The following is a 72,089-nucleotide window of genomic DNA, read 5'->3' as shown; positions in this document are numbered from 1 at the left end:
TACCCAGCCTTTCTGCAGCTGAAATATTCCCAGATGAATCTGGCACTCCCACAACATCCTCCTCTACCCAAGGGCGGTCTAGAGGCTTTGCTGATGTGATAACGCGACAGGTCCAACGGATGCTGCTTGTGGAAGAAGGTGACTGCTTTTCAGCCCTCCTATGCAGAGGGTTTGTAAATGTACCCAGCACTTCTCAAACACATCCCTTCCACTCCAGAGAATTTACTCTTTAAGAAAGGCAGCATATGAAGTCAAGCTTACAGCCAGTGTYGGTGGCATTGCTGTGGGAGTGAAGGACTGAAGAGCCACAGGTCAACGAAATGAGATTTTTAAGGAGGTACTTGTCCAAACAGAGGAATAGCAGAGGACTGGAGGAGCCTAAAGAACAGATAGAAGAACAGGTGGGAGGAAAACTGATATTCTTGTCTTAACAGGCTAACTGGGATCTTGGGTGTATAATCAAAGGCTTTGATTTGGTGGAGCAAGAGGCAGGAATGCAGCACAGAGAAGTGGTACAGATGGAAAAGATAGGACCGTTTAGCCCAGAGGGAAAGGAGCAAAAGGAAAAACCATAGAGGAAAAATGGACAAAAAAAACTTTGTAGTTAAGACTGTAGAGAAGAAGTGATAAGATATGGAAATACTGAGGAAGAAGCACCAGATTTTGCTAAGGGGAGAGTCAAAGACTAGTAGAGATAGAGAGCYTAAAAAACAGATAATGCAGTGGGCAGCAGAAATAGAAGCAGCACGTAGGGGGAGAAACATTAGTTCAGCTTTGGAGAAGCTGAGCTTAAAAATTATCACTTAAATGAATATGTAGGTGAGATACTGAGCAAAAAGGGAGAACTTAATGGATCCAGAAATAAACCTGTGTGTCCCAATTAATAGTAAGAGATGGGACCACTGAAAAAGAGTGTGGCAGCAGAGGGGAGTTTAGAGTCATCTGGATGGTGCGAGGTTCAAAGGTTGCACAGGATGACATCGGGAGGAGATCACAAAGGTGTATAAATGATCATACAAAAAMATACATGATTAACTGTGCTAAGTCTCCTGGGAGCTCAGAGGGAGGTAGAACAGAAGGTCATTTTGTCCTTCACTGTTAGTGGTCGAGGTGGTTTAGGTGGAAGATGGCTGAACGCATGTCAGGAAATGTCACAGCCTTTGCTCTGAGCCCAGCTTGATGTGAGCTGAGGACACTGAAGGTAACAATGAGACTAAGTTCAAAAAACTTTGAATCTACAAACTAGCTAGACATATCTGTATTTTCATTATTAGAGTTTGTGATTAGTAGAGAAAAAYGAACTTGCAGAAGGATTTTAAGGACACGTTCCCCCTTACTTTTGACTGTAGTTCCAAGTAGGAGTCATCTTGCCTAGCACTTATCACCTAGAAGTTAGGCGTATTGTCTGAGACAACAGCTAACCTCTCTTTGTGATATGTGGCTTCAAAAAATAAGTAATTTCTTATATTCCAAGGGTAGGACAGGTCTTCTGCTGGAAGTGGCTGTCTCTCTCTTCACTGATTGCGGAGGTAACTGGTTTAGACTAGACACCTTATTTCTGGCATCCAAGAGTAGATAAGCTGAATCACTTCCATTTCCTGCCGGCAGGATGGTTTGAGGCCATTTACTCACAGCTGGAAGACTCTTGACAACCTGCTGACTGGACTGTAGGCAAAGATAGATGTTTCAGTCTGAGATACTCTCCTAGTGAATGGTGCAGGGAAGAACCCAACTGCAACTGCCCAGCAGACCTGCTTGAAAGAAAAGAGGGRTGCTAAGCTTTGGGGTGTTTGTAGGTCACACTCTCTCAGCTGCTGCATTAGGAGGTGTTTGACATGTTGATATGAGAATGCAGCCTCTTCACAGAGTACTGACCTGAAATAAGGCCTCCGTTCTGAGCTTGGCCTCATCAGAAAACTTCAGTCTGGGTGCAGGATCCCTGCAGGGCTATGAAAAAGGTCATGAACACTTCATTAATGCACAAGCAGAAATGGGTTCTAAGTAGTGAGGGAGATAGATAGCAATCACTTTACTGACAAGATCGAGCAGTAAACACAAAGAGCGTGTTTCTCTTGCGCACCGTGGTTCACTAAGGATTTTGACTCTAGCTGTTGTTTTAAGTTAGATTATGGTCCTTAGGACTGTGTATATTTTTTGGATTTTTCATTAAAAGATAATGCTGGAGGAATCAGTTTCTATACTTTGGGGTAAGGGTCAGTAAGACATTATACAGAGGAGTGAGCTGAGGTCATCCCTTTTCAGTAACATCCTCCAGGAGATAATAAAGACATGGACTTCCTGTTCCAGACTAATTCTAAATGGGTCATTTCCTTTGAGCACCATCAAGAAAAGGAGAGGAGGAACAAAAGCAAGTACCAGTTCTTTGCACAAAGGGAGAAAGCTTGCTTCTCACTCTCTACTTTTTCAATGAAAGGGTGAGAAAATTGCTTCTTGAAGGGCCTTTTAAAATGGAAGRAAAAAAAATCCTTCCTTTTACTACATCTCTGTTTAAACACTTTAAAAAAATGTTGACCTCCCGATATTATGTGATTTCCTTTGTGCTAAGGATCATCCAGTAAATGTACAGGAGGATTACTAGAACATTCTGAAATTTGTTGTCATTTGATTTAATAATGTTGGGTGTTGAGCTTCTTGGCGGCTCTGATTCAGAACAAATCATTARTTATTAGTATCTCACCTCTAGGTTTCTTGGAAGCTCTTACATAGATGAGACCTGCTATAGTTTCATGGGTTTTTTTAACATCAGACTTCTTTTGCAAAAACAAGGTGCAAAGTGGGCTGTGAATCATAAAAAAACGCATACAAAAGTTATTTAAAATTGCAGATTGGTCAGTAATATTTGAATTGGCAGTAATYCACATGGTGGAATCAATTTTTCTTAGACCTGTCCTTAGAAGTTGCAGCCACTGTTCAAACACTGCATGGACAGTAGATACTGGCAATTGAGGACCTGAACCTGCTCCTCAAAGCACAACAGCATGGATGTGAAGAGGAATGAAGCTCTTCTCATACTTCACATGTCAAGAGGAGGGACTGGCATGAGGGGCTGCCTTCCTAAGAACACCTACTTGCAGCACAACGTGCAGCAACAACCGCTCCCTGTGCTTCCCATCCAGTTCTCATCCCTGAAGCCACTGTCATGCAGCAGTTTGTTCCTGTTGTGCTGTCACCCTGTTTGGAGATCCCAGCTACTGAAATCTCACACATGATATAAATGGTACCCTAGCCTTTTGGGCTTAGGATGAGACAAGAAGTGAATCCAACAGACCAGTGATGGAAGTCAAAGCTAGTTATCTGAGTCTGGTGTAGGTTCCTCCCTGCCACTCTTGAGACAAGCCTGAGTTTGGATAAAAACATCTGTTGTTTTGTGACYGCTGGTGACAGTGCCCTTCATGTCCCATCTGCCATCATTTATATCTGGGCTCCATTACATTACTTTACCAGCCAGAAAGTAAGGAGTCCTGTCAGCTAAGCAAGTGCTGGGGAGACATGAACTCAAAGGCTCAAAGGCTCAGGCCCCTGTGCRCATGGCCCGACCTGCAGACACTCCAGTGGAACAAAACCTCTGTTTTCCGTTGTTGAAAAGCATTTCTTTTTTCCCCCCRCCCCAATCTCCTCCAAGGTCTTAAACGTAATTAGTTCTCCAGCTAGCTAAAATGRCAGGGTTTCATTTTCTAGTAAAACGTCAAGATGCTGATGGTGCCATATAATCCCAGAACTGTATGCCACCCTTGTCTCTGTTGGGTCTTAACCTCTTTAGCTTACTTGAAAAGTCCATTTTGTACCTCACCAAAATATTCTGGAATGAAACAAAGCACACTACAAGAGAAATAAACCACTTCACTTTAGCAAAARAGCAAAGTTGTCAGCTGTTATTCAAGTAAAATAATTGAGCAGTCCTGGTAATGCTAATCTTATAAAAACAATGACAGCGAGGTCAGAACCTCGGTGTGGCACATCCCATCTGAAGAATAGGTTCCCACCTTCAGGAGCTTTGGACTTGCAGTGGGGGGAGACACCACGTAACGCAGTCATGTCACCATCCAGGCCCTCAGCCCTTCACGAGTTACCAACTAAACGATTCCCCGCTGGTTCTCCATGATGCCTCTCCTTACGGTGTCTCCATTTATGAAGACATGTTTTCACATCCTGGCTTGTGACTCCRTAGCTGAGAATAGCAGCTTGTCAACAAACAGCAGTGGGATTTTAAACAATAAATGAGACACCTTTAGATCAGATTTCCATGAGCTGAATATCAATACAAATCCCATTTCACTTGTCAAGGGAATATTAAAAAGGAAAAGGAATTGGGAAAAGTTTGAGTCAACACAGATGTTGAGCATGAGGGTTTTCCACATAACAAAACTGAGAGTTTTGTTTCCCTAGGGAAAAAAAGAGTCACTTCTCATTTTGTTTTGAAAAATCCACTTCTTCACCTTACTGGACATTAACCTCTTTGAAAAGAGTCACGCTGCAACAGTTATGTCTTTCTTGTAAAGCAAATAAAGTCATCACCAAGGAGCAATTCTTGAGTCTGAGTCAGTGACAAAATCTTCAAAAACTTGACAAAGTCCATGGTAGAAATAAATACTAGCTTAATAATTATGCAAACAGCTAATAATTACTGCACTAGAAAACTTACCTCCTGCACAATTACCACTGAATTACTTAATAATAGCAATAATCCAAATCTAAGTCTGAAAATAGGTTATCAATCTGACTAGTTTATAGTAATCTGTTTGGGAGCGTTTCTCTCAATCTTTGGGAGAAGAGGAGGTAGAGAGCTATACAAATAGTTCTTCAGATTTCTTCCTGTCACAATTAAAATCCAAATCGTCCTACACGGATGGATTTATTTCCCCATTCGTCTAGCTCACTTCCATCTCTCTGTTTCTACATTTCTCGCAGAATAATGGCATTTGGTCTTGTTTACGAGAGCGCCACAGTGCTTTGCACTTCACTGCTGCTGTGAAGTGAACCCAATTAGCTGGTCCTGTTCTAATAGCTCAGGATATGACTAATTCCCTCCTAGCCTGTGGCGTTAGTCATATCCTGCACCAGGAGAATGTGGGGATATCTATCCTGCCTTTCCTTCAGATACTGAGGACAAATCACTGTAGAAATTCATTGCCTTTTGCACCAAATGCTTGATCCAGACCTACGTGAAATCAGTGAAGGCTTTTCCACTGAATTTAAAGACCTTCAACTCGGGTTGCAAAGGAAGGAAAAGAAGTAACTTTTGCCAAGTGCTAAAGGAGGAAAAAAATCCATGTGAAGCATTGTTATTTTTAGATCTTTGATTTTTTTTTTCAAATATTATATAGGAAAGAAATATTTGCTTCTGTAGCAAATGGATGGCAGGGCACAGACTAGATGTGCATTAAAAAAAAAAAAGAAAAGGCAGATTCATATTAAAAAAGGTTACTTAGTGCCAAACTTCCTCCACCTGGGTTACTCAGGACGGCGGGTGTTTTTGCTATGCCACATGACACTTCTGTTCTTCGGCAAGCTGTCGTAAAAACACGTCTTTAACTTCCAAGAGATAAAAGAAAAATCCTTGCAGAGCCTCGTTTATAGGGGCCTCGYGTTGTTTTTACAGCACATTTCACACCACCACAGTCTGCTAAAGCTCTGTCAGTAGCTACGACCCAAGCACACAGGTCTGTACCCGGGATGCCAGCTGTTACTTCCACCATCAAACAAAGATGTTGCTTCTTTGTCTGCTGCGCCCAGCGTGGCCCGCGCAGAGGGAGGGGAGCGCAGACCCCGCAAAGCTCGGCTCCTCGTTGCCTTCCCGGCCCGGCTGCAGCCTGAGCCGTCGGGGCTGCAGCACCCCGGGGCCGTGCTCACTTCTGCGCGTCCCACCTCCTCCGCGCTCGGTGGCAAGGGATGGAGGTTTACAAGTGAAATGCGCTGGTTTGTGTCTCCAGGGACCCTTCTTTGTCTGYGTATCGCCACGTCTTTCTAACAGGGTTTTTCACACAGTTCACAGAGAAGGGGGCTGATCTTTATTCTGTCTGAACCATCCTCCAGTACAAATAACCAGAAAAAAGTCTTGGATGTGCTATTGTTTGGACATTCATTGTGTGCTGCCTATATTCAAGTCACTGTATTCAGTATTTAATATGTTTTCATATATCAAATCCCTCCCAGGAAAGAGAGAGAGTCTTCTGACCTTTCTGGTGTTGCGTGGAATGAAGCTGATTAGAGCTGGTTAAATGATTTGCAGCTGCAAGTTCATTATTCTATTTGTAAAGCTTCTTGAAAAGAAGAGATATGAGAAATGACTCTTAAAAGAAGACAATGAGATGTGCTTTCCTTTTGGTATTATTGCTTAATTTTAATATTTTGAACARTAAAGGATTATTTTAATGTAAATGTGAGACTCCATATATTCAGAATATTGCTTTTTTCAGGAAGCAAGGAGCTGAGAAGCGGTGTAGCTRTAACTTTCATAACCAAGCTGCCTACCAGACACTTTGGTAGTCACACTTTTAGCTTTGTTTCCAAAGAGCCTAAATCTTGCTTGACTGTGGTACGTGTGTAGCTGCCAAGGAGTTCCTCTCAAACAAATTTGACTTCATCAAGCGGTTTCCAGCGGGGCTGTAGTAGTCTCAAAGGTACATAMTTCCTGCCCTGTTTGCTTGGTGGCTGGTGATGGAGAGAGATATGTCCCCAAAGAGAGAGAGGGGTCCCATGAGATGTCTGAGGATCCGTGCTGGACCACTTGAAAGAGAAATGCACAAGCATCAGACTGTGCTTCCACTCTTGGAAATGTCTGTTGGAGAGAAAGATTTAAATTCAAGCTAGATGTGTGTGCACCCCCGTACGGATTGAGGCAACCTAGCTAACGGGAAGTGCTTCCAAGATCAGCTGTTTACTACATGGAGCTGCAGGCTGGGAATGAAATAGTACTTATAGCCGGTACACATGCACTGCTGACTTCTGCCCCAGGTGATCATAACTCTGCTTTTTACAAAGGACTTTTCACCCTGAAGGATGGCAAAACGCGTGGGGACATGAGCTGTGGTCATGGTACTGAGGATGTCAGGAGCATTTGTTCTGTGCTGACTGCTTAACTCTCACAATGAAGAGGGGATACCTCCCTTTCAAAACTTTACATTTTATTTTTGAATTATAGGTTTTTCAACAAAACCTACAGGAAAGGGAAGGTCTTAAAGTGGATATTTTATTTGGATGTTATTAACCCCCTGACAACTTTTATGAATTGAATCTTAYTGTACTACAACCATACAGAAATTTTAACAGAGCTTATTTTAAAGCAAGAGTATCTAGAGGATGTCAGCATGTAACAACGGTAAAATCTGCCAGATTTTTACAAAAACATAAGCTTTTGACAACTACCTGTTGGAAAGAATTTGTTTTACGGCATCACAACGCTGGCAGCTTGCCAAACTACAGATTCTTTCTGATGAGAGCACTGGTTGTGTAAGAGTTAGCACCAGATGTGCAGTTAGAAAATCAACATCGGTTTTCAATCTGGGAGCAAACCATCTGCCGCAGAGACGCTGCCAGGCTGCGGGAACGTCTCCCAGCCCCGCGGTTCCACAGGTGCACGAGGTGCGCTGGCCAGCTGGATGAGATCTTGACATGTCGTTGTGCATCCCTCTGTGCAAAGACTGAAAGAAGCTGGAAYGGGCTTGCTGTCCAGCTAAGAAGATGAATAACCAGAATAAACTCTGAAACTCCTTGCTCCGTGCCATATGGCAAGGCACAAGGACTGAAATACTCCTAGTCAGTAAGGGGAAAGCGCTGTCCTGGTTTCTGCATGTGTTTGAGCAGGCTTGGGCGTGGGAATGCCTTTTCTTCTTCTTCCTAAAGTCTTCTCTTCTTTTAAGAGTGATTATTCATTTGGCCATGAGTCAACACTTGAGAAATGTTTCTGTGTTGTTTTTGCCCAAGTTAGCAGGATTCAGTCTGTTACTCATGGCACCTCCCACCCCCAGCCCAGGTCAGTGCATCTGGCTTTAAATAAGAAGGGTGATTAATTCCAAGCAGCCAGAGGCAGGTAGACCAGCAGTTTACAAACCAGCAATGATTTTTTTGAACATTTATTTACTTCCCATTGACTTACAGTTGCGGCCATAAACTCTGCAAGCTTGCCTGTGCAGCAGTAATTTCCGTCCAGCACTGCAGAGTCTCAGTGCCTCATTTCTTTCTTGGTATAACCCAAATCACATTTATTCCCGAGGAATAAGTTCTAACGGTTCTCTGGGAGCACAGTGGGACACGCATTCAGAGTGCAGTATTTAGTTAATTAATTCTTTCCAGTGTAAAAAGAAGAACATTTGAATGAAGAGATGTGTCAGTAGATTACTGATTGAACAATGWTGTATTTTAACAACAGACATCATGTTTCTAGAAACATTCCTGAACAGTTACATTATGGAAATACCATTTGCAGCACTACAAATTCCAAGTATTCCAGCTGTTAAAAAGAAAGCTAGTGGTAGGATCAGGTTTATGTTGTTATTTGCTGGTAATGTAAAATGAGAGATCCAGGTGCTTACCTCTGCTGTGCCAGCTCTGCTCAGATCTCCGCTCACRCTTGTCTGTTAGCACAAACCAAGTTAACCAAGAAAGCGCTTATAAGCCCACGCGATACTGTCTGTTAAGCAGGTTTCTTGCAGGTGAATTGGAGAAGATATATGAGTCTCAGGTGCTTGTTCTCTGTGAAAAGATTTTCTAATTCAGTTTCTTTCCCTAGGCAGCTCCTTCTGCACAGTATTCCTGTAGAAATGTGGTCCTGATGGGTTACAGCAAAATATCGCTATTTCTAACAGGGAACATTTACTTAAATGGTTTGAATTGAATATGCCAGTGTATATGCAGTATTCAAAGCAATGTATGATCACTATTTTTTGTTTGGTGTACTTCTATCCTCTCCTGCTTGCTGTAATTACCTTAGTAAGAAGCAAGAATTGCATTTTACTTAGTCTTTCCTCAGCTTCGCAGTTTCTCCATTAGATGCAAATACACTATCAGGTTACACATTCACATTTTATGTGCCTATCAAAGTAACTTGATTTCCAGATTAATATATTTTCACTCGCACTGCCAATCTTCAGCAGTAATTCTAAGCTGTAGTAGTGTAATTATTATTTTGCATAGGAAGGATGAATCTCATTTTCCTTTCACTGTATGGAGACTAAATCCTTCACAATCAAGAAAGCTGAGCCAGTACTGAGTGAAAAAAAACTCATTATTCTTCCTGAGTAAAAAAACAGTGCCACACTGGTTGATTTTCAAAGCCATTAGTTTCAGTTTGGCCATGTGCTCTCACTTGATATTTCTCACTGCTGGCCCAAACTCAGCTCTGAAATGACTGAGGCTGGCTCCCACTGTGACCAGTTGCACCAGTAGCTGTCTGCACCAGCTGTCCAGGCTCTGCACACCTGCCTGCCTCCTCACTGAAGAATCTCAGCTCTTTCATCATGTATTTGGAGCCACTGCTCAAAACAGAATAAATACGGTTACAAGCTCTTGATCAACACCAAGAGCAGCATGAATGGAATATCAGTATTTGAGGTAATTGCTGTGGCAATTATGAGATATTCTGCTTTATGAAGTGGTGGAATATATAAAGGTTTATAAATAAGCTCTCTTCATCTAATGCCACCTTCTCCTGTCTTCAGTCAGTGGGTCTTAAGAACTGCTTATCTTTTCTTAATACTCAGAGTTAAAATGGAAGATTTTACCTCTCACACAAAGCAAAGTGCCYTCTTCAGCAGCTGTCAAGCAGTTATCATGATTAGTTCTAAAAAGTGAGRGCAGCATGGCAAGCTCTGGGGAAGGACTGCGGGTCTGGCCCAGGGACACAGCTCTTGAGGACTGTTAAAATATTATTGGAATTGAAAATAGTTGACACTTTATAAGAATTGCTGATTAACAATGTTAAAACACTACAGTATATGTTTTCTTAGAAAATATAGTAATGTGCAAAGTTCTTTGGGGAAAGCCTAGACTGTTAACGAAGTCCTACAAATGTCAGCAGAGCAGGTTCCCACAGGCGAACACCTCTCYGGTCTCCACACGCATCCTGTCAAGGCAATTCAGACTTTGCCATCTCTGGATGCTTGCGGAGCCCTTTTATTCCCAACCAGGTTTTCGGGGAGTGGATCAAGGGAGCTGTATTTGTGCAGCACTGCACTGGGTCCACCTCCCCTCACGCCCCGCGCGAAGCCCCCTGCGCTTGCCCTGCCACGAGCCCACGTTCCCAGCACGGGGGAGAGCCCCTCGCGGGCCAGGTCCCATCCCTGTGCTGCCACGCGACCACCCCCAATTTAGGAATGAGGTAGGGAGCTGTTTCTGAGGTCTGTTGGTCACTGAGGGCCTTCTTTGAACGTACCTAATGAGGTTTTGTCATCCAGCCTGGGCATCTGCCTGGGAGTCACCAGCCTARCCTGCTGGGACTGGTGGAAATGGCTCTCACTCTGCCGGACTCAAACGGGTGTATGACTCTCACTCTGCTGGACTCACACTGGTGTCTGCACTGGTTATTGGTGCAAGCCACATACAGTGACTTTCATTACCAACTCTTGACTTCCAGATTATTTTCTCCTATGTGTATCTCTGTGTATTATTGAAAGACATCAAAAAAATAATGCTGTAAAAAGTGCAAAAATTGGACAGTTCTCTGAAACCAGTTGCAGTTAATGGTTGGTGAGTGGGCATTTGTTTAGTCCTTAGGAAAATGATATGTGGTACATATTTTAGAAAAGGGTTGCTTCCTTAGCTGGCTAATGCTTCAGAGCGATMTCACTTGAAAAATTTCTTTCTTGATCACAGATTACAAAATAAACTATGTGTTACGAGAGTACTAATAATCCTTACTGAACAGAAGAAACCATTTAAAGATGAATGCTTGCAAATGGAGTGAGTTTTTTGCTGTTCTACTTCCAAGTTGTTCTCATTTTGTTTTTTGAGGTATTTCTTCAATTGTCACTGGGAAGCACAGCTGTTTGTGGTACTGGCAGAAACACCTGAATGAATCAGATGTCTAGATCTGCATAATAAAAATAACAGCAGATTCAGGAGCTAAAATTTTGCATTTTTAAATTTGAGAATAGCTGTAAATGTTACTCATCTTGAATAAATCAAAAATAAATTCCAAAATGGAACCAGCACAGTGTTTCTCTATGTATAAACAGATATCCCATTAAAAAGGGTGTGCATTAGTTGGTGTGTATATATTTGCTTAGGCTATGAAAGATTTCATGTGCTATTAATTGCTTTGCTTAATTTTTGCCAACTGTTCTGATTAAAAATGCACCTGGTACTGCACACTGGGGCCAACATGTGGGCAGTCCATCCTTGGAGATTTTCTGAACCTGACTGGACAAGGTCAGGAGCAACCCAATCTAACTTCAAAGTTAGCCTGTTTTGCGCRGGAGGTTGGACTGGATGATCTCCAGCAGTCCCTTCCAACCTGATTTTTCTGCAGTTTTGCAGTTATAACACAATATGGCCTGGTGAAGAGTTTAGTTTCCTGTCACGATTGGCTGGACACTGGATATATCTGTCTTTGCAGAGTTCCTTTGGGATGAGGCCCTTGTTTTCTGACAGGCACTGTCTCTTTTATAACGGCAATTCTCAACCCAGGCATGCCTGAAAGGAGGGGATATGGACTGCAGAGCRTGGCTCTGGGCTGCACTCCTTCGCCGGCACACACACAGCAAGGATTTCAGCTCAGATCGGAAGCTCTCGTTCAACCAGCAATAAATGAAGGGGTTGTAGCAAGTGCTGCTCATGGCAAACCAGTGAAAAGCAAAGTACAGAGCGTTGTTGCTGTTGATGGCCCTACAGGAGATTAGCACCACATAGCAGTTCAAAGGGAACCAGCACACTGCAAACACTACAACCACCACCATTAACATCTTCAGTGTCATCTTCTTTTTCCGCTGATGGGCATAATATTGCTCCATGGTGATGTCCCCGATAGCATTTCTCAGCCAAAGCTTCTTGGCCACCATGGTGTATGTGATGGAGATCACAAGCAAGGGCAGGACATACAAGAGAACAAAAGTAGTTAAGTCCAAATACTTCCAGAATAGATCAGCAGGAGGAGGGAAGCTGGGAAGACAGACCATTCGGATTGTTCTGTTCCTGAAGACCAAGGAAGAAAGAACTGTTAACTCCCCTATCAGATGCACACAATACCTGGAGGACAAGCATCTCAGACATTCTGAGTTTCAGTAAAGATATAGAGAGCAGAACTCATTCAGTAACGTGGCTGAGCGTCTCCCTCAACAGAAAATCCTACATTAAGTTTGACCTTTGGCCTCAGTGATGACCTTTTTAAACAAATCACCAGGAAAAGAAAAAGAGTTTACCCATATTGACCTCTGTTCCTCTCTAATGAAGGAGAGGTTTCTGTGCCTGACTCAAATTACAGCACTGAATCTCTGAGCTGAAACCATCTAACAAACAAGCCTGAAAGCAATTTCATCGATTTTTGTTATCCTTTTGTGAGAAACACAGCATCCGGTCAAAAATACAAAAGACTTCTCTGTTTCACTATACCCTCTGTTTTTAGGAACACAGGTGGAGAATTGTGTGCATTAGAATCTGTGGGACTTTGATTAAGTTGAGTATTTCGTATAAAAAGCACTGTGTAAATACCTTACCCGATATAAAATCTTGCCAGAGTTTGATAAATGGCATGAGGCAGTGAGAAGCAGCTGGCCATAACCCAGATGATAATGATGCAAATCCCTCCTTTCACCATGGACATGCGTGGCTTCAGAGGGTGCATGATAACCTGCAGAGAACAGACATTCCAGGGGATTTGAAATGTCCTCAATTGAGAAAAATAAACTGCAGTTTTTGGACAAAAATACCCTTTCACTTTATTCCTGTCGGAGGGCAAACATTTCTCACTGACCAAGTGAGAAGCAAACAGCGTGTATGCTCTCCAGGACAGCAAAGCACATTCAGCACGGATGTTGAGCGTGGTGCAAGTTGAAAGCCTGGAGGCTGTTCTGGCTTGCATTATAGACAGTGGAAGTTGTGTCTTGATTACTATAGGTGAACATGTTAAAAGGAGAGGTGGAGAGAATCATTTCATGGGACTTCTGAAAGTATAAKGACAGGAAAATGCAAAGAACTGTGCGAATATTAAGTGCTAATGCTGGCACGGTGCCTTCCAAGCAGAGAAACATGTCAGTATCACCCACCAGCTTGGCTTCAGAGATCATGAAGGCTGGATGCCCTTTGAACTACACAATGACTATTTTGGGCAGTGAAATAGTAGTTAAAAATAGACCTATCATGTCATCCAGAYGGTCTTTTGGCTAATAAAGTCTTCAGTACTTTTTGCATGTCTTTCCTATCTGTTATAAATACCTACTTAACTGAGCTTTCTCAGCTTCCCTGGAGCATCTGCTCTGCTCAGATAGCTCTCAGGGCTAGAAACATCTTTAGGGACAAGTGTTGCTTTCTCTTTGCTCAGTTACATCTCCTTACTTTTATTTATATCTCTTGGGGCTATACTAACAAATTCCAGTTCTGAGGAATCTAGCTCCCGTGATCTTAAAGGCAACTATTGTGCTTGGCCTTAATTAAACGGACACTTCTTGATACCTAGGAATGCTTTGCAATCAATCCAGGAGATGATGATTAAAATGAATTATTATTTTAAAGATCCTTTTTGTGAATCAAAACTTTCTGCTTACAGGAGCTGCAACATTGCATGTAGAATACAGAGACTACCAAACTTCATATGGTAAAAAAGAAAGWAGTAGATAATGATCCATATTCCGGCAGTCATTGTAATTTTCTGACACCAGATGGAGCACATCACAGACAGCCAGAGTGGGATTCGTTATTATTTTGAACTTCATCTGGCCGTGTCATTTATCATGTGAAATTGCTTTTCAGTTATAACAATGACTTCAGTGCTGCGAGAAAAATACAGTCTGCCTGAGAGCAAACCTTGCAGAATTTGCTGTCCAGTGCACAGTATTTATCAGCCAGGAAAAATGTCAAATTGTATTACCCTCCAAGGAAACCCTTAGGTTTCCCTGCACTCATTGGTTGACCTGTAACATCTTTCTGGTTCGTATTTRCCAAAAACAGTATCTTGGCGGGGGAAGGGGGAGTTACTCAGCTTGAGCTGAATGTACTACAACAGTTCTCAGTCCACCTGGGCACAAAATGCCAGTTCTAGGCATTTCAAAATAATGGGTCAAACCTAAATATCATAAGACCCATTGAAAATAAATAGTACTGGTTTGCTGGCATCTGAACTTCAGCATGTATTCATGCCACATTCATGGCTGTGCTCCACCACCATGAAAGCTGGAATCCATCCCTCCATACTTTGATTCCCAAGATAACACAAGGGTCTAGGGAAGAACTGAGTATTTAGCCCCTTATTTTCTAGCAAATATAGGTGTGAGGTATATTGCATACCTGGTGTCGATCCAGAGCAATGGCAGCAAGGGTCAGTACAGAGACGTGAACTGAGCAATACTGAACAAACCGGCTTATGTGACACATCAGCTTTCCAAACACCCAAGTGCTGCTTACAAACCGCACCTGAAGAACATTAAAAAATGGATTAAAACTGAGCGCATTATCTGAAGCATAGGTTTCCCATGAGTTTTGTAAGGATGAATTGCTTTAATATAGTTTCCAGGTGCTTTGTAGAAGTATTATACCCAGTACTCCTGGGAGAAAAAAATGACTATGCCAAAGGCTTTGAAACAGTAAATTTTTGTTATACTGAGCAAATAAATCTAGCTGTCTTTCTTGAGTAGTGCTCTGTGTACATGCATTTGTGCGCACATGTGTACACGAAATATGGGCTTTATGGATAAAGGAAAAGAATCTGAGCTCTACCACTTGGTGAGATTCTTTGCAGGGAAAAACATTAGCTGGCCTCCTTGAAAACATTTCCATTTTTATTATCTTTCAAATGTTTAAATTTGTGGATGCTAAAAGTTGCAAAGGTCCAAAGATTGACAAGATAAATTCGTGGAAGAAAAATCCTTTCAGGGCTATGAAATACAGAAATAGCATCTCTGGGAGAGGAATTGCCTGCCTGTGGGGTATCCCTGCATGCTTCCCCTGTTTTTATACTCCTCCCGAGGTCTGCAAATGTTAGCCACTCTGAGAAATGATCTGGAGCTCCAGAGGCATGGTAGGGTCTTGCCTGCACTCTGATTGCTAAGCCAGTCTCCTCCTATCACATTGTGCAATACGCATCAACAGCAATTTCAGTGTTGTCAGTTAAGTTTCACAATTTTACCATCTGGCAGAAAAAACAACTAAAACTTTACGAGTTTCATTGCCTTCTTCATTGGTCTGAACCCTGCACTTACTAGGGCTATCGTCACCTGGGCATGAAATCTAACTGCTCTTCAGCAGGGAGGGCTTAAAGTGTATCTTGAGATGGCAATGGAAAGGTCACRGGCACATTTCTTATTAATGCACAAAGAAGTGTTGCTTATTGTGGCTTTTGTAGAAAGGAAATTATTCCTGAATAATTGTTCTTGTTTTAACCCCTGTGCAAACATTCTTATATTTGCAATACTTCTTTTATGTGCAATATTTATTCCAAATTAGTGTAACCCATTTTGGAAGCAGATCAAGCTGATTTGAAATAAAACACATTTACTCCAGGCATGTGTCCACACAGWAGATTAGTCAAGACTGGCTAACATGTTTTCAGGCAATTTACAATTTTAATCCAAGCTAATTTCCCTATAAGGAACTCAAGTAGCTATTCAAGTAGCAATGACTTGGTCAATGAAGCCATAGCAATTTGCTGTTTCTTTGAAGGTGATTTAAAACTCTTCTCTAAACAGAATTATAAGTATTTAATTACTTGTGCCTAATGTGTTGTGCAAACACACAAGAGGGCACTGTCCTTTCCCTGAACAGACTAAGGAATGCAAATCCCACCAGAGAAAGGCAGAGACCCTTGGACAGCTTACGGGCAAGGACRGAAGGAGAAGTATTTGGGATGCTTTCAAATCAGAGGACTTTGTCAAATTCAGCTATACAGAAAGTCATAYTTACACATTGTTTATGAAACATGACAGTGGAGCAAGAAGTGAATTAGTTGAATTCTTCCTGCCTCATTATTTAATTTTCTTTTTATGTCTTATGTTTTTAGTAACTAAAATTAAATAAAAGACAATCAACTCCAAGTGCACAGTTTGCAATGCACAAATAAGAGACGAGCCACACTGACACGGCTCAGCACAGAGCTAGCTGTTTCCTACGCAGTCATCTGCACGAGCAGTGACCTTGTTTGCATCATTTCCTTAGGAAACTGGCAGCTAAACAGACTTTGTAGTGCAATATGTGTCCTTATTTCCTTTCTCATCAAAAGACAAATGGTTCTTAGACATCTTTATCTCGCCAGAGTCTAGAAAGAAGGACAGGAAGAAAGTTAGAGGAGAGTGCCTGTTCCTGCGAGGTTTTGCAAGGTGACGGGCATGAACGCTGAGCCTGCGCTCCCTGGCTGGGGAGTCTGTGTGTGCAGGGAGGGGGAGCACGGCTGCAGCCCGCTTTACAGTGCAAGAGACAGGAGAGGGGAGAGAGCCGACGGGAAAGCGAGTTTCAGCCTGGCCCCGGGCAGATCAACGTGCAGAGGCGCAGCCCTGACGGGCACAGCTGGTCACCAGCAAAGCACACCCGCGCCGCGTGCACCCGTGCCCTCGAATTCGGACACGCGCGCGCGTGCGCGCCCTGCGTCCTAGCACCCCGAGCGCAGAGGCGAGCCGGACCCGCGCCGTCCCCAGCGCTGCTGCCCGCGGCCGGGCTCCCGGGGCGGCTGCGCTCCGCGGTGCCCAGCCCTCGCGGGCAGGCTGCAAAGCCCCGCGGCCGGAGCTGCCGGGCGGCAGCACCGCGAGGCAAGGGCCCCCCGGGCGAGCGCCAGCGGCTTACCAGCGTGAAGGGGGTGTTCAAAATGGTGATCATCATGTCTGCAACTGCCAGGTTGGCGATGAAGAGGCTGGTGGCCGAGTGCATCCTTTTGTTCTTGATCACCACGTGGCACACCAGGACGTTGCCGAAGAGCGAGATACATATAATCACCGAGTAGGCTACTATTAGCAGTGCCTGCACCGTCCGGCTCTGTGACTCACCCTCATACTTGGTCCCACTGGCAAAGTCACCCAGGTCCTCCAGGTCCAGCTCGCTGTGGAAGAAGGACTGGTTTGGGAAGCCGTAGAGCGCAGAGAGGAAGCTGGTGCTGTTGTGAGTGTCTGCTCGCCAGAAGGGCTTGGAGATGTACTGGAAAGGGAACCATGTGTGTCTGCTCATGGTCAGGAGGTAAAGCACGAGGTCTGCCCGTGTCCCTGCACCCAGAGGACCCGGGAGGCTCGGTGTCCCTTCTGCCCTCCCTCCTTTCTAGGAGCTCAGGTGCTGAGTGGGCAGCTGCCGGAGAGCACACGCTTGCGTTTTAAAAATACGTCCTATGTTTGCAAATTGTATAAAAGACTTGATAAATGGGTCCTTCTTCCTGTGCTGATTACATTTGAGCTTTGCTCCAGGGACTCTCCAACTGCTGMTCTTTTTCCAGTTCCGTATGTCCTACAGACAAGAGCTGTTTTGATGCCGAAATATCAAAGATCCCAAACCACTTTCTCTGCGCATCTAGGAAGAAATCCTAGTGAATATTTCCTTTTGGAGACTGTTCTGCTTCTCTCTCACAACTTGTCCTTGAAAATCTGCTTTATTGTTTTTCCACATAGTCCTTAATTCGGTAGATCTCTATTTCCCAAAGAGCTTGTCAGGATCAAAACRGCAAGGGCAGCTTTCCCTACTTCTTTGCATCCTTAAAGTATCTCTGAGTGATGCACTGGAGGCAGCTTTGCTCAGAGACTGAGTGATCCCTCCTTTCCCTGTGATATATACAGCCTGCCAGATGACACACTGCACATGAAATAGCCAATAGTGTATCTCTCCCTAGCTTATCCTGAGATGTATCGCTACCCCACAGATACGTGGTGGAAGACCCTGACATTTGCAGATGCCAGCAAAGCAGCAAAATGCAGAGAGAGCAGATGTTTCCTTGTCTCCTCCTCCTCCTGTTGGGTACCCGGCACAGTGGCTATGTGGGGTGAAGCATCTTGACTGATTTTCAACATCTTTCTTTTTCTACCTTCCAGAGTTTGTGCAGACAGAGCACCTCTAAAGATTTCTGCCTCTGGAGAGCTCCCAGCTTTGTGCCTGGCAATGTCCTCTTCTCAGTCTCCCACGGAGCAGGGCACAGCGTAAGAAGTGGAATGGAATTTGAAAAGGAGAACATAAGTTTCCAGATGCTTTCACATGTCCAGAGTAAGAGAAGAGAGCTGGCTGCTACTACAGGCAGACCTTCTGGGTGCTGAGGCAGGAGGTAGGGGACAGCGGGAGCAAAGRGGACCGAAGCAGCGTGGGCAGAAATGCTTTCTTTTCTCCTCCCTTTCCTTCCCAGATATGGYCATTTGCAGAGCAGCCTCAGGCTCTGAGCTCAGCAGTGCACAGGATGGATCCCTTCCTGTCCTACTCCCTAGCCAGGGACCTCCAAGTTCTAGAGGGGGGAGATGGGCTATTGCCCCAGCAGCCCCGGGCTGCTCTGCAGGTGGAAGGGGAGAACACGCAGCTTTTTATGCACTGGCTTGGAGCCAAAAATCAACTTCTCCTGGGAGGTAGGGATGCCCCGAGTGCAAGATCGGAAGCAAGACCCTGGTTACCAAAGAAATGGCAACCGTTTCCCTGCATGTGTCTTCTCACAGACTGACAGAAATTGCTGCTGATAGCTGAGTGGCAAATGCCAAGCTACTGCTGCAACTCTCATTCTCTTTGCTGCCTCCACCAGCTTCTCTGGAGAGAAGGATCTGAAAAAGCAGCAACAGTTCCAGTGCTTGAACCAGTCCTAATTCCTGTGACTCTTATATTCCCGATTGGCAATTTTCAGGTGCTGTTCAGACAAGAAAAAATAGCTGGCATTTGCTATTAGCAATGAAATTTCATTCCTCTGTTCGTCTTGGAAACCTGCCGGCATTATACGCTCTGAGATCAGAATGATGTTACAGGGAGCTCTTTTTCTCTGAATCTGGTGATTCTTTTTTCYGTAACTCTGGTGGCTATTCTAGCATCATAAACCTCACTCTTGTATGAGCCATATACCTCTTAAGGCCAAGACAACTTTTCGTTGTATCTACGTGCCCTGTCTCACTGGTTCTTCTACCTGACCGGCGCGGCAGGCAGCGGTCTGCAGCACGGCCCTGCTGGGATGGCTGGTTACCCTCGCTGCGGTCCCTGGCCGCGGCGGGCGGCACAGGGAGTCACGGGAGAGCCCGCTCTCCGTTGGGCCAGCCTCTCCAGCCCCGTGCGGGGAAGCCCCCAGGGATCGCTGTAACGACATTATGCAGGCTGTGGACCTGCGCTGCAGAAACATGCCGGGTTCCTCCAGAGATGATACTGCGTTTCTTCATTTGTCACTGTTCCCTTCCATTTCTTCGTAATGTATTAGAGGGACAATTTAGCAGAGCAGCATTTAAATGCACATGCATAAAATAGATAATTTTAAAACACTCGGCATGCCAAAGACATGTCATTTAGTATTGTGTGCGTGTCCTAGTATCCTTGCGGAATTCTGCCAAGGGTTCAAACACTTAAGCAATCAATTGCTATTTTGCTGCAGTTATTATCCACTTACAACTGTTCTGAGCTGTTTCCGACTAGACTTCAGTTTACATTATCCATCATAACTTAACATTTGTGCTAGTTGTTCCAAGTCAAACAGAGAAAGCAAGAGAGAAATGTACTTTTTCAAACAAAGTTTCATTGTACATCTGCTACATTTAAATTGCTGCATTTCAATTCCCCAAAGTCAACCTTCATTTCTATTCAAGACTTTGATGCATTTAAACACTACTTAAGCCAAATTTTTTTTTCAACTTTTCATTCTCATGAGGATATTTAATCTTTGATTCTTTGTCTGTATCAAAAAAAAAAAAGTCAAATCACTGAATTTCCCATTGAGATGAAGATATACTTTCCTAGTAGATCTAATGCAGACTAAACATTGATGAGCTGCAAAGAAATCAGAGCTATACTATAAAAATTCAGGTCCCTACTTGGTCAGTAGTCTAGCAAAACTAAATTTTAAAGAATCAAAGCACTTACTTAAAAAAAAAAAAGAAAGAAAAAGAAAAATGTGGTTTGAGTTTGGCAGGTAAAATAAGGAAAGGTGTGAGCTTCTCAGATACAATTTTCCATTTGTTCTATACAACAGATCTTGGTCCCATGAGTCATGTCATTAGCACATGTAATCTGATTCAGGTCCTGTTACTAGCTTTGTAAATCTACTTGGAAACGGACACATGTGTTTTTAAAATATACACTCAAATCTCATCAGCGCAGCTGAATTGTCTATTAAGAGATTAGCTGTGTCTGAATCTATAAACTCTTAAGGATTTCTTCCCACTTGGGAATATTAAATCACCAGATTATGAAAACTTTCACAAGTCATTGCTGCAGTTCATTTTTATATGGTGTTTCACTTGTTCTTCACCTTTCTAATTGTAAATTCCTTTATGACTAGCAACATGGGACAGCATGATCTTTCAGACAAAATCACAAAGATTGAATTGCCTTCACTCAGCGAGGAAGAGTTCGGTTGTTATGGATGAGTCACTGGACTTGGTTTCGTGATGTCTTCTGAGTACTTGCCTGCAAGGACATTTTCCAGACCGACAAACGCAAGTCAGATAATTCTGCAACCAGTTTCATTGTGCATTATGTAGAGGTGTCCAGGGTCAAGACTGCTCACTCCTACACCTTAATTTAAGCTAAGTTTAAAGAAATGGCTTCTAAAGACATGATTCAGCTTCACTATCTCACAGCACATAACTATGATCCAAATCGTATTTATGGTGTCTATCCCCCTAAACTATGTTACCAGTCTTAGTAGGTATACAGTTTTAAAGTCTTATCCCTGCCTGCTCCCATGAAAAGCTGTTGAGAGGGTTTTACTGACTGCGCATAACATTTTTTTGAGGGGGAGATGCTGATATTTGAATGCTGATCAGTGTGAAAAAGACGTAATTCTRCTCATGGATAAACAGAGGTACAAAAGAGAATAGAAGAACTCATTGCTCCTCAGTGTATCTGGTCTGATTAGCTGATAGAGTCAATCACACAGGCACGGCCATGTACACCACCTTGTTAACGAGCTACTGGTAAATGACAGGCTGCTCCCTTCCTCATTTCCTCCAAATAACCACAGGATAGAGCCAGTTCCTTTTCTGATACAATCCTGAAGGACCTCTCCATAGGCCTTCTTCCCGTTTCCTCTGAGATTGATGAGAACCTGGTAAAATATGTCTTTTCATAAAATTTGCTAACATAAGGTTGGCAGAAGGGTTAGACAACCCTTTCTCCAGTAGGACAGAAACCCTCCATGCCATGGAACAGCAGCAACAGCATTAACAGTATCAGCCTGTAATAATACCTGTTTTTCACACAGCATGGTCCCGTGGTGGCTGCCAAAGAACGTATGCAGATTAGCAGGATCAGCCTCTTCTTTTCCCCATCATTCTGAAAGGGGAGGAAAAAAATCAGTCACAAATAACTGTCTAGGAGAAGAGAGGCCACAACCAGATATAGAAGGGTCTACTCACACACCAGCACCATCTACCTTTCGCTAGGGTTCTCCTGCACAGTGGACCRTCATCAATCTTACCTTCTGCCAGGAACCACAATCTAATAGATCATTCTGGGCTTCATCTTGTAATTAAGCCTGCCTGTTTAATCAAGAGAAATAGCCAAGTTGAAAGATAACGTGTAGTGTTATTCACCGCAGATCTCTAGCAGACAAAGACCAGGACTGGCCTGGATATTGACGGGAAGGTGCATTGGTCTACTTTTGAGAGCTAGTATAGGTATCAAAAGTTTTGCTCAATCAGAGTTGGTAGACCACTTTAACAACTAAAGACTGGCAGTGCTGGAGGCGTAAAATGAAATGAATTGATGGCGTTGTTCAGAACTTCATCTAAATGGCTTCTTCCAATACTTGGCTAATGTCGGTGGGAACAGTTGCATCATTTAAATGGATATGGGATCTATGGCTGAATTGTTCAGTACAACTAAAATCCTTAATAGTGACATTTTGGGTAATTTTTCAATATCAGAAAATAATATTTTAATATATATAATCCATCTATGATCTTTGTATCAGGTGCTGGGAGACAGAYTGGCTGGTGAAGTCAGAATCTGATAACAAAGATGTCATCGTGCAGCAAATGTAACGGGAAAAATGCTTTCATTACTTGAGTAATGAGTTAGTAAAGCTGCATAACATCCCTAAGGTCCCTAGAGGTTATTCTATTTCATACCATAATTTATGTAAATTGAAGATAGATACTGAATTAAACATTTTCCTAATCCAAAAGCTCCTACCACGCGTAAAAGGTGTATTGCCCCCCCTCGCTCTGTCTCTGGTGCTGAGCACGGCCCTCCCGCGCCAGCCGGGAGAGGTTGTGCGCAGCGGCCTGGGAAGCAGCAGCCAGGCTGCAGATGCTCGCCCTCCCCGCGCAGCCTTTGGAGCCTTTTCTCCGTTCGCCTCGGAAGGTAGGAGCAAAGCTTCAAAGAAGCTCGCAGTGCCTCCGCCAGAGCTTCCTCCCCGCAGGGAGCTGCGGTGCCCTGCAGGAATGCATCACAGGAAGGAGGGAGCACGAGGTCTAGCGCCCTGGACGTCAGCACAAATTATTGCAAAAAAGTTAAAACAAGAGCTTCTGGTGAGATAATGAGATTTCTGGCTTGAAAAAGGAAAAATGTCTCTGCTTTGCCATCCAGATTTCAAAGAGGCTGGAGCAGAACAGTTATGTTTCATTGCTTGAGCCTTGTCAACAGGAAGAAAATTCAAAAGCTAAAACGTCCAAGTGTAAATGAGAAAAAATACCCTCAATGGGCCTATTGCATCAGCCAGCTTTGTAAAAGATTTCTGATCCCTAGAGAGCTGTGGTGATTCGACTGGAAGTCGTGCACACCAGTGCTTTGTTTCAATTCTTTGATAGGCTCATAGTTCACACTTCTGTTTTAAATACACAGTTTTGGTAAATAACAAAAAACAATAAAAGCTATATTTCAAATGCTAGATTTTTTCTTCCATTTAAAAAGTGGGTTATAAATAAGACTTWGGATGGTCCTTGAAACCCATAATCTGAGAAATTTTTCTTCATATTTACTTTAATGCRCTGAGGACTCTGCATTCTTCTTCATTTGCAACGACCAGTACCGCTTTTATGACTCAGAAAACATGCAATGAACACACAGAAATCTTGCAGGACTTTACATGGACTTCAGCAAGACTGAATAAATCCACCGTGTTTATCGATAACGCAGCGAGTGCCCCAGGAACGAATTATAGAAAGCATCCCTGTAATACAGACCAACGCTGTCAGCTCAGACCTGTAAACGTATTTAATTGTCGCGCAGAACAGTCTGATCTCTTGACGACGACGAAGCTTAGAACAGACCACGTCTGAAAACCGGGAAGGGCCGCGGGGCGCCGTGCCCCCTCCTCCGGCGCGGGCGCTTGCACCGTCCTCTCGAGACGGCGCGTTGGACTGTCCGTGGGGCAGAGCCCCGCCTGCCCGCGGCACGACTKCGGACCCGTGTGCCCCTTCGTCCCTGCTGGCGTTACTCAGCACAGGCTCTCGGGCACATTCCCCACCTGCAGTGTAAGGGCCGTTTCAGACACGATACAGATTTYACGTAACTTTTGAATTTACTGACAGCAGACTTTCAGGCAAAATCATAAAACTGACACTCTGAAATAGTAACAGTTGCTAACACTTAAGTTAGATACGCGGCTAATTCCTTCTGAATCTACCAGAAGCAATAAAATTGGTGGATATGTTTGGTGAAAATAATGATTATGCAGGATTATCTAATAAGCCTACAGTTTAACCTTCACATTGCGAATGCTTAAATGACTCTGTGCAGCCCAGAAACGGGAGACCCTTCTCTTTAAACGCAGCACCCTGTGTCAGCGTTGGGTGACTCATTTCCGACCCGGACAGGATCCCCGCAGGTGTAGACACAAATGATTACATCTCCCACCTCTGCTGTTCTGTCTCAGGATCCAATTAATGACCCATTTAATGAACTTTTAATGATGTGGACACTGAGCTGAAGTTCCCCAGTTATTTAACATAGACCACRGAAGCTGTTGGCAAGGTCTTTGGCCCTCGGGACAACACAGGCAGATGTGAGCTAGAGACCTCGGAGAAGATGGGCTCTGCTCCCTTCTCCTGACCCACGCTGCCTCACCCACTCCTGCCCGAGCGCAGAAACTTGCTTCAGAGAGGGGCAACCTCATACACAAACGTCAAAAACCTGCCAGGGAGGTATTCCCACGAAAGCCAAGGGTGCTACATTCGCAGGAGACCGCGCAGCAGTTAACTCTGATGGCCACCGTTGCCTGTGGCAATGTAGCATCRCTGCAGAGCCTTGCGCCTGGCAGTGTCGAGGAGCTGTTGCTGCATAAATCTCGGTTCTCAGACCTCAACAAGCTGCAGCAAAGAATAGCAGCTTTCAAGGCATTCGGTAGGYGGGGGCTTACAACACTTCCTTGGTTCGGGTTCTTTCAGCCCCAAATTTTAAGGTACTCACACTGTCAGTGTGAAATGTATATTTTTGTTATTGTTTTTACCAATTTTCCCTTAAATCAATTAAACAAATGAGTATCGTTCTATCACCCTTCTTGTATTTTCAAGCTCGTGCAACTCAGAGCGACTCTGCGGTTTTCAATATGACCCAGGCATAAAATGAAAAGTTTACATGTAGGAACAGTGCACAAGCATTGGCCAATAATTCAAAGTTTGGATGTTTGCAAAATAAAGAACTTACAGAGGAAAATTATTTAAGACAATTGAGTCTTTTAGACCATTACTTCTGAGGGAGAGAGCAGGAAATATAGCCCTATGTCTCTCCCAATAACCTATTCGTCCTATGGTGGGTTTGAGAGGAGAAGACCAATCCTAGCTCCAATATGTGAGTGCACTACATCCCTTCCCAAAATCCTTATGCCCCTTTACTCCTTCTAGGAGACCCAGTAGGAAAGTATGTTGAGGAAAAGATCCCTCCAAGGTGGGACTTGCTATGGAACAGCATTATCCAAAGCTCACCAGAAGTCGCTGCAAATCTGCTGCAAAACTTTCTTCCTGACTAATGGGACTGACACAGGAGATGAATTAATTCCTTTTAATTATGTCTAATGTATGTGAAATCACTCTTCCTTTTACTGCCACAYGCTCACCTATGACGTTAGTAGGGGAGGAGTCCCTTACTAAGAAAATACACCATAATTCTGAAGGAAAGGATACCTCACCACAGCCAGTTATCCTCAATTGAAGCATGAGGCTGCYTCTGATAATGACAAGCAAAACAGGGCCAGGTGCGAGTCCTCTCGCCCACATCTGCTGAATGCTGCTCAGGTTGAGCTCCTGGAAAAGACGAAGCACTCCTTTCCCGTTCGTTTACCTGCTCTCCCATCAGCTCTCACCTCCACGTCGCGTTGCAGAGCAAGTGTTAACATCGCATCGCGCTCAGAAACATCAGTTTGTGATTGTGCCTGGGGCCAAATCCAGCCCAAGATCTTCCTGTTACTTAGCAAAACCATCCTTTTCCCCTTGACCCAAATCTGAGACAAAGTGCAAGCTGGCCAGTCTGCTGGCAGCACGGATGGTGGCGTCTGCAAGCACAGCTTGCTCCGCGCCTGGGACGGGCCAGGAGCCCACGCGGGCAGCAGCTCCCCGAGCGGCAGGACCGTCGCGGCGGCAGCAGCACGCCTAACCCCCTGGTACAGCAGTGCCTGCAAGGCAGGGCCATGCTAAAATCCACATGCTCATAAGCCTATGCAGAAGAAGCAACTTATACCTGCTTTCTTCTTGGAAAAAGTAGCATCAGAAAAAAAAGAAAAAAAAGAGAGAAATTAATTGTATAACAAGAAAACACTCAGCCAAAAAGGAAGGGTGTGGTCGCTCCAGTCAGGAGTAATATACAGAACCTTTTGCATGGTCAATTTAAAAAAATTATCAGGCTTCATAATTTAACAGTCATCAGCTAATATACCGCATACCGATATTCTATTTCTCAGAAATCTTGCTCCTCTTTAACAGAAGAAACCTATTCATAATGCCACAACGTGGAGAAAAAGCTCCCAGGAATTCTGTTCTCACCTGTGGATGGTTTTACTTTGTCTCTCTTAAGCTTTCAAGTCCATCTTGTTACACGTAGCTGGGATGCTGTCCTCACACAGTTTTACTTGCGAGTTGTCCTTTGGCAGTGAGTTCTGCAGCTTCTACGAAGCAAAAACAAGCGGAAAACAGAAATGGAGTAGGCAAATCCGTGAGTGCAGCAGAGACAACAGCCCACCAGGCGCTTACAGCCAACACCACAAGCCAGGTGAGGGCTCCTTTGCAATCCCCTCTTCCATACAGGTCTCTGGTGACACCTCTGAAAGCCTTCACAKGGGAACACAAGCTCCTAAGCGTCAGTTTGGCTGTCACCCTGGGCAGTCCAGCTGTGCCATTCAGTTCTGAGCAAAGATGAAGCAGACATACCTGCCCACTTGAATAAGCATTTAGTATGTTCAGTTTTGATGTTCTCCTTTAAAACCTGCATTGTGTTGGTTAGAGCCATACCAGCGACACCCTGGCTGCCCCGCTCCCAGAGGTGGGTCTTACCCCCTCCGAGGTCAGCGCTGCAGATTTCCCCAGCTCCATTTGAGTGTAGAGCACTGCCAGGAGCAAGGGATGCAGGCAGGGGCTCAGAAACTGTCCCTTTCAAAACACAAGGTGACCTTTGCAGCCAGAGAAGCAGCCTGATGGTTTTGGAGCAGAAACAACACTGGCCACTAGACTGCTTCACTGAGAAGCCTTTGAGGTTTGCCAGGTGTTCCCCCTTAAGAGACCATCTCTATAACCTGCCTTTACAGACATCCTCGTAGAGAACATTTTAGATATTTACACAATGGTGGCATTTAATGTACAGCAAATACATCCACTTGTTGATGGARCACTTTAAATGTGCTCTTAGTGCAGGTTCTGGTGAATAAAGCAAGGAAGGAGAGAGAATCAGTGTATGCTGACCTGGAGAAAGAGATCGTTTCCCAGGGCTACCTGCGTAGCCGAGCACTGAGGGCAATCAGTCCCACCAGGATTACAGGTGAGATGTCGCTGAGCTCTGACAGAGCAAGGGCAACTTCTCTCCCTGATTAGGATGTGGCAGGAAATATCATCCTGAGGTTATCCCCCAAGGCAGGGCATCTTTTCAAAAACAGACATATCAAAAAAAGTATGACTTTAAAGTGACGAAGTGTCTGAAACAGCCCAGAATAGTCAGAGGGCCAAGAAATTATGAGAGACTTAAGGAAACGGTACTGTGTCTAAGAGGTAATAATTGAAAATGAACAGGGAATTTCTTCTTCTCTAATCTCATGGGCCTGTGTGGGAACAATCTGAACCCTATGGGTGATCCTCGTCCACGCTTTCTGTACTGCTCCACAGCGTTGTCGTTGTCCATCTCTAGGATCGTTTTCAGCTGCAATGTGCAGAGAAACATTGTCACTAGCTCTGAGGACCAGGGAGAAGATAGAAATTTACTTTCATGAAGGTGTAGCTCATAACACAAACCCTTGTATTTTAAAATTCACTGCCTGGTATAAATCTGAAACTACTCTAGAATAAAAACTGAACTGACTCTGATTTTACCAGCAGCTATGAATATTTAAATAGGAACTGAGAGTCCTGTTCCTTTACTATACAATGCAGAAGACAAAATGATTTGAAAGCAAGAGTAAAATGAGAAGCCTTGAAGCATTTCTGAAGACTCTCTGGAGGCAGAGATGCACAAGCTGTGAAATACACTGCTGCAAAAACAACTCTTGAACATCAGATTCCTTTTGTAAAAAAGGTGACCGGAGAACAGGTGGAGTTCTTCAGGTCATATTTGTGTTCTGTTTTCCTAATGAAAATGCTGATTTTTCACTGAAAATGTGAATGAAAGCCAGGATATAAATGTAAGCAATGCAAACTTGAAAATTTAGCTATAGACCAGAAAATTTACCCATTAAAAAAAAAAAAAATCCTTAGGAGGCAAGTATTTCTTTATAAAAATAAAATTTTCAACTTCAGTCTTTCAAGCCAAACTACTGTTCTTCAGTTTGCTGCCAATGCATGAGGCTCTCACTTCAGAGCTGAAAGCTGGAGGAGGCAAGCAATTTAGGAAGAAACAATCTTTTGCAGAAAGTGTGTCTTTTAGGGAAGAAATTCATGGTAGAATGAAGGATTGCAACCTATATACATCTGAAACATTAGATGTGGAAGATTGCTCTATTTTAGATACATAGAAAGTAGCTTTGAAGCTCACTTTGACATATCACTCCTTACCTTCATCAGATTAGCACTCATCTACTTTACAGCAGCCTTTTACAGCTTTTATGGCTCTGGCATCTTCTGCTGGGATTCTTTTGTCCTTATCATATTCCTGGTCTCTTGCAACAGGATTTACTCTTCATGGGATTTTCTTAAATAAAATATTCAAATATTCATTCTTCAAATATTGCAGTGTTTCTGGGGATAAGTTTTGGAAACATTGACTAATCCAGTTTTGATTTGCATTCACATTGCAAAAAGTGTTTCTTCCAAGCAGTTCCTTTTCTCTTCCCAAATGCACTTCATTCGGCTCTCTTCCTATAATCACAGGAAAAGCAGAAGCACCCAATGCTTTCCCTCCTTAAYTTTACTGCCACAACCCCAGCTGCACTTGCTAAAATTCCTGCCTATCAAGAAAACAAGTCTACATCTCTTCTTTCCTTTCAAAGGTTAGGTGCACTGTTCATTTTTCTGAATGATCTCTGCAACCCTCCATCTGCTTTTGAAACCCAGAATTTTAGGGATGGTGACACCACACACTCCTCAAGGCAAAACTCTCGCCCCTGTGAAGGGACACATGGAGATAATTTCATCATTAGTAGGAAGAGTCTCTTCCTGAAATAACTTTCTCTGACTCTCTGTGCTTGAAATGACTTGCTTGCTAAACTGCAATTTTTATGTTAGCGACGTTCAGTTCGGTGCTCAAAAACAGAGGTCTCTTAGGTACAAAAATATTAGGCAGGATGTCTTCAAAAGCGCCCTTCTGCTCATCTCTGTGACACGGTGCTCTGCTGAGTGGCACAAGGAATGCTGAGCCAAGCAGCAAGACATGGCCCCACATGACAATTTCTCTGGTAGCCAGGTGATTTTAAGAGGTTGTTGACCATCTCCCAGCTATACTTCAGTACCTTCCAATCTGTGCCTAGACAACTCTTTATGGAGTTGTAAACCAGCCCGAGGAATAAAAGCAATACTTACCACTTCATCTATGCATCTGATGAAAGGGAAGGTTTTTTAACACTCTTTTGCTGATCCGTTTTGGAGTGCAGCGCAACCATAGCTGTATCAGTAACGCAAAGGGATGTTACTACAGCACAAGGACAATACGCCAAATCCTTCTAAAATTCCTTTGTTACATAAAGTTACACAGCAGCTACTTTCCCTACGCATTACAAGTAGGATGTGAAAGACTGTCTTATCCAAGGTTTCCTCTTCTTTACCTCCTAACTCTCTCATTTCTAGGGAGATAGCTCATGTATGTGAGACCAAAGCAAAATCCTGCACTACCAGAGACCTCTCATCAGGAAAGAAGGGAACTGTGTGTCAAGCAGCTCCAGAAGCTCAAAGTCCAAGTGATAAAAACCTGCCTGCAGATGCTTTGTGATCATGATGAAGCAGCAGGACGGAGATGACTCACAGCCCATTAGCAGAATCAATTTTAATTAACTGAGCTGTGATGATTTCATTACTGTTTTCAATAATCTTAATTAAATACTAAGTGATAACATATTAGGTAAGTTGAGCTAAATCAGCTTCTCATTTATCCTTGATTACCTTGAGATGGTTCCTAAAGATTCGAATGTAAAGGTCCAATATGTCCCATTAAAATAGCAAAAGTTTCAATACAGGCCTAACTGGGGGAGCACAAGCAAAAGGGCTTACTAAAATGTAACTCATTCCTCATGAGGGGCATCAGTGGCAGGATGACATTCAGAATCACTCAAATTAATTTTTCCTGCCCCCAGAAGTGAGCAGAAATCTTGTAGGCACTACACCAAGCAGACAGAGGACTGCACAGATCTGAAAGTGGAATCTATGACTGGTACTGTACATCTCATGTACCTCCATCTGTGCCTAAACATCTCTTTGCTAAGTAGCAATCATACCTTTGGCTACGCATTTGACGACTCCGCTCTTATAAGCATCTCTCTCTTACAGACGTAGGCCCCAATGGCAAAATTGAACAGTGGCTGTTCAACTACAGGCAGGACTGCTGAAGAAAAAACAAGGCTGGAACCTTCAAATGCCAGAAGTACACATCCTTGCTATCTGAACTACAGGAATAGCTTTGATATCTTCAGATAAGTACTAGTACTCTGATGTGGTATGGGCATGATGACAGAATAAATGCAGGGTATATATATATATAAATTTCTGGATAAAAGTATTTTCAAGAAAAGATTCTAAGTGACTGGGCCTGATTCAGCTCTCAGTTGTGCCAGTTCTGCACTGATGAAACCTTCTTTCAATTTCACACCTTATGGCATCTCATCAAGTCCACCTTGCACTTGGGAAATTGTCCATTTTCCAAAGAACTATGTGGGTGTGTTTTCCTCTACACAATCAGCCGGTGTGTTGCCAATAGTTTTAAACTAGCTAACACCTTCATGAAAACAAATTATACCTCTTGTGTTTGTCTGTTTGTTGACAGGTGAAATCTTTTTCCAGGCGCAGTGGTGCTAGATATAACAGCAAGGACCACTGAGCTTTTGAATTTGCAGTTTGGTAGATGCTGGATCCAACAAATTAAAACACCTACACAGAAGGAGAAGAATTCGGAGTGGGTTGTGGCAGAAACCTGAATCCAAACAAATGATTAAGTGTAGGAGATGTTAGCACAGAGAGGCACCCTCCCTTTCCACCTCAGAGCTGTCCTTTTCCTTCTCAAATGTTGTTGGTCCAGGTGCTGTGGCAATTCCTCCATTCTACTCTCTATGTTATCCCTGGAAGCAAAGGTCCACAGCTGAGTCACACCAGGGTGTCTCTACTTCAGGCCAGCCTCAGGAAGAAAACCACAGCTACACAGAAAGGAGCCTGAAATGTGCAGGGGTAGGAGAAGCAAGCACTCCARACAAACCAGTGCAGGTCCTTGAGCACAGCTGGGGGGTTAGCTTGGTGCCTGCTGTACCCAGACAAGCTGTTAGCAATGCATGTCTGTGCCATAGACCTCACCAGAGGTCTGTTCACAGCCCAAGCTAGCTCTGTGTGTTATGTGTTGGAGAAATAAAGGTGAAATTCTCCACCCATCGTCCAGTGGATCTCACGGGCTACAGGCACAAAAACTCCTTCAAGAAACTGGGCTTACCCAGCTCATCCTGTATGATGCAGGAAACCTGACCGCCAAATCAATATCCTATTTCCATGCTACTGTTCGTAAGTGTCAAACCCACATCCAGCACTGCTCTGCTCCGCCTTTGAATTCTGACTCTTGGGTCATGGTAACGCCACGTGCATCTCTACCCATCCAGTTACTTCTACACTCTCTCCCACATTGCCTTCACCTATCCTAAACTCTTCCCCCAGTGAATCATTTTCCTCTTTAAAACATTTCTTGAAACTGTTTTTAAGTTCTGAGAAACTTGTGCTTGGAAGTGCTTGGTAATACTGTAAATTACTAGTGATCAGTGGAATAGAAACGATTCAGTCTTGCTTTTCTCTCCCGGTACACAAGTACTTGCAGAGTGTTTCTTGGAGTGAAGGAACAGCAGTTAAGCATCTGTGCTTACCTATTTCTCTGTAACACGTTCTATAAGAGCATGAATGCAAAAATATCCCAAAGCTCCTTTTTACCTGGTCCAACAAAAGTAAGTAAGACTGGAAGAACATTTTCATGTTGTGTTCCCTGTGAATCAAGCAAGAGCTGTTAGCAGACTTTGAACTACCCCCTTCCTGAAAGTAATTAATGTAACAATAAAGGGGAAAAATTTCTGAAAATTAGGTAATCATTCATTTTTCTTGTTGGGCTGTTTTGAAAGACCAAGGATTGAATCACTGAAAACACAAGTTCATCGGTGCAAAGAAAAGCACATATTAAGGAAAGCCATACTACCTAAAGTTTCTGCTTTATGATTCAGAGCAGTCGTGAGCCTCCAAAAACATTTTTTATGACAATGTCATTTATTTCTCTAAAATTAATCATTATCAAATAAGAATGATGCCCCTGGGATTGCAGTCATCATGATAAGTAATTCAAACTAATACTATAATAGTGTCTAGAACATTAAGAAGATCTCAGCCTTGAAGAAATGCTTGAAAGGAAAGAATAGGAAGAGAAGAAGAAACAAAGACATGATGTTGCCTTATCTCCTTCCTTACAGTCAAAGGCTGAACAGAAATCCAAAATCCATGGGAGAGTTCCTACCTGGGGATTTCCAACACAGACTACATTTTGAAAGTTTTCTCTCTTCTGTTCTGTACTGCTGCTAGTCTCTTAAAGAGCTTCTCTTTAGATTATAACGAATCAGGTATTAAATGAATGCAGAATGCATCTTTGTTTTATATTTCCTTTGTTCATCAATAGACAATACATTGATTTCAGCTGTCCTAAAATAGACAGGAAGAATTAAGATTTTGGGCAATCAAATAATCTAAGCCATTCACCTTTTAGTTCTTTGGTTTGACTAATTACAGTTATACTTTGCAGTTCCTTGGTGACTCTGCTGTGTCTGTTAATGTTTTGCCTCTCAGAGGAGCAGGAAATAAGGGAGTCAGTGCTCCCTTTTTGGAATCAGTACTCAAGAGGAATAAGAAAGGAAAAAGAACAGAACCAGCTGAAGTCACAAGCTACTTCTTTCCAGAGAATAAACTCCCGTTGCATATATAGCCTTTCAGGCTCAAGGTCTCTTCAAGATCATGAGATAGATAAGAATTTGCTTTCAGACAAATAGAGACCTTGGGATTTACTTTGAAAGAACTTTCCTTCAGCCTGAACACTTGATGAATTACTTGCCATAAAGGAAAATTTCTTTCATAAGATTGCCAGTTAATTCTTCACCTCCATAAAACAAACACCTGGAGCTTTGTTTAGTGTCTCAATCCCAAGAGCTGTGACTGCATTAACAATAGCACAAGTGCCAGTCCTTAAAAAAAAAAAAAAAANGAAAGAAAGAAAGAAAGAAAGAAAGAAAGAAAAAAGCAGTACAATACTCTGCTCCCAGACTTGGAGCTTTCACATGAATCTCGATGCTTGTATTGTATCACAGCAGCTGGAAAGATGCTGACAAAAGACTAAGCCAAAATTTAGAAAGACAGAGCTTATTTCACATGAGTAATCCAGAGATGAAAACATTTATTTGTCTTTAGTTCACTACCACCTGACCCCTTTGAGATGAATAGCATTCTCATTGTCTACGTTCTTCTGAAGTTTCCCAGCATTTAGCTCCAGGAAATATTAAAAATAATAATATAGCTGGGAACAGGTTGTCTAGTTTCTTGCATTCAAAACAAGAGCACCTTTAACATTGGCCAAAAAAGGTTTTATGTGGCTAGCCATCACGGTATTTCTAATTTGCATGGAAATCTTACCTCCAGGAGGTATTATAAATTTTTAATTACAGACAATCTGAACCAAAGTAACCTTGGATCATATCCAAACTTCTCCCAGGCTGGAAAGAGGGTTCTGAGTATGGCACTTTTTAAAAACCCTTCAGCCAACCTAACAGGCAAATGCTTACACAGCCTTGAGAATCTTGAATGAAAGTGGCTATTAGAGCAAAGTTATTATTAACAGCAGCAGCATCTTAAGCTACTAAACCTTAGATGCTGGTACAGAATGTCTTCATAATTAAATATCAGCTCTCTTTCTGATTCACTTTGGAACATTTGCTGTGAGTCAACCTGAAACAAAACAGCAAGTCTTCGAAGCCTACAAACAGAAGATGTCTTTTTATCCTGTGATCCGTGTTTGTCCCTTGACACATATTGGGAAGTTTGCTTTTAGACAAAATGCTGAACAGCTAAAATCACTCCAAGGCGCAGCAGCAAAAGTCATGTCCAAAGCAGATGTCCAAATTTGCAAGAAGATTGAAAATATTCTTATGCATGTGAAAAAAAAATCAAAGAAAACTTCTGCATAAATATGTGATTTAGGGTTTGTACTTATTTTAGTGCTATTTCTGTTATATGAAAAGCAGGCCAAGTGAAGGCAAAACTAGCTCTGAATTTCTAATCTCCAGCTTGGTCAGTCTGTTACTAATTAGCATCTCAGTCAATAATGATTTTTTTTCTCTACTTTGTATGCAACCAACTTCTTGGGGCAGGAATGCAGGAATTAGGTGTGCTGATATTTATTCTAAATGTTTTGACAGCAGTATAAAACATATCTCAGAGTGCTAGTGAGAAATAACTGTGTGAACCAAAATGTCTTGATAACTCATTGGAAAGGGCCAAAGAGGGGTGATCCAAGGCTGGAACAATAGCTGGACCTGTAGCTCCAGAATGAGATGGTCCACCACACACTTCTGACAAACAGGATAGAAGGTTAATGCTTCAAGACCAGCAGATGTTGGCTTGGAGCCTGGGTGCTGCAAGTCAGGAATGAGAAGCGTTGTGGAGCTTTTGTGGAAGAGGCTATCCAGAATAGGTGGGGCTCCTTCCAATTACAATGGGGTCTACTTGTTAGAGTCATGTCACAAACCAAAACCATCTATTACAGATGCCTTTGGATGATTTTCCCTAAATGTTATTTGGATGCTTAGTAATGACTAAAAATTATGCTTTCTGGCTGAATGTCTGGGTTGAGCAGCAATTTGCTTCTGCCTTCTGGCTGCTAGAGTAACATAATGGATATAATGCTTATTTTCCTTTGGAACAAAACCTATATTAAAAGACTGCCTGGTCTGCAAGGTCAGGTCTTCARTTTGATAGTGCTCAGAGAAAGGGCTATTCCAGCTCTGACATTAAAAATGTCACTGAAAAGCCCACAAGGTTAATAATCCTATACAAGGCACAGCATTCATCACTTTGGGCTGCAGCTGTAGCATTAAGCACTTCCAAAAAAGCACTTCCCGCCCCAGTACCAGGCACTCTTATGGAGAAGATGACACCACTGGTTACCACCTGTCAAAAGTCTGCTCTGAGYGACTCGCACAAAGTCCACAGCAGAACTAGGAATCTCTTTTCCCCAGGCAACAGGGAAGGACATGTCCTAAGTTGTCATTTCCACTGAGACATCAGAGCCCTGTGTCTCTCTCTCTCTTCCCCCGCGTTTGGCCAATGTCAGCACAGATACCATGCACATTCCCAAAAGAGAGCAGCCATCTGTAGCACGCATAGTCAGGGAGAACTGCTGCCCTGCAACAGGAACACGAGAGGATGCACTACTGCAGAAACCAAGAGCTAACACACACATTTCTTTTTCTTGTTTTTTAAAGCACACTAGAAAAGAAAAGCACTTGATCGTAGGCAAGAAATTAAGTCTGGTTCATTCAAAAGAGGAATCTTCCCCTCCCAACCTTGCCTTCCTGTAGCTGAGCTACCCTCCTCACCAGTATGTGCTTAATAAAACACACTTACCTGGAAATATCTTGCACTTGTTAATGCAGAGTAACATTTAAGACTTGTCATCTCTACCTGCCTTGGTTTTTATTTAAGTATAAGACAAGATAGAAGAGAAAATACACATAGAAATGATGTAAAGATAAAGCAGCAGTCTGTAAGACCTTAAAATATGTGGTAAGGCTCACACCCTTATCTAAGCCGTATTTTTACTTCTTGAGTGATCTTTATCAAGATACTGCTACTCTACATGCCATAAGGAATCAATGCTTATATTTCACTCTGTTACAAAAACAGGGAATTTGGCAGTCTCCCTCATCTCTGTTCTGACACAGCTGCCTGGAAGGCAGAAGAGGGATAAAATAGTTTTTCTACAGTACATTCTTCAATATTTAAGTTAATACAATAGTGAATTTTATCCTGTTCCTTGACAACTGGAAACAAGGCATATATTTATAAAGTGATGGAATGTTTTGAATAGCTGAAAAAAATCAGTCTGCAAGTTCTCTCTTGAAGCGTGATCTTATTAAGAGTAGATTGTTTCTACTTACTTAAGCGTAGGGAATTGGCTTGCCAACATGCCAGGCCTACAAGATTCCTCAGGAGTAGGTGGAACACCAAGCTATGACAGTATGTGAGGGACCTGACCTTCCCAAGCCCTTCACTGGTATCTAAGCACTTTGCAGGATTCTTTACTTTCTTTCTATAATGAAGGATGATCCTTGGTTCTTTCCAAGTACGGATTTTTAGCAGTTTTGGATAGTTGCAGCTGGTTTCTTGCCACACCTTGCTAGTAGACAGAATTGTATGGCATCACAAAAGTCTCTCATGCAGGCATAAGATAAATTAAAATAACTGCTTAAGAGATGGCTACCTCAAAGCTATATGGGTGAACTGCAATTAAAATTTCTGACCAAGGCTYCTACAGGCTATTCCTTTGTCTAAGAGGGCCCTTTCATAGCCCATGCAGACATTCAGSTAATTCTGTTCTCTCTCTCTCTCTCCAAATCATGCTCTGCAGATTTAGCTAATCACATTTTGTCATGGTCAGTTGAGTAGTGGTGTTAGGGAGAAGATTCTTTTTCCTCACATAAAGAAAGAATCTAACAGAAGTCTAATTCAGCTCTGAAACCTACAGGATAATGCCCTGCAGAAGTGAGTTCTGTGCTATAATCATCTCAGGATAATAACCCCAGTTAACATTTGTTGCTTTTTCATTTCAAAGTGTGAAATTTCTTTTCCTTAGCTTTAAGACAAAGCATATAAGAATCACCTGACTCTCCTCCATTCAGTTAAATAATTCATGTATCTCCATCCTACAGAAAGCTGGGCCTTCATCTTGTGTTYTAGATACAGGCTCCAGAAATGTGCTGATGAATATATGCAGACCCTCAGCTGATGTTCATCAGACTTTAAACTATCTAATTTCCAGCTCCCTAGAATTGTTCACTCAGCCGTATTTTAAAGCACAACATCCTGAGTGAATTTCCAAATAAATGAATTTGGGTAGAACATTCATATCTGTAACTGCCTTCATGGGAGAGACAAGTTGGTGCAATTAAGGCACGTTATTGATAGGGTTTAGTATTACTGTTAGTTTAGTATTAGTGCTTTTAAAATAATGAAACAGAAAATTAGAACTCCATGGATACCTTCTTCGAAGCAAGCAGTTTCTACACTTTCAGTGTGGCACCATAGACCGTGGTACTTTCAGACAAGCACCATGAAATCTGAATGACTGTCAGACCACGGAAGTCTACATAGTGCTTGTTAGCACACGTGTCTTGCAATCACAGTCCAATTATCCAGCAACACCATGACAACACCTGGAAATGATATGGGCTGAGCTGACAGGGAAGAGTCACAGAAGTCACTGCTTTTTGAGCTATTAAAAGATTTCTTAACAGCAAAGAAAAAGCTCACAACTTGTTGCATAGCTCTTAGCAAAAGAAATTCCTCATGAAGTGTTAATTTGTAGAGTCTCACTTGGGCTGAAATGCCTGAGAACAAACTGTGGGCTCTCAAGCTTCCCTGAACATTTGAAAATGACACTAGTTTCTGCATGAAGTGAAAGCAATCTAAGAGCAAGCCCCAAAATAAGTATGTATGGCTTCCAGGCAAACCAAGGAACATTCACCATGTCTGCAAAGCAAAAGGAATGCCAGGTGCACAAAGAACACTTCCTTCAATTCATATTAGAGGCACTAGATCCAAAAAGAGGCCAGATAGTGACCTAAAAAATACTGCAGCCTCAGTAAAAGATGGTCTGAAGGAAAGCCTTACCTTTATTCTCAATTTATTTGGTTCCTCAAGAGCTGGACAGCATTCATAGCATAAATTATCGGTCCTGATTTCTCTAAACATGTGTTTTAATGTCTTGTTGGACACTATGAGAACACATGTACACAGCCTGTTCCAGCAGAATCACCTGATTCTAATCWCTCGGAACCATTTCAACTCTGCGGAAGTGCCTAATGCACAACTGAGACAAACTTCATTTTTCCCCTGATGCCAATACACACTTTCCAAATCTTCACAGGATCCAGATGTATCACCGGATGTCAATGCACCCCACATCACTTTTAAAACAAGCATGTTATAATTTTTATAAGACTCACAATTTACAGAGAAGAGGCAATAAAGCTCGACAATACTGAATAAGCCRTCCAACTGGAGTGCATAAAGCAGCAGGAGATCCTTAGGAAGGTAGTCAGTCAGATAAATTTTGGTGGGAGCACCGGCATGGAACCAGAACGCAGCAGCTCTCATGAAGCAGTAACAACACAATGGGGTTTTAGTGAGTCAATTAAAACAGTAAAAAGCAGCCTAAAAGGAAGGAATTAACACAAAAGCTATAGCGCATCATGCTTGCACTGACGAAGAGCTGACAGAGACCACAGACCAGCTGAAGTAATTGTCTGCCCCAGGATATAGATATTTGATTATTATTCCATTACTGTTTGTAAGACTGATTAAAGATAGGCAAGATCTGAGAAGTATTTGGTTTGATCAAGTTTTATTTGAACAAAATGGAACGAGAAGGATTTTAAATCTTGGTTCCATTTCTCCTAAATACTCAAAATCCACCAAATTATGTAGGGGTTTTTTTGGTTGTTTGGGTGGGGAGGGTTTTGTTTTGTTTTAATCAGTAAAGCTGATGGTCCCTTGGGTAGGAATGGAAGTGCTGCATATAATGCAGTAGGAAATACCAAGATCACCTGTTAATATTCAAATTCTTAGCAAATCAAAAAATTCTATTCCTAAAACCTTGGCTAAGCACTCATGATGCCACCTGCCTCCTTATAGTCTCCATGCACACAGAGATTAAGCATTATTTTAACTAAACTGGCGCCCCTGGGCATTTCAACCCATTGCATTACCATGGTTGAACAGAATCATTCAACCTTTCCTCACATCTCCTCCACCTCCAAGGTGAGCCTTGTAACCAGTATGCATGCTTTTAACATGATCAGACATGGTGACTTATCTTCACAGTGATTTATCTGATTTTCTGAAAAAGGTGAAATAAGTGGTCTTGTCCTATATCCTGAATCATTGTTGACAATGATTGGATACTATGATCATCCTTCAAGAAATTTSTTAGCTAATGAAACACTGCAATTAGTTTTATCAAAACTTGATAAAACTTCACCTAATGGAAATCACATAATGCAGCCTTAACACCAAAAGCAAATTTCCCAGAAGGGTCTTTATAAAACAYGAGTAAAACCTGGTATTTATTACATCTACAGTTTGAAGTTTCACACTGAACCTTCCCGCCTGTGAATCTCTAGGAAGAGACTAGCACCCATAGGAGAGCCATTTCTAAGCTATGAATCTGGAATATCATTAAAAACATAATAATGACTATGAAACCTTGAGGCAATTCAGCRTACACAGGGCTTCTCAGACTGGCCATTAGCTTTTCCAAAGGATCCTGACTAGGTCTTTCAGCTTAATTCAAGAAACACCTCCACATTGAAGATCTCTAAAGGCTGCAGAGAGAAAACCAAGAGCCATGAGCTATTCCCTCACATGAAGCTTGTAACCACATCTTTAGACAGAGTGTAGGTGCAGAAGGAAGTGGATGGAGGAAGACTGGGCTCAGCAGCAACTGGAAGCCATTGTGCTAAAAAGATCACATCTTCACTTCACGGTGTGCCTGAGCAGCAGGAGACAGGAAAGGTTTCTGCATGGGTATCAGCACTCACAGCTAAAGCTGATAAGACACTGCAGTGGCCCCTGTGCCAATACATTTATGTTTTTTCCAGATGTAGTTCTCTTTCTCCTTTTGAGGGGATTTATTTCTAGACTTTCCAGAAAGCTACTCTGATTTTCTATCAACAGCTGCAGAAAGAGGGCTAGTCCTGGCCTAAACAGTTTACTACCTCTTTGACACTGAGCAAGTCATGTATTTGTTCCTTAGGCTAATTTTCAGATGCAAAAAGAAACAACTGTATTTCTGGTGTTTATAGCTTATTTCAATAGCTAACACTTTATATTAACACATATTCTTACTCTAAATTACAAGAGAAAGCAGAGATTGGCTAAATATCCTGGAAGGCAAAGGAATAAGCTGTCAGAAAAAACTTGTGTGAAGACTTTATTGATATTTTTTGAAACAATTGTTGCACCTTGTTAAAAACTAAGTGAAACATTCTGATAGCATCAAAACATCTTTGGCAACTAAAAGAATAATTTCTATTCTTCATTGCAAAAAACCTTTTGAAATAAAATTCATAGTTTTGACATAAAACTCCCTCAAGCTTTTAATGAAATCAAAACTAGAATGCATGTTTCATTTTTATTGAAGCAAAACCTTTCAGTCAGGAAATGTAGGTTGTTTTTTTGTGAAACAAAAAGGATCTTAAAAGCATAGCATATCTTGAGAAATGAGAAATGGTCCATCTTGCTCTACTTTATACATAACTGCATTTTCAACAGCATGGTAGGGCAGAATTTGGACAATGTACCTCAAATCTGTCCTGTTTTCATGCAGGATGAGAGATTCCCCACTGGACACAGGATTGGGAGACACTCACGGGGCAATAAGGACTCCGCTTGTGTGGTTATACAACTGTTTTAATAAGGTGTTGTGTATATGTGATTTGGGCTAGTGCAAGAGAAGTGCATGTAAAAGACACTGTCTATAAATGTGTACACAGATGTTATATTTAGTATATCCTAAATGTCCATATKTAGGATAAACTGGAGACTATATGAAAGAACAGATCTCTCCCTAATGAGAATGATTTCTTTTGTATTGATAAAGGGAATCAGAAAGGAAGGTTTCTGAGGTTGCGTGCTTGTTGTTACCTATTTATTGTACACTCACAAAACATCGATGAAAGGCAGCCAAAGAATACAAAGTTCATTACTCTGAGTAGATAAGCCAGGACACTGCAGTACTTTCACTTAAATGTCATTCAGCTCACAATTTACCTGTTTTTAAAACCAATGTTCCTGTTTAAATTTGTTAAAAAAAAAAAAGTCTGAGTCTAAATTGGACTAGTCACAACTCCTTTGCTCAACCTTGTTCAATTCATTTTCTTTAACTTTGGAAAAGCCAGCTCAAGTTTAACTCCAAATCATTCAACCCACTATCTCCCATCTGTAGCATCTGTTCTATGGAATTGCTTACATGTAAGCACTGCGTTTGAACTGACTGAAGTTACAAGAGTGCCCACAGTAGCAGCATTTCTCCAGCAGCCTCTCCAGTATTTGTGTTTAACTGATGACCTGTTTATATTTTGCATTAAGCAGAAAAGAAACCTCTTTACTGACCTATTTCCTGTGGCACAATTGCCCTTTCAGACACAGCTTTTTGCAGAAGGGATGCACACGTATGTAGATGTGCAATCACACTTTCCAGGGGTCCTGAGTCCTGCCATATTCTTGTTTGTATCTCAAAGTGAATCAGCTTGACTTAAAGCAAAAGGCTGTTCTTCACTTACCTCTGGAATGTAAGCTTTAAAGAAAAGAACACCTTAAACACAAAAACAAGGTTTAGATAGGAAGATCCTATAGGCAGGGTTTGCTTTATAATGACAGATTCCAAAACTTTCCACTATCCTTCTGTACAGAAAAATAAGATACATTTTCTTTATTCTTGATTATACTGAGTAATGCAGAGAATTTTTTCCTCCTATGCCCAGCTCTGGGGTAGATTAAACATAGTCCGTAGCAGCAGTATCACACCTATTTAACTGTCCCTTACACAAGAGGCTTTTTACCTGTATCTTTTCCCAACAGACCAATTTATTCCTTTATTCTTTATCTATGGCTCATCAGGAGCTAGGTGAATTTCTTTCTTTCTTCCACTGCTTTAAAGAACATAGCATTAAGCCCTTCTCAAGAAAACCAAAGGATATGAGGTTTACAAAGAACACCTGTTGAGTAATAGATTTACTTTTCCCCTCCCAAATAGGTGCAAATTAAACAAATTGATTTCCAAGACAGGCTGTAACTGAATTTAAACACCGCAAATGTTAATTTCCAGTAAAAGCTGTTTCATCAACCTGCCCAGTCCTGCTGCTGTTATATCACCAGAATAGTCTATAACTAAATTAATCATTTGGTTTTGAGACCAATGCTTTGGAAAGTTTGGTGTCTCACATAAGCATACTGCTTTTTTGTTTTCCCCCTTCCTCCACTGTTCATCCTCCTTTCTCTTGGGCTTTTTTTTTTTTTAAGCAACAAAATAGTTTAGATGCTTCTGTGGTCAATTTTGAAACTGTGCTGCCCCAATCTATTCCCAAACTCTACCAAGTTCTTTCAAAGATAGCTTCTCCATTAATGATGAGGTATGAATGGTAAACAGACAGGCTAAGAGTAATTTAGGATCAATAAAACCAGTCTGAATAAAGAAAGAACTAGCATGCAGAAGAAAGACTCAAATGCTCAAAGGAGCTGACCCAAATACCATTCCAATTTAATGTCACCATACTAATGTTCATTCAATAATAGTCTTAAACTCTGCCCAGCCATCTTTCTTTGTTGGTATAGCTTTGTTCCAAGGTGGCCAGCATGCATTTTGATGAAGCAGAGCCCCATGCTTCACAACAGTTTTACTGTGCTTATTCCACCTTGTAGAACCCCCTAGACTGCTTCATTCTGTTTACATTGATCTGGTCCACAGCAAGAGATTACAAGAAACTTATCTGAACTAAAGGTACAAAAACCACGAGCGTCATTTAAACTCAGTAGCAGAATGCTTTTTTTTTTTTAATATGGGGAGTTGCCTGTATAATCTGTCATTCACATCTAAGAACACACATCCCCTTCATAATATTGACAAACAGATCACCCAAAACTAGTGATTACACCAAGCTCTCACTTGGAGCAAAAGGACAGCAAGAGCAGATAGCATGGATAATGAATCAGCAAGAAAATATGCCCTTTTGAATTCAGTGAAAAGAACCCCACACAACAAAGCATAGCTCAGGTTGGCTTTRAGAGAGACAGACTACAAAAACGAGAAGACAACACAGGCATTTTCTGTTTGTCTGAACAGCTGCAGTAACGAATGTTCAGTTAGGCATCAAGTGCTGTTTCTGTGCCCATAGAGCTTAAAACACTTCCTGAAACAAAAGTTGTGCCAGTCAGCAACAAAAGACACAAACTTTGCCAAACCTCATGCACCCTCAGYTCAGAATGTATAGAAACCAAGCTCTGCCTTCCAGGACCAAGCCCCGGGTGCTACACACCTCTGAAAGGGCTGAAGGCACCTTACAACCTGAAGAGCTTGAAAAGAGCTGCCAATACAACAGCACTGCGAGTGAATTACCCTGCCCAGCTCCTGGAGAAGCCTCTGCCTTTTCTTTATCTGTTCAGGCTGGCAGAAGACCCCCTCAGTGTCCTGTGACAATTCCCATGCAGAGAGTGCCAACCCCTTTCATTCACTAGATGTCCTCCAAATCCATGCCAGATCTGATCTCCTAGGGAAGATTATATAGCTTAGAAAACCTCAAGGGAGTAATTCTTGCTCAAGGGAGCAAGAAAAAAAAATGTATTTTCTAAACTACTTTCATTTTCTGAAAATTTAATTACAGTGCTGGAGGGAGCAATGATCAATAATCTCTTCTATTGCCACTCTAACCAACAATTCCTGTCGTCATCCTCCCTTCCCTGAAAAAGAATTTCATCTTTTTCCAGTTCAGCTTTCTTGGTTAGTGGTGCTCTCATTTAATCCTAATGCACTGTCTCTCTAAAACTCCTCTCARTCTGCATGGACAAGTAACTACTTCCCTTGCATTTTCCATTGAAGTGCAACAGAAGAGCACAAGGGCAGCTTTAATATTTAGAATAGTAACAATATGGCCACAGCACATCCAGGAAATGCAATTTCAAGAGCATTTAGTAGTCCTCTGCTGGCAAGTGGAAGTTTGACAGGGAATAAACCAAAGGCTAACTTTTGCTTCTACTCAGATTCAACCTCTGACTGATCTTGCAGACTGTCTTGTTTTTGCAGCTATTGTGCTTGAATTTCTTTCCTCAGGCAGCACACACACCCACAGCTCAGGACCTCTGCTGTAACTTGCTGTGCCAATAAAATTATAATTGTAAACAGTCTACATAGTGATTATACTTCACAAAGCAAGCTGCACATTAAGCCACATATTATTTAATTCAGAACCAAAGAAGCCATTACACCTGAAAGGCATTAAAATTATTTTCTGATAATTACCAGTRTCAGTCTTTTATGGCATGCCTCAGGTTAACTTGGCATAAACCTTTGTATTGCAGGGTGGGGGAGGGAATCAAGATAGCATTTTGTGTTTCCACATGCAAATCAAAAAAGGCACCCTACTTGCCCATCTTACACATTTGTACCATTAGTAGGCGTGTAAGAGGATGTCAGCTGGGAACACTGGCCCTGGCACTGACACAGAATAGGGATGCAATTGTCTGCCAGTTGATGTAATGTCATGTTAATTATGCTCATTACTAAGAAACTTCATAGCACTAATAAAGGGCTTTTCACCTCATCCTGCTGCAAACATCCAGCTGCTGCCATGTAAATGAATAACTCAGTTTTGCAGTCATCTAAGACATCCTGGAAAACTGTGGGTAATGTCTAGAAAAGTGGGTAGAATGTCTAGAAATGTCAAGTCAGTAGGAAAAGTAGGTAAATGTCTAGAAAGTTTATCAAGTCTAATTGGAGCCGAAGGGTAATATTAAAACTGCAGAGAACACTACCMTAAGTGAATGTAATAGGAAATAAGCTTCTTTACGTTTATCTCATGCAAAACTTGAGACCAGTTCATTCATGAAAGTAAAACTGTTCTAAACTAATACTAGCAGTGTGGGCCAGACTTTAAGGTTTTCTACAGCATCAAATAATCAAAAAGCATGGATACATTGATTTCCCTCTGCCCCCCTGAGCTGAGCCATACTAACAGATTACATGAGCACTTCTAATCCTCTTTAGCATGTATTATCTTGAACCACTACAGAACACAGTTTGAGCTGAACTAGTTTATTTTGCAAGGGCAGAGTCAGTGGGAAAACTTACATTATCTACTGCCTCAGCTTACCATGGGAGCAACTGCAGAGCAATTGAACCTTAAACTATTACCATTTCCAGCTGGGGGTGGGGGGGAAATCACACCTGCAGGTCACAGTAGATCCTTATTTGGGTTTAACCACTGTTTCCATCCAAGACACTTAGACACACCAACTCACAGTCCACACAATTACAGAAGGCCAGAAAGAGACAAACACATTGTATACCTCTCACGGCATTTTAAAAAGATCTGAGGAACCATTAATGCTAGATTAGCCTAATCTGTGCAGACGATGAAGCAGAATACCATCCCAGTGTCTACCTGTGAAGCAGTGTGCAGACTCTTGATTGTACCCCTCGTCCCCTTCTTAAAAGGTGACTCCTTGGTGGCTGTATGTCCWTTGGGGACAATCACTGACAGTGTCCTGTAGGATGCTCAGATAGGTGGCTTGCTGCCAAAGCAAACAAGCATTTGCTCACAGGCTCCAGCTCAGTTACCAAAACTGTGAAGCATCTTTCCTCCTGCACATACTCCTATTGGCCAGTATAGCCAACTTCTGGTGAGATCCAGTCGTGAAGCTGTTAATAAACTATCCTGTTATAGTTTGTTGCAACAAAGTTGGACAAAACTGATGATTTTGCTGCAAAGTACTTCCACAGAGTTTTCTCAGTCTTGGGTGCAACTTCTTATCAGAGGACAGAGTCCTCTCCAACATAGCCACTCAGCTGAGGCCTCCAGGCTGTGGACTCAAGAGTACCCCCCCTCACACAAACAAAAAAGAAGTACCACCAAAAAGCTGGAGCATCTGCCTCTGTGGTTCACGTTCTACTTGGCCCAAACAATGACGTTATACTGTAGGAGCTTTGAGAGCCTGCGCTTTAAAGGATTTGTACAAATTCAAGTCTAGCTCCTACGTCTTCCTGTTACCGAATCAGTACTGAAACCCAGGTTTGCTGTATTCCAGCTTAGCACCCTAGTTACTGACTGAGAAACTAGAGGAGGGTAAGTTTCCTATCTTCTTTCTTGAAGAATACATTTAAAATGATTCCCTTATCTCACTCTCAGTTGAGACTTTTGATCCTTCCCCCCCCATCCCACAAACCAGAGAGGGACAAGAAAATAAAAACCTTTCCTGCCCAGTTCTTAGTTCTCATGACATAGCTTCTAAAATTTGCCCAGAGCTGTAGAGCTTGATCTCTGGTTTGCAATAGCAGCTGAACCAGGGCTGACAACAAGCAAAGAGCACCCATCCTCAGAACATTCAACAGCCCTCCAGCTTCTCACCAGGCTTTACRAAGTCTAATGAAAGGAAATTAATGAGCTTTCTCCCCACTGCCAAAGAAAAAGGCAGCTGGAAAGATGCAGGGACCCAATATGAATTGAACATGATTAAATACATTGTAACTATTGCTGTGAATAAAACAAAGCTGATATATCAAAATAGCCTACAGTACTCCCTTGTCATTAGAGCCATTTAGCTGGCTCTGCTTTAATTGCCTTTGAAAGCCACCCAGAAAAGATTCCTCTTCTGCCCTTTCTAATTTAAAACTAGAGATYGAAATATGAAAGCATTAACCTGCATCCATTTAGATAATGGGATTCAGTGGGACAGACAGGAAGATAGGTATTTTATCAGGAAATGCTTGGTGCCTGATGGACAGGGCAACGTGAATGTGATGTGAGTGGACACAGGCGCATAGGGAGGATCATTGCCACTGCCTGAGGGAAGAGCTTCAGAGGCCACACAAGGCACCAAGACATTGGTCCTCAGCAGACACCTGCAACAGAGACTGAGGTGGCAGGAGGATGCTCAATCCTGACCCAGGAGAACACTGATGGCTGGAAGGAGGCACCATTGCACTTTTCCCCTCCAGATTCTGAGCAGAACAGGAGTCTCCTGGCACACACCTCTCCCCTCACTCACCCCCTACTCAGCTCCTTTCCCCTGTGGGGACAGGGATTAGCTGCAGAAGGTTCAGTAAAATGTTCATAGAGCATTTATCTATTATCTAAGACAGGCCTCTCCATCTCTAATTGCTTTTAATTCTACACTGTCTAAAAAAGGCAAGCCCCCCCACCTTTAACATTCCTCCTTTACTGCAAGAATTCCCTTATCTCAGGCCTGCACTACCAAATACTTCATTGACTACAGGCAAACTTACTCTATGCAATTAAATTACACTAGCACTCCAGCTTTCTTTCCCTTCACAGTTGTCAAGTTTTCCAAGAGAAAATTGCAACTATATCATAGCAGGGAGGGAGGAGCGGGGGAGAACTCCATGTTTTTTTCTACCCCAAGTGTGAACTTACCTCACACATGATTGAGTCTAGCTTGGCTCACAGCAATAACTTGGAAACAGCTGAATTCTGGAGGTAATTTCAATAAAATGTATTTGAAAAAAAACAAAATACAAACCACAGAGCAAACCACATCAAAACTTCACAGCATTCTTACTCCTATGGCAAAAGGAACTGTGTAGATGCTGTGGTACAGCACTTTACACTTACAGCATGACAGAACCAATATGCAGGGAAGCCATTAAGACAGTGCAGCACATGCAAAGGCTTCATTTTCCAATGCAAGGCACAGGATGTCTGACACTAAAACACACTCCGTGGAGTATGGATGTGTCAAGTAAGGCTGATAGTAAGGCACAGCTGTTGTCATGGTTCTTGACRAAGCTCTCAGACTCTATGACATGTACTACCCTGAGTTTATATCAGTCCAATTATCCACAGAAAACCCAGTGATCTAAATCTAAATTAACATTTTTCTCTTCTGTATTCTTATTTGATTCACAAAAAGCAAGGATTATTTTCCCCCTTCACATTATTTAGGTTAAAGGTTCACAGTTCTATATATCTGTTGGGAGACAGTACCCAAATCAGCCCTRGCAGTGGAGCAAGACTGGAATCTTGCTCTGACAGTTTTTACCACAAAAGACTAAGCAGAGTTTTCTGGAGAGAAGAAAACAGAAAATTTCTCAATTCTTTCCTGGGAGAAAAGGAATGTTTTAGGAGAACCTTTTTACTCCTGTTATTTCAGTTGACTGAAATGGTCCTCATATCTCTCCTGGAGTGAGCTTTTCTTAACAGAGTTCTTAGAAAGATATATGAAGAGGTCATGGCTCCAGCTTTCTTCCTTAGCTTTCTAGAAGTTGAGTGCGTGACTGAAATAGTGCCCTAATAGCTTGGTGTTGACAACATCCAGCCTCTGCTCCAAGCACACGACCAAAAATTCTTCCATGTGTTTYATATTCCTTGATTCTTTTTAGACATGAGTTTGAATCCATCATCCAGGATGGACCTCCGATTGCGCCTTAGCTTCCTTTGCTTCTCAAGATAGATGACTACTCCCAGGAGGAAACTGGCAACCAGGAAGAGCACCATTCCTGTAACAGCTAGAATGATGATTGTGGCTTCTACCTGCCCTGGAGCCAAATTAGCTCCAAATAGCATGACCTTCTGGGAATCATCCTCCAGTGGTGTCTCTGAGAGCAAACAAAAAGATAGTGTCAATGAGAGCTAGAAATACTGAAAGAGTCTGAAAAATACGAAGGAGTAAAAGATAGACCCAAAGGAATCAAAGCAAGTCGAAGTAAACCCAATTCAGGAGTCCTTCATTGCTCAGGTCATACAAGAGTTTGCAGAATAAATGGTTCTTTCCCTTCTCCAGCCCATTCCATGCCAAGACCTCAGTGTCTCACAGCTATTCAGTTCTATCGGCTAACCACCGCTATTCCAGTTCACACAGGAGGTAATCTGAAGTTATCTGGGGAATGAGTAGCTGAGTTAGGAACAGTACAGAACCGACATGAGAACACGTGCCAGGACTCTCTCCTGCTCACTCTGCTTCCAAGTTTATCCTGGATGTGRATCTACCTTCTTTTTCCTCACACTCATGCCCCCACATACATTTAGCAGTGCAATGCATAGCATACCTTCACTGTAGTTTATGACCTTAGGTGCAGGCTCTGAAAAGAAACAAGAAGTGAGTTACAAAGTGTTGGGCTGAATAGGTGGAGAGTCCGGAACACAGCACTTTTGGCAAGGATCAGATCTGGACACAGTGGTTTTCCAGTGCTTGTAGTTTTATTTTCTCTTGTAGCTGTTTTCACTCTCCTACATTAAATCAAGGGATTTCTGTATTATCTACTTCTAGAACAGACCTCCTATTGTACAACTCTACAGCCTTTGAAAGAAAAGCATGAGCAAAACCTTTGAGTGTCACTTATCTTTGAACGCCTCCTATTTCCTGGTGAAATTAGAAGCCTTAGGATATGCATTTAGATCAGAGGTAACACTTTAGTAAGAACAATTACTAGCTGATAGCTGAACAGTGCTTCCCAAACACAAGCTAAGAATAAATCTCATAACACTCTAGGCAATGGACACTCCTGAAACCAAATTGTTATGAACTCTAGCTGCAGCTATTACAACTTTCAAAGGGAACACCTTAAATTACTAGTACTTAATTAACTGCCCAATTAACTGGCTATTTATGGTATGCATAAAAGGATTTGTGATGCAAACACTCAGAATTTAGCAGCACTAGTAGAAAGTGTTGTTAGACATTTATGGCAACAATTAGTGCTCACTCCCTACCTGGTTTGGGCAAGACTTGGAAGAGTATCTCCATGCCAGCATGAATATGATCAGAYACATGACAATGAAGCAACCATGTCCCAGGGTTCCCAGCCAACATCTCCACCATTTCAAAGGTCCCAGGAAACAGATCCACAACATCTGCTCTGTAGTCTTTGCCATTCTGTCAAAGGGATGGGAGCCAGTTAGCATGCAGCACTCTGGGCATCTTTTGATAAATCTGTCTAAAGTATTGAAGACCTGTTACTGTCATTAGAGTCCTCTACAGTACTACCACAGTTCATAAAAGTTCTACAAAAGATTTCAAAAMGCAGCTTCACAGCTGTAGCTGGGAAAGCAAACAGTCTGGTAATGCCTGATTCTAAGAAGGGTTAGCTACCTGCATCAGCACTGGGTAAAATCACATCCTTTTCTTAATTAAGTGAATTAGATGATTGCTGTGAACACATGCAAGGAGTTCAAGTCACTCAGAGTCAAGCAAAAGTGATGATATCTTTGTTTGGTCTCTGCTTTATAAGCAGTAGGATATTCTTACCTTGTATGTGAAAGTCTCAGCATGAAAGTGGACTGTGTGCACATCAATCTCCTGCCCCATTCCAAACAGGTACCAGTTTACCCACTCTCCTTGGAACATGGTCAGTCCAGGTAAGTTTGCATAGAGCTTCCCATTGATTGCTGTGCAGTAAATATTGTCAAAGTAGAAATGAYTATTATTGAAAAGGCAAAAATGCTSCACCATCTTAGTAAAAGAACATGCATGGCAAGTTAGATGTTTCAAAGCTCATTTAGAAGCCAAAGCATYAACATTTTCCATCTTTCTTCCACATGAATCCCCAGAAGGACTGGTAATCTCTCCAGCCCAACTACCTATCTAATTTTCAGTGGGGCAACAGATAGGTGACTTGCCTCAAGGGACACACTACAGCTCAGATAAATCTCAGACTACCTCTTTCTGAAACCTTGAAATCAGCCAGCAGAGAGAGTTGCTTCTAGAAGTTAGGATGTGTATGTTTGTCTTCCTGGCCCAATGCTAGGTACATATGTCTGCATATATATACATGCATGAATCTCTGAACTGTTTACTTACTGAACAAGGAAAACGGGTAAATCTTACCAATAGACAAACACTGTCATTCTGTATGTCTCATGTCAGCTCCACACATTACACACTGATCACTGGTAAAATTGCTGCATGGTGGGACTTCATTTCATAATTAGCACAGCAAGAAGGAAAATTGCTTTGATTGCAAATGCAGGAAAGGAATCAAAACAGTGACTGAGCTCAGTGATATCGTACACAGGAAAACCTCCATATTCAGAAGACATAGAACGGAATAAAATGGAAAGAGATATGATCTGAGGACAGGAAGCATCTGTTTTAATCCCAGCTCTACCATAGGCACTACATAGCCCAAAGCAAGAAACTTAAYTTGTGTGTTGATTTTACTACCTATAATATTGAGTTGATGATTATAACTTAATGGATATGAATATTTGGAGATTTTTTTAACCACCTGCAAAATAACAGTTGTAATGATAGTATATGCAACAACTCTTCACCATTATTGCCACAATTGCTAAGAGACTTGCTTTGCTGAGAATACTTTAAATAAATTCAGATTTAGTGTGAGTGAAAGTTATCAAAAGTTACATATTAACTTATAAAAAAAAAAAACTATTTATCCTACTCAGGAAGAAGTAGCTTTTTGATAATCAGCTAAAACAACCGACCTGTGCATTGCAACCACAGAGTTTGGTCAATTAATTTTAAAACTAACATATTCTAATAATTCCAAGATGAACAGAATGAAATTATTCTGACATTAATTTCACCTCTGATTGCATTTTCTGTCCTGAGTCACTCAGACACATTAGAGATCAGCCTCCCTGACTCATACCTTACTATTCTTCCTGACAAGGAGTACCATAATAATTAACCCTCATTGTAGATCAAAGACTTGTGCCTTATGTGCTACAATGTTGAGAGCACCACAGTTTAATTCTGACAAAGCAAAAGGGTGAGGATATTCACCAGGAATCAGGTTCCTGGCTTTTGGACTTTGACTATTAACAGAGGTCGCAGGGCTAACATCAACTTTGCACAGTTTGTAGTGGGTAGCATTAGCTCATTAGGCATTACCATGCATTTTGTTGCTTTCCACAAATGTGTCATCCAGCAGGTTGGTGTCTCTGCGATTCCTGTGAGCGTAACGTTCTACATTCTCCTCCAAGTACCAGGACTGATTTTCATCAAAAACCAGGAACAGTAGAGCAAACTCCCTCTTTACATCTTTCCTGATCCCATCAGATTGTAGCACCCCTTTCCGGCAGATCTTTAGGGGTCCAATCAGACCACTGTACATGTCCTAGTAGGAACGAGTAAGAAAAACTCAGGTTTTTCTGAAAAAAGTGAGACTGATCTTCCTACCTTTCCCTCTGTACCCAGCCCTTCACCTTTCAGCAACCATGTCTGCTGTTCTCTGCATCATCCTCACTAAAACAAATGGTGTGCTACTTCGTAAGCAATCTCATTGATGAAAATCAGCTACTAAAACGCAAGAACAGAGTCCATACATGCTCTCACAAATGCAAATCAAAAGGACAAATACAAATATCGAAGTATTCTCCACACTCCAGCTGCAGAAACATCTAGATCTTGAARTAAACCAATGATCTTTGGGCTGAATGAGATTCATTACTGCAGGATCCTCCAGTTAGTTTCCACCGAAATCAGCGCTACAATAGCTGATGCTAGCAATGCTCCAATCTCCCTATATTACTCACCTAGCCCAACTTTGGACAATTTTTGCCTTTTCAGAATAGCCCTGTGACTCCCAAATAATAGAAGATTTCATTCACTAGGAAATGTGCTTATAACRAATACCTACAGATAACTGAAGGAAGGCTATTGTCAAGTGAACAGTGGAACTGTTTTACAAGGGTTTTTGCTGSGGGGAAAGAAAAAAAGATAAACAGCAGGATCAACCTGGAGGATTCCTTCTCCAAGGAGAATGCTAGGTATGTCATCAGATGGTTCCTCTACCTCTTAACTGAATCTCTAGAATGTATCAAAAACATTGTTTTGTAGAGTTAGAGGAAAGTAGTCTAACCTCTGTTCTAGGATTCCAAACAGATTTTTACCTTTACTGGGTCTACCATGGAGTAGTAGATCCAAGGGACACAGGCCGAATCATTTGGCCCTGGACCAGATCTCTCAGGAACTTCCCATCGGTATGTCACAATGTCACCTGAACAACAGAAAAGCACCATTAGCACTTGTGTGATGAACAAGTCCCCAGTTTGCTGAGCAGTATTCAAAAGCAGATCAAAAAAAGATGATCCTTTCAAAAGTTCAACTACAATTCTGGCTTCGTCAAACAYTGCACCTTCTTTCCACAGACACCAAAAAGCAGAATGGAAGCTCCTCTCTAATAAGCACATGAGAAGAGGGCAAAGTCACAGRATGCACGCACTAACTGATATCAGTACAACTATTTTATCTGCCACTTCCAAGTCTAGCCCTGACCAAAGAAATTCCATCTGTCTTCACTACAGACAGAGCTTGAGATKATCTTTGAACTCTTAAAAGTATATTTATGATACTCATTCAAATTACTTAAGATTCCTATTTTTGGATAATAGCAATACTTCTTAGAAAGACAGGGTCCAACTGAAGGGCTGGCTGTTTTGGAGACAGAACCTGTTCTGAAGAATGTGCAAGCTGAARGGGGCCAAAAGTTATATGGCATCCGGACAGCGAAACAGACTGATGAGCTCAGCCAAGATCCTGGCAAGCTACTTTCTGCATCACAAAAGTTACAGGTCCCAAAGAACTGAGGCAGGCATCCCCCCATCAGGGGCACTCAGGCCAGGATTATCAAGGGATGGCTGAGCTGTGAACAATCACCACCTTTCTCCTTCCCAGGCAGACCAGGCAAGCTGTAGGGGAGAGGGCTATGCAGAGAAATTTGTGCTACACTTACTCCAGAGGTCAGCAGAGAATATCGCGTGCCATTACCACACCAATGACAATAAAACCACAGTGAACCTGAAAGATGTTCCTGTTCAGTTCCAAGTCTTTCCCACAGGAAAACAAGTATGCCTGAGCCTACTTAAAGAAACAAGTCTAACTGTAGGCTAAAATAAGCTTTATATGCCCATACAGAAATAACACTGGAGAACACTGACTTACCAGGATTTGCAGTTTGTGGCTGTCGTGTCTCCCTTTCCAGCACCCCATGTGCATGAATGGAGTAGGGTCGCGTAGCATTGTTCTTAAACACAATGTTGAGAATATCTCCCACTTCCGCCCACATAAAAGGACCTTGAGATAGAAGAACATAAATTAAGTTCAGCAAGAATTATCAACATACCTCCTAAGGATGTTCCCATCTCTCTCACCATCTTCCCCTTCCCAGAGGTATTTCCCTATAATGTTTACAACTGTCATTCTTCACTACCGTATCTTTACACGCCTCTCCCCCCTCCCCCCCCAAAAAAAAAACAAACAGAATTGGAGGCTGGTTCCAATTCAAGTAGAAAAAAAGTAGAAATATCAAACTACAAGTCTCACAAGGGGGAAACAAAGATTGCTATGCATTTTCACTGTGCCCAGTGCAACTAAGGTTTGATAACTGAATATTACTGTACTAAATGTAACATCATATTTATCATCCCCTACACTGCTGTGTAATACGTGTAACCTGGTAATATTCAATTTGGCCTGAAAATGTTACAAATCAGATCCACAAGCTATTTTAAATGGCATACACTACCTCATCTTGCTGGTCTGAAACCACTTGTAGTCTTGGCTTCACATCCCAGAGCTTTGTCTCCATGGACTACCATTGGACATTACAGTGCAGTCCTCTATTTCCCAAGGCCTGTCTACTTTTACATCAAAAGCATTTCTTTCACAGCTAAATCTTCACCTACATCTCTCAGACCGCTTTCCAAAAGTCAGTTATTTTTGTTTCACACAGAGAAAGCAGGTGTGAAAAAAACAGTTTGACTGAGATATCAAAGAAAGCCAGCAGCAAAGGCAGGCATGAGAATCCAGTCTATTGCAGGTTGTATTCAGAACTCTTGTTTTCTTCAGACCTGTAGTCCTGAACAGGAGACAGCCCTCCTCACTTACATAAACAGTATATACCTGAATATCTCAGAAGTTATCAGATTATAGCCCATGGAGTTTAAGACCCAGTCCTGTAYGAACAAAAGGAGTACATATACCTTCTGCAGATTTCCTTACCCAGTATCCCTAGATGTTCATCACCATTTATCCTGGCCTTAGGGGTCTGGAATGTCCCATCAGTGTATTCCCTATAAACTGCTTTCTTGTACTTAGAGCCGAGCAGTCCATTTTCATTACTCAAAAATACATTGGAATAGCTGAAAAATGCAGAGAGAGTGCTGTGTTACCCAAATGCTCACAAGGAATGAGCAGCTAACCTGCAGTAGGAAAGTCATTTGCTGAACAGATTTCACTCTCCCAGKGACCTGTTTTGGCTGAAGAGAATGGCAGGGTGATTTACAGGGGTGTGGCCCCCCAGCAGCACCACAAGCAGCAGGACATGCACCATATGACAAGAAAATTGAAATACCTTAAACTTCACTAAGTTCTACTGAGAATCTTTGCCCAAGGCTTCCTCAAAATAGAGGTATTACCTCTCCACAGAGTGGTTATGCCGTTCCCTCTCCCAGTGGCGATCAGGTGCATAGTCCCACTCCACCTCCTCTGCCATGATGTAGTATGTCCGCACTCCTTTGTACTGAAGGACAGGAGCAGGGTCCCTGTTGCTGCACTTGGAAACAGAGTAATGCTCCCTCATTCCAGCATGGTAGTGATTGCTTGTTTGACAGTAGATCTCAAAAATCCCTGAGGGAGGCAGCACAAACAAGCAAATCAGCTTGTTTTAAAGATCCCAGAAAAGAGCTGCTTCTCACACAAAGCTTGTGATACAGCTGTTATTAATGTGTTGTACATATCTGTGTGTTTGTTTAGGGAGGTTGGTTGCCAGAGACTGAGATTCAGAAGTGTTTTTAGAGAAACCAAGCAAGAAAGGCACCATGTCCTAGATAACAATCATCTCAGGAGGTTTCCTTACATACACAACTAAYTTATTAGATGTGAGGAAACCAATTAGGAGACACAACTGTATTACCTCTACTGACATGCTGGATAAGTAAAAGATCTGGCCTGCAAATACCAGGAAAGAGGATATAGCTGGTAACATGCCACAAACACCTTTGAAAGAGATATAGTATTGCATGTCTAACCTTCAAACTAGGAAGCCCAGGATCTGATGTGAGTCTCCTCAAGTCATGGACAGGAGAGTTAGAAATTGACAACTCAGTGCTCCTTTATTCTGAAATATGTGTTTGCACATTTCTGTGGATCACAGGTAACCTCCATCAGGGCTGTTAGTACATACACACGATGTGGCAGCCCAGAGAATCAATTTGGAACAACATAGGATGAGATTCACTATTTGCTGTTCCTCCTCAGAATCAGATACAACAGGCAGGACCTCTGGCCTCCTAAATTGGGCCAAATGGGGTCTAAAGCACAGCTCATCCTGTGATGTGTAACAGCTCACATAGCGCTAAACATGTTAGCCACAGAATTAAATACTACAACTTAAGGCTTTTCCCGCTGCGAAGTTAGACATGCAGCTACTTACCTTTGTTATCAGGTTGCATAAAGGCAGTAGCAAATGTGTGGGGGAACAAGTTAGTAGAATCCCTCCGCATCCCATTCATCTGCAAGGTGTTGCCCTGAAACACAGCTCCATGTACATCCGCTTCAGTGCCCAAGCCCAAAAGGTGCCAGGACACATTCTCTCCTTCACATACATCCAGCCCAGGTAAGTTACCAAACATAAATCCATTGATGGCTGCAAAGGTAAAAACAATTAACTGTCCACAGTCAGACAGTTCATTCTGTACATACACCTTGAAAGGACAGGCCTGCCTGTGAAAGTGCATCTTGTTTGTAATTCACCCCAAATACACTTAGGGCCTACCTCTTGAGACAGCTCTGCTTTATGCCCCATGCCCCACTCTGCCTTTATACTCACTTCATTTCAGGCCAGTACAGCACATAACCACTCCAGTTTCCTAGCCCAGATATTAGGTAGACACCAAMCCATGTCTTGCAGGTTTACTTCTGCTACCTGCAGAACAGCATCAGGCCATACCATGCATCCTGTTCGATTCCGTGAAGCCATTATCCTTTTTCACAGAAGTCTCTTCCATCCTCAAATAGTATTTTATGTTTGCATTTAAATACCAGCTGAGATTCTCATCAAACACACTGAAGAGAAGGTAAAATTCTTTGTCGATCCCTTTCTAAGATATAACAATGACAGCTGTTAATTTTTAAAATGCACCAATTAACCATCAGCCTTACAGTTCAAGCTGTCTTGTCTGGCTCTCATTTTCCCCTTTCTTTTAACTAGGCCTGTTGGGAGTCAGGGATCTGTCCCTTTACTCATGTTGGATGGCCCTTCTTTACTCCACAATGGACACCATTGCTGGTTTCCCCTACCATTCCCCAAGTAAAGGGATCAAAACTCAGCCAAGAATACAAACCCTTATCTCTTTCCTCCACAATCCTTYGATTTAAGGTGCTGGGTTTCACTACCTGTCCAAAACAGAACCCTGATCAGAACTCCGCCTACAAGGCAGGTTAATGACTGTTCCACCCCTCTTTTCTCCTACAACAGTCTTGAATTTGGGTTTGTTTTTTTAATTATCGTAAGAGATTTAAGAAATGCATTACAAAGCATGGCACATTTCCTAACTAAAAGAATTCTCCCAGATCTGTCCAGATTCTCATTTTCATATGAACTTCCTTAGTTATATCCAGGAAGACAATCTACAGAGGGGGCTGACAAGTGTTTTCCAGTCTATGACTTAAGGGTGTGTGACAAGTAGCTCTGCGCCCTTTTCAAATTAAGTATTCATTAAAGTGTTGCTCAACACTGGAGCCAGAATTGAGGGCTCAGGTGATTTCTCCTTATCTTCCCTTTCCAAATAAGTCTGTTTTGCTTATACCATTTCATTACCTGTAATTGTTTTRTCATATTCACAGCTCCCTCATGTGGCAGGCTACATATAAAGTCACATCCAACACACACTGTTCAACTGAATTTGTCTTAGAGTTTTAAACCCAAGCCCAGAAATCAGTTTAACGAAACTTCTTAGGAGCCTGAAACGTTAGCCTTTCCCACAAGAGATCTGTGGCATAGAGTTTTCCTGATGTAACCAGCAGCTATAACCTGCCTCACGACTTGGATTCAAGCCTCTTGGCCTCATATCTTTGCAAATGTTCATTCACATTTTATTTCCTAAGGCTTTGCTGATGTTTCATGTCTCCAGGAGAAAATAAACAGCCTGGTAAGAGCRTGTCAGGAATATCAGTTTTACCTGCTTGTTGCTGTCATCCAAAGTCCCAGGCTTGCAGATCAGTAGAGGGCCTACTAAGCCTGAACTGGGGTCTTTCACAGGATTCACAGCAGAACTGTACATCCAGGTCAGGCAGGGAGGGTCACTAGGTGTGGGCCCAACATGCTGGGGTACTGTCCAGTGGTATGTAAAATTGTGCAGAGGCTGAACAGAAACCCCATTCTGTGACAGACCTTTAAAACAAAGATTGGCATAATTATTCTTGAGGCTCCTTTACAAGCTTTGATACATCTTCATCATTTAGATTCACACTGGGCTTTACTTCATATGATTAAAAAGACACACATCTGAGGTACAATACAGTAGTTCTTATAAAGTGTTCAGTTGCAGCTGTTCTTAGTATTTTGTAGAGTCATTCTTGGTGTCATGGCAGAGAYAGGTATTGCAACAGGAAATAAATTAGGTCCAGCTACATCCAGCAAGATGACTGTTAGGAGAATGTGGTTTTCTAAGATGGAGTACACTGTGGATGTTCCTCTACTCATAAGGTCTCAAATAACTAGAAAGAGTTTGAGCTCTGATTTATTATTTTCATCCAGATTTCATCACAAAAAAMCAGCACCCCTGGCACTCTGCTCCTGGTACCTCTTTTTTAGGCATCAGTTCAGGAGTAGTTCTCCTTTACTGAAGCCTCAAGCAGGCTCAGAGCACAAGGAAGACTTCCACTCAATTTCTGAGCACATTCAGTCCTTTTTGCATGCAGAAATCTCCCTGCACAGGCAATATAGATTATGGAGCTCAACCGCCAGGATTAGCATTGAATTAAGAAAAATGAGCCACAAACCATCATGGTACTGCATCCCTTCCCACGCTTTCCCATAAGACACTCCATGAGGCTGGATGCTGAAAGGCCAGGAGGCTTTGTTAACAAACATCACCAGGATGGTATCTCCAACTTCAGCTTTTATCACTGGACCTGTGTAAACCGCAAAGAGATCATGTCACCAAGATGACTGGGGAAACAAAAGAAGTCACAGCTATTTTTCATCCATGGCTCAGGAACAGYTGATTTAGAACAGAAGTAGAGTCCTCATTCTCTGCATTTTTGCATTTCATTACACTCTTAAACTTTAACAAAGAATAGCAGGATTGTTGACAAGAATTATTTGAAAGTATTTAAGTCTGAGGATAATTCAAAGGAGAGGCTTCAGGCATTCACAGCTAGAGTAACAAAATGGACAAGTGAGCTGAAATGCTCTCAGTAAATGCTTGTCTCTCCCTCAACTATAAGGTGCCTTAGCCTTCTAACATGGGTGCCTCATGCAGATGTGTAAGACTAGTATGAGGTGCTCTAAACTCACATTTCAGTTCAGTTCAACTGCTAAGAGCATCTGTAAGCCATGGCTCCAGCCAGGTTAAAAAAAAAAAAAAAAAATCAGAACACATGCACACTGTCAGTCTTTAAACTATCTAAACTATCTTTTCCTCTGGTCTGCAGACTCTTGAGAGTCCACAGATTACTCCTAACAGTCTAAGAGATATCGAGAAAAACAGGCTGCCATCCAGAAATCCAGGCAGGCAAAATCTGTATAGATCTGTACCATGACATAATGGGGGCTCCAAACTGAAAATGCTTGAAAACAGCTGGTTGAAAATAGCTGGAGCTATTCAATAACTGCCCTGTGCCCCAGAAGACTGCTACCTTTAGACTCAACATTTCTGTTGTGGGAAGCATGACAATTATTCAGAAAAATCTCATGCTGTGTCCTTGCTTTTCCTCAACTAATACACCATTAGGCCTTCTTGATGTGTTTGAAGGCACCACTCAGGTCTGGAGCKGTGTTCCTCTCCTCTCCAAATTAAGATTTAGGTTTGGACTACCCCCTGCAGTTTAACAGGATCATATTAGCATGTTTGTCTGTAACTCAGTCTGCTGCTGCCAAACAGGTCAGTCCCACTGTAGCTCTTTCACCTATGTTTCCTTGTCATCTTCTGCATTCTCCCCTTCCTAGGTGTCCCAGTCCCCTGACATGCACCACCACCACTACTCCTTAAACATCTCAAGCAGCTTATGTAAATTGTAAAACCAATAGACAACTCCAAATAATCTACAGCTCAGTGAATTGCATACACTTCCACAGGGTCTGATAAGCACAAGGGATTCAGGGCAGCAGCACAGCAAAGAGGCAGGGAGTGAAAAACATGTGGAGASAGAGCAGGAGCATACCTGCCCTGTTAGAGAGTGATGATCAATCAGATACACACAGCTCGTTTGTGTAAAATCCCCACGAGGAAAAAATGACAGTGCCAGTAAGTGATCAACCAGCCTTCCCACAGTACAGCTTCATGTGTTTTAGTATGAGAATGTAACAGAAAAAACAGCATAAACCCACAGTCCATTCCATGCATTACGGCTGTCTGCATGGCATCCCACTATTTCCATCAGCTCCCCATTCTGGAGCTCAGTCTGTCATGGTCTTGCGCCTCTTGTAGGACTCCCTAAGCATGACTTCCTCTAGTCACTTTATACAGTTCACGTCTCTAGTGGCTTTAACCAGTCAGCTCAAAACCGACCTGTGGATGTAGCTTGTTTATGTGACTAGATGTTTTCATCAATTATTCCTTCTGTGATTTTAGTCTACCAGTAGGAAATATTTGTAATGTCTTCCGTGAAGTCATATCCAAGATATCCTTCACTCAGCTGTCTTTCTAGGAGAATTTGGTTGTTTCTCATAATGCTAACCCATTATACTTTTTTCCTGGTCCTCAGAGCCCCATCAGGATCCTGTCAGCTCCTGACAGTTATGCTGCATCACTTTATGCATAGCTCTACCATTTTATTTTATTCAGCTGCTTGTACTTCTTTTTGCCTTTCTTCACACTATTCCTTCCCCTCTAAATGTATTCTTGTATTCTTTCCTTCTGTGRTCTTCACAGGAATTGCAGTTGCTAACTTCTGGTGCCATTAGTCACTGCTGATACAGGAAACTGGACCACACCTATGTACCTCTACTGCGTACATGACAGCTATTATGTGTGATTCATTTCCCTCTGCAGACTGTTTTCTTCTCTCATTACCCTCAYTGTTATCTGCCTATAACAAAAAGGGAGCCTTCTTGGGAAAGCTTTCTGTGAGAAAGAGTTTGTACCATGTCTTGAAGATGCTCAAAAACACATAACCAAATGCTAATACTATTATCTGTTTAGCCAGAGTTACAAATACATGTTTTCCAGTCCTTACTATTAACCTCTGAAGACTACTGTGGCAGAAAACCAATTCCTTTGCCCCCTAATTCTATATCCTAGTTCTGTCCACCTTACTCTTAAAGGTTGTCAAATACTACCTCTGGAAATTACTAGGTCAAGAAATGAAAGGGTAGTAAGAGTCAACCAGTACTGATGCCAAAAAAACCTCTTTCAGTGCTAGTGACAATGTGTTGCTGGATGATTCCTACCRAGTATCCCAAGATGTTTCTCTTCTTCCAATTGCTTCTTTTCCTCCTGGAAAGTCTCATCAGTATATTCCACATACTTTGCCTTCCAATAGATTCCTCCAATTCGGTCATGGCTACGCTTGAAAAACTGTTCAGCAGGGCTAAATACAAAAAGCAAGTTTCAGTTGATTTTTATGAAAAACAGACCTCYTCTTCCACTCTCCCCTCCCACCCCTCCATTTCCCAGTTAAAGTTTTTCAGATAAGGACAGCATCTCTGGTTTGGAATGACCCTGCAGAGCCCAGCACAGTTTCTCTGTGAATTATTTTCATCCTACAGATTCATCTACCAGCTGTGTTCAGGGAACACCTCTGGCATGCAGCTCTCTCCAGGCTAGAACACTTAGGTTCAATGGTGCAGATCTAAACAGCATCTCTGCATGAGGTGCACAGAAGAGGGCAATGAACAAAACAGCAGCGCAGTAAAAGAGTACTACAACATTGGGTTCTTTTGAGGCCAAGACAGAGCTGAGGCCAGTTGCAGTTATAACTGAGAAAAACACACAACAGCTGTAAAGAGATTTATTTCCTCTATCATCATCTTCCCCAAACACATATATAACCTGCTTTGCAGGAGAGTCAGTTTAGTTACAAGGACACGTAACAGATGCAAGAAACTTTCAGTTTTAAGGTCTGCAACAGAGTTGGTGCAGTATTAACCACTCTGCATTTCTATTTTTTCCATCTAAAAGAGGAACATCCCACCTAATAGCTTCACAGGGAAGGGAGCAGAGGAGGAGGAATGTCTTTGTTTCAGTTAGCTGAGCTCCGAACGGGAAACCACAAAGCAAATTCTATCACAACCATTTGACACGTGGGATGGAAGACTCAAGGTCACTGGTTTTGATTTCCTAGAATTTGACTGCTAGCAAACCAACACTAAAGTATAACTGCAGGCTAGCTCTGCCACCCTGTGTCTGCTGCAAGATGTGCTTTCTTCGTAAGTTCAGACTTGTAGCYTCCTTCTAGATCAGGCGCACTGAGCAGAAATGAAGCCCAGAGGTAAATGAGGCAGCTCACATACCATATTAACTGGGACCCCTGAAGTGGGTAGGTCTATGCACACAGTACACCTTTCATGTAAAATCCCCTGAGGGGATYGCCTAGTACTGCTTCTAGTACAGTTTAGTTACAACAGCTACATCTCTAGAGCGGCTGACACACCTTCTTCAATAACATATTCCATATAAATTGCAGGCTCATGTATTTTGTTAAGAAAGAACTTCCACATTTTCATCAGTAGCCTCTGTATCCCTCACCCAGAGGCAGAAGCCCCCCAAACACTGCTTCAAGCACACCAGCCTTTTACTTACCTGCCTGCCTCACTCAGCTGTTTCCCATTGCTTTGGTCCAATCCAGAGGGTCCATAGTCCCACTGTACTTCCTTCGCAGCTATGTAGTATTTCCGAACTCTCCCTTTTAGAGTAGATCTTGGAGCTTGCTGAGCACACGGTCGGACTTCATAGAGTGCCCCCATTCCCGCTGCCGAAGACATGAACACACAGGCTTAAACCTCTGTCTGCCAGTTTGATCAGATAAGGAACACAACCCCACCCTCCCATCATAAAYTGGTCATGCCTACTTTGTTACCCCTAAAGACACATGGCTGGGAGAAGTTGATTAGGTGGTCCTCACAGAAAGGAGACTTTTCTCTGCTAGTGAGCAGAGCTTCTTATCTTAGACATCAGATGTGCTACRTGAGAAAGGATGGAAAGCAAATAAAGCCTTCTGCTGTCCACAGATGAATCATGCAAGCGTCTATTACAGGGACTAGAGTTCTTAYGACACTGCCTCATCTTAACATTCAGCTATGCCAGGTAAGTATTCAGCATTTATCAATGCGGAACATTATATGGTAGGATGTGTCATCCCTACTATGTTCGGCCTGCATTTCAATTTATAAAAATATGAAGATTCACCTTATTCATTTGGGGTGATTTTTTAAGGAAGGATGCTGCCTAAGGTCGTGTCCCCAACCACGCTGTAAGGCCAGGGAACCACGTTGACAGAGAAAAGGAAGACTATGAAGTACACGACAGAGTCCAGCYTCTGCCTTACCTTGTATGTGATCATTGACCTGACAGCTCAGTAGCCATCTCCCAGGGTTACTGGGGATCATGTCTGCCGTAACAAAAGTAGCTGGGAATAGGCTGGCCACATCTGTCCTGTGGCCTCTGATAATGAGCGTCTCTCCATGGAAGTAGGCTGTGTGAACATCAATTTCATTGCCCATCCCAAAGAGGTGCCATGAGATGTAATCCCCAGCACACATTGTCACCTCAGGAAGGTTCCCGAAGACATAACCATTAATAGCTGCAAAACCAAGCAAGTCAAAAGTAGAATTAGAAAAGGTGCCTTCAGAGCTTTTGCCTGCAGGTCACAGTACAAAGATGTTTGGAAGACGGATCTGACCAGAACCTGTCCTCCTCCAGAGTTGTGGATGTGTACTCTACAGCACATTTCCTAATGTGAAATAACTCTAAATACTTAATACAAGCGCTCTCAAGCCAAAGATTAAATCAAGTAAAAAAAAAAAAAAAGAAAAGAAAATTGGTGTTGCGGCATTGTCTCTGTGACATCGCTTAGCACACACTCTCATAGCTTGCTATCACCCTTCTTCCCTCTATCCACATCCTGGCATACAACAGCCAAAAGTGCATTTCAAGATATACACGAATGCCAACACCTCAGAGTATATGTGCAAAGCCAGTGGCTTCAGAAAGGTGATACCGACCGTGCATTTTGTTGCTCTCTTGGAATTCTTCATCGTCTTTGTCTACAGAGTCTGGATCTGTACAAAATGATGCTATGTTCTCATCCAGGTACCAGCTTAGATTCTCATCAACAACACTGAACATCAGAAAGAAATCAATGTCCACATCCTGGCGTCTTTGAGAAGCGTCAGTCAGTATTCCTAAGGCCAAAGGAAAGATGAATGAGTACCCCCTCCGCATCCAGAAAAGCGCGTATCAGTCAAGGGATTAAAACATCAACAGAAGAGTAATTTCTTATCTCGCAAATTAGGGACTGATGCTTTTCCTCAAAATTCCAGTCCAGCTCTTGGTAGAGTTCTACCAATCACACATAYACTGCATGCCCTGCTAATACACTTCTCAATTCCAAGCAGCTCTAACACTGCTTGATGCTCCTGAGCTACAACACCTTCGGTGTTTATTCTTGCTGAAATCAAAATCCCTTTTTCTCTTCCCCATTTTCATATACAAACCAGGTCTTAGACAAGACTCTCACTCCTAATGTGAATTTAAATGGCTCTCAGATGAAGAAGCCTATAAGCATACTTGCCCAGCCAGTAAAGGATAATGTAGTTATCAGAATCCAGCTAGAATAGAGGTCTCCAGCAAGCAGCTCCCAACTTGAGGGGATGTAGTATGACTAGAGTATATCCTCATCCTATCCTCATCCCAATCATCACACTCTTCACAGTATTAAATTGCAGCCCTAAGCTGCCTTCTCTTGGTAGTTTTACCTTTTTTGCATGTTAGCAATGGCCCAATTAATCCAGATGCAATGTCCTTTGGTGCATCAATATGAGAGTGGTAGATCCAGGTCAAACAGTTTGGGTCATCAGCAGTTGGGCTATGATCCTCAGGGACAGTCCAAGTATAGGTATAATTCCCTCCTGGAAAAACAGCATCATCCTTCTTCTGATCCTGGGGGGACATATCGGGATACAGGGATCCTAGAACAATTAATTGAGCAATCACAACAACCATTCAAAAAGAGCCGAGTTTGTATGTGCAACCCTATACTGAGCCTCTCACTCAGTATAGAGGACAGCACTACACATACATACTTTGGTAGCARCTTCCAAAGACTCACCATCCCAAGTTGAAACAGGGTGTTTAATCATTCTCTCAATGATTAACTGAGGCATAGAGCTATTGCAATGCAACTTGCTCAGTAAACAGGTCAGCACAGAGTTAAAAAGATGATTCCCATTCTGCCTGTTATTACTTTGCCCTTAACTAAGGCTCTACATTCAGCATCTCTAAAATCTCTAGGATTGTTTCAAATACCAACTCTTTGGTCTCATATTTCATCATATGTGTAAACTTTCAGGCTTATCACACTCATGACTCTTATACTATAGCACTTTAAATAGTGATTATTAATTCATTGTGTGATTATTCTTCTGTGCTGCTCTCCCACCTGTGAGCTTTTGGTGATGCTACTAAATTAAAGAAGGAATCTAGACTACATACTGCAATGCCTAGATCAGGAAATTACTCCCAGACCCACCAACCTACCAACTCAGCATCAGGTGACTTCACTAAACACCTAAATGAGGYTGCTTTCCAGCAATATAGCTTAGGTCTAATCAAGCTGTTGGTTTCTTCACAGATGCCTTTCCTCAGTGCATACTCCTAAATTCCCAATGAAGAAACTGTCCCTTATGTCATTTACCTTCAGAGTCCTTTTCGTAGAAAACACCATGAGGATGGATTGTGTATGGCCGACCAGCAAAATTTTTTAGATGTACTTTAATGGTATCCCCCACTTCTGCTCGGATGACTGGCCCAAGGAACCCCAGCCACGCAGGTTTGGGAATCTCAGTGGTGTACGTGGAGTCTGTGTATTGCTTATAGACCGATTTCTTGTATGTGCTTCCCACCCTGTCTCTGCCAGACCAAAGGAATACTGAAGCCTTGCTGTTAGATTCAGAAAAGGGAAAGGCATCATAAGTCACATTACATAAAACAGTTCATCTATAACACAGCGTGATGACAAAGTTTTCTCAAGCAAGTCCTAAAGTTTTTGGCATGATACAAGACATTCCTTGCTGTATATTAACATGCCCTAAGCCAGCAGTGTACTTTTCCTCTTCCCGCATCCTATTGCTATGACATGGGTAACAGAGCCTAATTAAGAAATAAACAGCATTAGCCTTTATGTTTGTGTGCTTTCTGAGTGCTCAAAATACAACACAGGGCAATAGCAAAATTCAGTTTGTGAAGTCTGGGATCAGAGTCACAAGTGAAGCAAATTCTTCACGAAAACACACAAGCACACCCCTGGAAGCATGCAACCATGCTGTGCAGATGAGAAATGAGAAAGACGTTGCTTCTCTATCTGATAATCACATAAGTGAAAAAAAGATTGAGGCACTTCTCACTCCTGTTTTAGCTGTCATTGAAATGAGTTTAAAAGCCCAATGCCTTTGCGGAGTTTGTAGCTCAGACACAATAGCAAAAAAATATCCTGAGCTCTGGTCAAAATTCAGTCTAAAAGAAGGTTACTTTCTAGTTAACAGATTCCAGATAAATTGTAGAATGACAGGCAGCTCAGGCAGATACRTCCTCAGCACATAACTAACTTCAAAGTTAAAACCTCCTACAAGTACTAAAGGTCAACACCAGAGAGTATTTAGTTTTTATGATTGTTTCTCAGCAGATAAGAGAATAATCATGGTCCAGGTATTTGTGGGACAGCCCTAAATGAGAGCTGAAAGTTTCTCTCCCATCATCATAGTAACATTCAGCCCACAGCAATATATACGGTCTTGAAATACCGAAAAAACTTTAATCTTATCTGCAGAAGGTGAACAATGCAGATCAAAACATTGAAACAGTGGCTCTGTCATCCAAAATTGTGAAGGGAGAGCTCTAGCGACAGTTTAAAGTGCACACATTTATGAAGTCATCCCTGCAGTGTATATCAAAAAGATTAAAGGTAATTCTGCTTTATCACACACCTGCTTCTTTTTTCCATCCAGTTCATTTCTTCTAAACAASAACAACAAAAAATCTGAAAGCATTTTACCACCTCTATCACTTTTACCAATATCACATTCTTTCCTTGTTGCTAGTTAATGGGTTTTTATAATCATYGTATAAATAAGTCCTATTAGCTAATTGCTTGCAGTGGCAGAATAGTTTTTAAGTTCCTTTCAAGTTTAATGGCCTTTTATTTCATTTTCTTCTGCTCATCTGTTCCAAGAGAAGGCAAACAAGAAACAACTTATCATTGATTTCTGCAGTGGTAAAACTATTTTCTACTTATCTTGAATTCTTTTGGTTTCTTTTGCTGTGAGCTGGTTTATTTCAGTCTATTCAGTATTTCTAGATAGAGGAGACTTTTCCAGGCTAAACTGACAGAGCTTATTGGGTTTTTTGTGGTAAATCTCTCCTGCTGTGTTGTTTTCAAATGAAGATATACTAACACTTCWGTGTTACTTATATGGGGGGGGAGGGCATGGGGTCAAGATTCCATAGGTTTCCATTAAAAATTGAAACAAAAATGCAGAACACCTTAAACAGCTGTGGAAGCCTAAACAAAAACAAAAAAGGCTCAGGGTTTTAAAAACAGAAATAAAACTGGTTTAGTAGTGACTCAAAGCAGTTACTACAGTTTTCAGATTTAATTTCCCACAAAACAATTTTAATCAACCCCTAAGATTTCATGCAGAAGTTCATGCCTTCATTAAGACTTGAAATTCCATGTAAATAAACACGAGGCAGCTCTAAAGTCATTTACATCAAGGTGAAAAGTCATCATGCTTCAGAATATGTAAGCTGMTCACTACTAGCTGGAAAAAGGGAAAAACTAAACCTCAGAACAGCACATTGTGCAGTTTTCTCTATAACAGAGTATTTGTACTGTCCTCTAATGTAACTGGCATTGGTCACTGCATGTTTGATTAAATTGATCATTCATTTTCCCAGAGTTAGAGTTTCTATGTTCCTAYGATAGGACAAGTCAACCATTAGGCCCATAAAGATCAGATATGTAATCATGTCTCTTGCTTGCTTAGATGCCCCAGAAAACTTGCATAAAACTACTAAGACAACTACTATTTTAAGACAGTATGAGACCAAATAGCTATCAAAAAAAACATACAGATTATGTGCAATGCTTTGATTAGCAAGTATGTTCCTTCCTGTTGGAGCATAGTTCCAGTCCACCTCACGGATCCCCAGGTAATAGACTCGAGTGACACCTCCAGCAAATGCAGGTGACAGCAAAGGGATGTAAAATGACAACCACCAAAGCAATCCCATCATAGCCTGACGTGAAGGCCCTTTTGGAGGATAAKCTATTTGGGAGAAAAGAAGAAAAAAATGTAACGTATCAGAAGTGTAATTTGACCACATAACCTTATTGTAAGYAAGCTGGTTTGAAAGTACTGAATATTCTACAAGGATATTAAAAAAAAGCAGAATACAATTGGATCATTATTCAAATATCCATGGGTTCTGAGACAAAATCAGTCCCATAGCAAAATTAACACACAAATTACAGATTATGTCTTGCCAGTCCATCCCCTGTACCAAATCCTGCTTCTCTCAAAAGTTTAATGAGCTMATTYTTTTTAATTTTATTATTTTTTAAATTGTCTACAGTGCTCTTCCTCATTAAGGTTTCACTCAGGAGGAGAGGAAAGGAGCGCAGCCCCAGCACTATGTTGGCAGAAAAAGGTATTTGTAAATCTATACACTGTGTAAATGTCTTCTTAGGGTGCCAGGGTCACCTAAGCAAAGAGTGCCAAGCACACTAGAATACCAAGTGACTGTTTTTTGTTTGTTTGTTTTTTTCTTCTTTTAATTCTGATGTCCTAAATCATCTTATAGGACCAAAACTAATGAAAAAATCCTGAGCAAGTAACTTTAAATTGTTGCCAACCTCTCTCTACTCCACTAAGCCACCTGAGGAAGTGTGATTTAGACACTAYGAAGTGATTCTAAAGTTTAAGCTCTTTAAAAAGTTGTTCTCAAAGATTGGTTCTCTAATCCACAGACTACCTCTCAAATGGGTTGCACCACACTGTTCCATTAGTCTAGTTTCAGTAAGTATTTTCCCTACGATTTGGATTATGAAGTAAAAGGCTTATTCATAAAACTTCCAATTGACACCAAACTGGGCATGAATAAGCCCTAGAAATGTTCTGAAGAGATACTGGGTTTAAAATGAATATGACAACTTGTAAAGACTGTCTGAAATCAACAAAATACAATTTTATGAACATAARGAGAAAATAATACAATATGGAGGACCAGAACTGCAGCTAAGGAAGAAGGAGCTTGAGCTTAAAATGGATGACAAACTAAATATAACCACACATGAACATCCCATTCAGTGATATAATTAAAAAAAAGCTAAAAGCAACTATACTGTTCCCCTTTATGATTAAACCATTATCYAGAATAGATGCTCAACTCTTGGCACTGCAGAGACAGACATAAGCAACTTTGAAGAATCTCATCAGAAAGAAACAAGAAATKAGAGAATCAGAAAAATGTGATCTATCAATAAAGATTTAAGTAGCAGTTCTGTTCAACTTCAAAAAGTAGGGCATGATGACATAACAGTGTCAAACAGAAAAAAATTCTATAAAGAGGACTGTGATTATTTGTTCTCYCTTATTCTTGGTAATGAGGGCACAAATAAGCCAGGTTTATTCGCAGCAAACCTAGGTATTCTGTACGCTTTCTGTTAGCAAGACACCACACTAGAGCAGGTTTCTCTGAGGAGCTATGAAATCTGACTCAACRCTAAGATAAGGAAATAAACCAGGTATCTATTTAGTTTACTTCCAAACCTGGATCATTATGATTCCCAGACACACTATCCCAAATCTCAAAAGCCATTGATAATTAACTATTATTGATTCCAGACAGTCAATAAACTTAGAAGTCAAGAGAAAGCAACTCTCAACTTGGAAAAATCCTCTTTCCCATTCAGTTTGAGACAGGAGATTGTAGCRAATCTCTCTAAATCTGACAGAGACTTCTTATCCACAGTCTATCAACACAGTATAGCCCTTATCCAGCAATTCCACTGGCAAGCACTTAAGGAGGTCAGTATGATGTTCCCTAAAGAAACTCAGGGAACAGTCCTTTCTCTGTGATGCAAGCAGGGTAGAGATCACAGCAGAACACAGGCTTCCAAAATCCTGCTGTTATACATTGCCCAATAACTACAGCAACCTCATCCTCCTGCTACTGCTGTGATAGCTGGTGCTTTTCGCAGGAAGTTGAGACAGCGGCGTTCACACACTCATTCTGTTCTTATMATGAGGTTTCAAATCGAGGAGTTAAGAAAGCAGTACCAACACTATTCCACGCRCACATGCCATAATGAGTATCAAAAAGCAGTGGTGACAACCACAAGAAAAGAAAGGCTGGCAGCATCAGCTCTCAACCCAAAAATTCCAGTTATACTGGCACAGACCATGCTGAGAAAGGGGAAGTGGATGCTTTTGACTCAGCCTGAAGGGTGAACCACTTGTCACAGGTCAAAGTAAGCAGGAGTGGCTTTCTGGATAAAGTACACCCAGCATGTGAGCTGGCAGTCCTGGAGGAGTAGGAGCAGCTGAACCTTGGGCTAACTCTAGGTTCACTTCAGTTAGGATTTGATTTTCCTTGCAAACAAACAAAAATCTCCAAAACAAAAAAACAAGAAACCCTCCACACCTATGCTATGAAAGAGCAAAGCTTAGACTTTATATCAAGCTCAAGCAGAAATTCTTAGAGTTGGTTGTGAAAACTGCCTACTGAGACAAACCCCTGCTGTGTTAGCCCGCTACTTCTATGTGATTAGGTCATTACCTAAGACATTAAACTTCAGTATTGGAACATCAATATATTTAATCAAATAAACCARATCAAACCAGAAGTCATGGTATTCTAAACCCCTTGTGAATCTGCTCTATTCTTGGGCAAAAAAAAATGAGAAAAATCTTTGAGATGAGCTCACTGAGGTTTTACAAAGGTCCAGTTGGACCTTACACCACAGTCTGATCATGACATTTCACATTCCTCTGTAGCAATTTTAGGCCATCCCACAATTAAGTTTCATCAAAGACTATGAGAACAGAATTGTCTTTACAGTGACTCACCACCGTTGAGCCATTCAAGTACTGGAAGTTTAACTTGCGGATTCTTAAAAAAAAAAAAAATCACCCTCAGGCCTCACATTCCTTAATTAAAAAGGATACTAGCCTTCCAGTTCTGTTATCCCTGAACCTTGGTGTTTTACAGCAAATTCTTAAATGCAGGATTTTATTGATTCATTAATACAGGAAACTGCGAAAACTGGATTTCAGTGTTATTTGCTAGCTAATTRCCCTCTATTTTATCAAGACAAAGGGACTGATCGCAGGGTTGCTAAGAGATCACTGCCCCGGGAAGCAGAGCGCAGAGGGAAGGGAAAAAGCAGTATCCAGTGAAGCCGACGTYTCCGTCGCCTACCTGCTCGGGCAGGGCGAGCCGCACGTCCCGCCGGGAGGGCCGAGGACTCACTCCGCAGACATTCTCCCCGCCCGCCTGCGAAGATGAGGATTCCCGAGGGGGCGAAGTCCAGGCCGCGCGGCGGGCAGACGCCCGGCCTCCCGGGGGCAGGCCGGAGCCGCGGGCTGCCGCG

General features: G+C 42.0%; 2 protein-coding genes across 4 annotated transcripts; both read right to left on the bottom strand.

Moving 5' to 3' along the window:
- Positions 1-8,355: 8,355 nt before the first annotated feature.
- On the bottom strand, positions 8,356-17,510 carry LOC146600201 (G protein-coupled receptor 83-like). The gene is made up of 4 exons (XM_085325922.1): positions 16,939-17,510; positions 14,455-14,580; positions 12,669-12,802; positions 8,356-12,147 (listed from the first exon to the last, which is right to left on the bottom strand). Exons 1-4 carry the CDS (start codon positions 17,314-17,316, stop codon positions 11,523-11,525), a joined length of 1,263 nt encoding a protein of 420 aa, XP_085182048.1. The 5' UTR covers positions 17,317-17,510; the 3' UTR covers positions 8,356-11,522.
- A 30,057-nt stretch (positions 17,511-47,567) lies between these two features.
- Positions 47,568-72,071, bottom strand: HEPH (hephaestin). 3 transcript variants are annotated; one of them, XM_085325919.1, is given in 21 exon segments: positions 47,568-48,693; positions 49,144-49,176; positions 49,808-49,970; positions 50,343-50,482; positions 51,948-52,173; positions 52,949-53,055; positions 54,000-54,131; positions 55,059-55,198; positions 55,475-55,685; positions 56,491-56,703; positions 57,007-57,157; positions 58,238-58,449; positions 59,061-59,192; positions 61,672-61,811; positions 63,023-63,191; positions 63,768-64,022; positions 64,444-64,623; positions 65,197-65,409; positions 66,135-66,379; positions 68,568-68,763; positions 71,918-72,071. In XM_085325919.1, coding segments are annotated over 20 exon segments (3,534 nt in total). In that variant the 5' UTR covers positions 68,732-68,763; positions 71,918-72,071; the 3' UTR covers positions 47,568-48,385.
- Between the last annotated feature and the right edge of the window lie 18 nt (positions 72,072-72,089).

Source organism: Rhea americana, unplaced genomic scaffold (assembly GCF_003343005.1).
Source record: "Rhea americana isolate MKP2758 unplaced genomic scaffold, rheAme1 scaffold_125, whole genome shotgun sequence".
NCBI lineage: Eukaryota > Metazoa > Chordata > Aves > Rheiformes > Rheidae > Rhea > Rhea americana.
Note: the sequence above shows the minus strand (reverse complement) of the source record. Positions and strands in the feature narration are given on the sequence as shown.